The sequence below is a fragment of the Triticum urartu genome, chromosome 5 (genome assembly GCF_003073215.2).
Source record: "Triticum urartu cultivar G1812 chromosome 5, Tu2.1, whole genome shotgun sequence".
NCBI lineage: Eukaryota > Viridiplantae > Streptophyta > Magnoliopsida > Poales > Poaceae > Triticum > Triticum urartu.
Genome location: NC_053026.1, coordinates 399,738,202 through 399,810,290, shown reverse-complemented (window position 1 = coordinate 399,810,290; position 72,089 = coordinate 399,738,202).

Below are 72,089 nucleotides of genomic sequence, written 5' to 3'. Positions count from 1 at the left end.
TTCGAGCTTATCAGGTTGAAGTTTTTTCACATAAGCATCGCAGCCCCAAACTTTAAGAAACGACAACTTTGGTTTCTTGCCAAACCACAGTTCATAAGGCGTCGTCTCAACGGATTTTGATGGTGCCCTATTTAACATGAATGCGGCCGTCTCTAAAGCGTATCCCCAAAACGATAGCGGTAAATCAGTAAGAGACATCATAGATCGCACCATATCTAGTAAAGTACGATTACGACGTTCGGACACACCATTACGCTGTGGTGTTCCGGGTGGCGTGAGTTGCGAAACTATTCCACAATTTTTCAAATGTACACCAAACTCGTAACTCAAATATTCTCCTCCACGATCAGATCGTAGAAACTTTATTTTCTTGTTACGATGATTTTCAACTTCACTCTGAAATTCTTTGAACTTTTCAAATGTTTCAGACTTATGTTTCATTAAGTAGATATACCCATATCTGCTTAAGTCATCTGTGAAGGTGAGAAAATAACGATATCCGCCATGAGCCTCAATATTCATCAGACCACATACATCGGTATGTATGATTTCCAACAAATCTGTTGCTCTCTCCATAGTACCAGAGAACAGTGTTTTAGTCATCTTACCCATGAGGCACGGTTCGCAAGTACCAAGTGATTCATAATCAAGTGGTTCCAAAAGTCCATCAGTATGGAGTTTCTTCATGCGCTTTACACCGATATGACCTAAACGACAGTGCCACAAATAAGTTGCACTTTCATTATCAACTGTGCATCTTTTGGCTTCAACATTATGAATATGTGTATCACTACTATCGAGATTCATCAAAAATAGACCACTCTTCAAAGGTGCATGACCATAAAAGATATTACTCATATAAATAGAACAACCATTATTCTCTGATTTAAATGAATAACCGTCTCGCATCAAACAAGATCTAGATATAATGTTCATGCTCAACGCTGGCACCAAATAACAATTATTTAGGTCTAATATTAATCCCGAAGGTAGATGTAGAGGTAGCGTGCCGACCGCGATCACATCGACTTTGGAACCGTTTCCTACGCGCATTGTCACCTCGTCCTTTGCCAGTGCCCGCTTATTCCGTAGTCCCTGTTTCGAGTTGTAAATATTAGCAACAGAACCAGTATCAGATACCCAGGTGCTACTGCGAGCTCTAGTAAGGTACACATCAATAACATGTATATCACATATACCTTTGTTCACCTTGCCATCCTTCTTATCCGCCAAGTACTTGGGGCAGTTCCGCTTCCAGTGACCAGTCTGCTTGCAGTAGAAGCACTCAGTTTCAGGCTTAGGTCCAGACTTGGGTTTCTTCTCCTGAGCAGCAACTTGCTTGCTGTTCTTCTTGAAGTTCCCCTTCTTCTTCCCTTTGCCCTTTTTCTTGAAACTAGTGGTCTTGTTAACCATCAACACTTGATTCTCCTTCTTGATTTCTACCTCCGCAGCTTTCAGCATTGCGAAGAGCTCGGGAATAGTCTTGTTCATCCCTTGCATATTATAGTTCATCATGAAGCTCTTGTAGCTTGGTGGCAGTGATTGAAGAATTCTGTCAATGACGCAATCATCCGGAAGATTAACTCCCAATTGAATCAAGTGATTATTATACCCAGACATTTTGAGTATATGCTCACTGATAGAACTGTTCTCCTCCATCTTGCAGCTATAGAACTTATTGGAGACTTCATATCTCTCAATCCGGGCATTTGCTTCAAATATTAACTTCAACTCCTGGAACATCTCATATGCTCCATGACATTCAAAAACGTCGTTGAAGTCCCGATTCTAAGCCGTAAAGCATGGCACACTGAACTATCGAGTAGTCATCAGCTTTGCTCTGCCAGACATTCATAACATCTGGTGTTGCTCCAGCAACAGGCCTGGCACCCAGCGGTGCTTCCAGGACGTAATTCTTCTGTGCAGCAATGAGGATAATCCTCAAGTTACGGACCCAGTCCATGTAATTGCTACCATCATCTTTCAACTTTGATTTCTCAAGGAACGCATTAAAATTCAACGAAACAACAGCACGAGCCATCTATCTACAATCAACATAAACAAGCAAGATACTATCAGGGACTAAGTTCATGATAAATTTAAGTTCAATTAATCATATTACTTAAGAACTCCCACTTAGATAGACATCCCTCTAATCTTCTAAGTGATCACGTGATCCAAATCAACTAAACCATAACCGATCATCACGTGAGATGGAGTAGTTTTCAATGGTGAACATCGTTATGTTGATCATATCTACTATATGATTCACGCTCGACCTTTCAGTCTCCGTGTTCCGAGGCCATATCTGCATATGCTAGGCTCGTCAAGTTTAACCTGAGTATTCTGCGTGTGCAAAAACTGGCTTGCACCCGTTGTAGATGGACGTAGAGCTTATCACACCCGATCATCACGTGGTGTCTGGGCACGACGAACTTTGGCAACGGTGCATACTCAGTGAGAACACTTCTTGATAATTTAGTGAGAGATCATCTTATAATGCTACCGTCAATCAAAGCAAGATAAGATGCATAAAAGATAAACATCACATGGAATCAATATAAGTGATATGATATGGCCATCATCATCTTGTGCTTGTGATCTCCATCTTCGAAGCACCGTCGTGATCACCATCGTCACCGGCGTGACACCTTGATCTCCATCGTAGCATCGTTGTCGTCTCGCCAATCTTATGCTTCCACGACTATCACTACCGCTTAGTAATAAAGTAAAGCATTACATCACGATTGCATTGCATACAATAAAGAGACAACCATATGGCTCCTGCCAGTTGCCGATAACTTGGTTACAAAACATGATCATCTCATACAATAAAATTTAGCATCATGCCTTGACCATATCACATCACAACATGCCCTACAGAAACAAGTTAGACGTCCTCTACTTTGTTGTTGCAAGTTTTACGTGGCTGCTACGGGCTTAAGCAAGAACCAATCTCACCTACGCATCAAAACCACAACCATAGTTTGTCAAATAGACTCCGTTTTATCCTTCGCAAGGACCGGGCGTAGACACACTTGGTTCAACTAAAGTTGGAGAGACAGTCACCCGCAAGCCACCTGTGTGCAAAGCACGTCGGGGGAACCGGTCTCGCGTAAGCGTACGCGTAATGTTGGTCCGGGTCGTCTCGTCCAACAATACCGTCGAACCAAAGTATGACATGCTGGTAGGCAGTATGACTTATATCGCCCACAACTCACTTGTGTTCTACTCGTGCATATAACATCAACATAAATAACCTAGGCTCTGATACCACTGTTGGGTTTCGTAGTAATTTCAAAAAATTTCCTACGCACACGCAAGATCATGGTGATGCATAGCAACGAGAGGGGAGAGTGCTGTCTACGTACCCACGCAGACCGACTGCGGAAGCATTGACACAACGTAGAGGAAGTAGTCGTACGTCTTCGCGATCCAACCGATCAAGCACCGAAACTACGGCACCTCCGAGTTCGAGCACACATTCAGCTCGATGACGATCCCCGGACTCCGATCCAGCAAAGTTTCGGGGAAGAATTCCGTCAGCACGATGGCGTGGTGACGATCTTGATGCACTACAGCAGCAGGGCTTCGCCTAAACTCCGCTACAGTATTATCGAGGAATATGGTGGTTGGGGGCACCGCACACGGCTAAGGAATAGATCACGTGGATCAACTTGTGTGTTCTAGGGTGCCTCTGCCTCAGTATATAAAGGACTAGAGGGGGGAGGCTGGCCGGCCAAGGTGTGGCGCGCCAGGAGAGTCCTACTCCCTCTGGGAGTAGGATTCCCCCCCCCCAATCCTAGTTGGAATAGGATTCGCGGTGGGGGAAAAGAGAGAGAGGGGGCCGGCCACCTCTCCTAGTCCTAATAGGACTAGGGGAAGGGGGAGGCGCGCAGCCCATGTAGGGCTGCCTCTTCTCTTTTCCACTAAGGCCCATCATGGCCCATTTAGCTCCCGGGGGGGTTCCGGTAACCTTCCCGGTACTCCGGTAAAATCCCGATTTCACCCGGAAACACTTCCGATATCCAAACATAGGCTTCCAATATATCAATCTTTACGTCTCGACCATTTCGAGACTCCTCGTCATGTCCGTGATCACATCCGGGACTCCGAACAACCTTCGGTACATCAAAATGCATAAACTCATAATATAACTGTCATCGTAACCTTAAGCGTGCGGACCCTACGGGTTCGAGAATAATGTAGACATGACCGAGACACGTCTCCGGTCAATAACCAATAGCGGGACCTGGATGCCCATATTGGCTCCTACATATTCTACGAAGATCTTTATCGGTCAGACCGCATAACAACATACGTTGTTCCCTTTGTCATCGGTATGTTACTTGCCCGAGATTCGATCGTCGGTATCCAATACCTAGTTCAATCTCGTTACCGGCAAGTCTCTTTACTCGTTTTGTAATACATCATCTCGCAACTAACTTATTAGTTGCAATGCTTGCAAGGCTTATGTGATGTGCATTACCGAGAGGGCCCAGAGATACCTCTCCGACAATCGGAGTGACAAAACCTAATCTCGAAGTACGCCAACCCAACAAGTACCTTTGGAGACACCTGTAGTACTCCTTTATAATCACCCAGTTACGTTGTGACGTTTGGTAGTACCCAAAGTGTTCCTCCGGTAAACGGGAGTTGCATAATCTCATAGTTATAGGAACATGTATAAGTCATGAAGAAAGCAATAGCAACATACTAAACGATCGGGTGCTAAGCTAATGGAATGGGTCATGTCAATCAGATCATTCTCTTAATGATGTGATCCTGTTAATCAAATAACAACTCATTGTTCATGGTTAGGAAACATAACCATCTTTGGTTAACGAGCTAGTCAAGTAGAGGCATACTAGTGACACTTTGTTTGTCTATGTATTCACACATGTATTATGTTTCCGGTTAATACAATTCTAGCATGAATAATAAACATTTATCATGATTATAAGGAAATAAATAATAACTTTATTATTGCCTCTAGGGCATATTTCCTTCAAGAAGTCCATTATCGCGGACACGGCTATTCGAATAGATGATGTTAACCCTGCAGGGGTGTACTTCTTCAGACACGCTCTCACCACTTACCGTCGTTTACACAACATGTACTCGGCAATCTTCAAGCAGAAGCCCAACGAGGGTGTCGGCCACGGCCTACCTAAACACTCAAGTCTCTAGTCCAGGTTTATCGCCTATCCAGGTTCCATCCACAGGGAGTCCGGCCGAGGTTTCCACATACGGCCCCGAACGATGTGAACAGGGTTCCTGGGACACCAAACGGGCACCCGCTACACCGTGCCACGGTGTATCTACTGCATCATAGCCCACCCCTAGGGTCAGCGCTACGCACGGCCGCCAACACATATCCTATAAACACCAGAAACTACTTGCAACTCCTGGACAGAGGACAAGGGTGATCAAGAAGCCGAGAGGGTCCATTGATTTTGGGCCCAATGCATGGTAGTAACTGTTTCATGGATCACAAACACAGAACTCAGATCCTAAGGACGGCTTCAATGAGACAACCCACCATGTACTGCTACATGGCCTCTCACTGCTACCTTTACCAAATCATGTTCACACACTTAGCTCACACAGTAGGGCATGTTCACACACCTCCGATTCATCCCCGATGAATCAGACCTGACTCAACTCTAAGCAGTAGCAGGCATGACAAACAAACATGAATGAGTAGGCACATCAGGGCTCAAACAACTCCTACTCATGCTAGTGGGTTTCATCTATTTACTGTGGCAATGACAGGTCATGAAGAGGAAAGGGGTTCAACTACCGCAGCATGTAACAGTTGAATCGTTGTTGTCCTAATGCAGTAAAAGAGAGCAGGAGCGAGAGAGGGGGATTGTATCGGAATGAACAAGGGGGTTTTGCTTGCCTGGCACTCCTGAAGATAATATAGTTCTTCATCGGTGTCATCGATCATGTCGTCGGAAACAACGTCTACTGAGAGGGGCAATTACCGGCAAACAAGGAAGAATATAATCAATGCAATGCAACAATATGATGCATGATCATGACATGGCAATATGTTTTGATTTGGGCTAATGCAACAGAAAGTCATTTTAATTGAAGTGGAATTCAAAACTATATCAAATTCCAACTCCAAACCTATTATGAAATTTGCCCTAATCATGTTTCATCCTAAACAGTGAGGTTAACTTGCTCAAACATGCATGAAAATGGTACAGATGGATTCCTTGAATTTTTATGATAATTTTTAATATATAAATTATTTCATTTGGAGTTACGGTTGAATTTCTATGATTTTTCAAAGTTTGCAACATTTTCTGAAATTTCCAAATCATTTTTGAATTAGAAATATTCCAGAAAATGCTTACTGCGTCAGCATGACATCAGACTGACATCAGCAAGTCAGTTGACCAGGTCCAGGTCAAACCTAACGTGTGGGGTCCACACATCAGTGGCACAGAGCTGGCTAGTGTCACAGACAGGTGGGCCTAGTCAACAGCCACATCACCGCGGTCAACTCTTTTAAACTAATCTAAACAGAAACAAAACAGGGGTTAATTAGGACGTGGGCCCATGTGTTAGTGAGCATGGGAGGGTTAATTAGTGGCTTAAACAGGGATTAGTCGGCGGCTAATCACCGGCGTAAGCGGGGCACGTCGGAGTTGCCCGTCCGGCCAACTCCGGTGACGAGGGGTCGTGCGGCTGGGCTTGTTGGAACCGGCGCAACGAGGCGCGTCGGTTGGTGGCCTCGGGAAGTCCTGGGGTGGTCGGGTGTGTCACCGGCGTCGAGGTTTAGCGCCGGTGGAGCTCGGGCTCGAGCGGCTGCACGGTTTCAGTGCGACCTAGAGCAAACGGTGCGGCAAGTTCGCTTCCCGGTGACGCGATGAGCATGTTGGTGCTGCTTAGGAGAGAGGGGGAGGTCGGGAGCGCAGGGCTGGCCGGCCATGGCGGCGGCGGCGCTCGGGAGCTTGTGGGGCAGCGGTTAGAGGGCGAGCGCGACAAAGGGAGGAGGGGGAAAAGACTGCAGGCCTCACAGCGGATCTTCTGGTGCGGACAGCGAGCTCGGGGAGGTCCCGTAGCCGGCGAATCGACGACGGCGGCCGTCAGGGCAGAGGATGAAGATGGCGATGGTGGCGACGCTGCAGGGCTCCTGCGGTCGCGTGCCTCAGTGTGTAGCTCCACGGAGTCGTGGCGGAGCTCGTGGTGGCGCTGGTTGGGTGGGTGGTGGCCTATAGCCACGGCGACGGCGACGACGCGCTCTCGGGCTCACGGGAAGAGAGGAAGAGGGAGCCAGAGGAGGGAGGAGAACGAGGGGAGGCTCTGGGCGTCTCCGTGGCGCCGCAAGGATGTCGGGGAGGCTGCCACCGCGAAGCAGGAGGTGGAGGCTCGGGCACGGCGCGTCGACACGCCTCTTCCAGTAGGCAGAGGTTGAAGACGGCTCTGCCCCTGGTGGGCTGGCCGGTGCAGCTGGGCCGACTACAGGTAAGGCCAGGTAGGTTTTCTCCTCTGTTTTAATCTTTGGTTCTATTTTCCTTTATTTAATCACTTTGCCACTGTTTTTTAAATTCCAGCAAATGTAGAAATAGTGAAAACATCCCTTTGAATATTTTTATATTACACAATGGGAATATCCAAAGGCACATAAATTATTTCAGAGTTATCTGAAATTATATTCCATATATTAAGAATATAATACCAAATCCAAATACAATATTGATTTAAATTCAATGCCCAAAATAAATCCTTAAAAATATTCATTATTTTTGGTTTGGATCAAAGCCCTTGCCAAAAATACCAAATATCAATAAAGATCATTTTGGTTTCATTGAATGCAAATTTTAGTTGAACCTAGTTTGATTCAAGTGATGCTAGGGTTTGAACATCCCCATTTCAAGATTAATTGAAATTGAAAATGATGCATGGATGCAATGCCACTAATTACAAGAAGATTCCTAGGGCTGTGACAACTCACCCCACTAGTCAAGAATCTCATCCCGAGATTCAAGAAGTGAAGTAAGAAGACAGTGGGGGCACATAACTATCACAATCTTCACGATCCAGATGTCTTTCTTTGAGAACTACAACTAACATGACAATGAGAGGAAAGGAAAAACTCTAGAAGGATTGATCTTATCGAAGATCGAACAACTCAGGATCAACTCGTGGAGCGAGACGCTGAAACAACTCTCGAGCTAAGACATGAAGCATACATCGAGAGGAATGGAGTGCAACACATGACAAAGGTACACTAGGTAGGCAAACAATTCCACACCTAAGAGGGTGGTGGTCGGTTGCCAACGTAGCGAGGAATTGAGTTGCCATGACACCAAAACGAGACATCTTGGAGGAGGGTGACCCGTAGAATCATCCCTTAAGCGGCAAAAAGAATTACTTTTGATCTAGAGATCAATAAAATTCTCTATACCAGCCTAGGGAAAATCTCGAGCAATCATTTGGCGGAGTAAGTAGGGATGGCATACCGAGACTAGAATGGATGATGTGGACTACCTTGTTGAAGACAAGTCAATGGATGATTTTGCTTATCATCGGAAATGGATGGGACCCATGGTATGTCCACTTTGAAGATGATCCTGAACAACAACTAATGAGGTGCAAGCTGGGAATAAAATGCAAATGTTAGGAATGATTCTAGTAACTAGGGAAGAACTCAACAGTCGAGAGTGAGTCCACTGTTTGAAAAGGTTATAACATAACCGAGGAAACTGGAAGCAAATCCCAGTTAACGTCAACGATAAAACCTAGTGCTTGCGCGTGCTCTCAAGAACTTGAGCATTTCCATATTCATCAAGATTCTACCAACATCCGTGTCGAGGATCCTGGCAACACATCCTACTACCTTGACAAATAGTAATGGACAATGCAGATGCATAAAAAGACACCCCTTTCTCAGATTTCACCTTAGCGAAGCCAAGGGAACGAAATCTGGATGATCGACCAAGAGACATTTAGCACCCCGCTTCTGATGTTCTCCTTGATGCGCTAGCGCAACCCATTAATAGATATGGTTTGATAACTAGAATATCAAGTAAAAGGTCGAACTTCGGGAGTACAAGCATTCATAAGGAATAACTATGGAAATAAATCCTACGAAATCCTTATGGGGAGGTGGCCAACTTTCTCAATCAAGATACTATAATAATCATCCTTTCGGTTAGGTGTGTTGGCCACAACAACCACTTTATCGGGTTACAGGGAGACCAATATTATAGTTCTTGAGGAACGTTCCAACCATCATATCTTCCTGAGATTCAGACCTGGTTGGTGTCAGAATATTCCAGACTCATGTCTGGAAAAGAAAGGTTGCAACACAAACCGACGAGATGACGTTGCGGGATTCTCGGGAGATGAACTATGATAGCAAGCTCCAAAACATGAGCTGGTTATGCTACACACATGTGAACATGCGGTCCTAGACAAGCATGACCACCTAGTAGTCTTATAATAAACACTACCGAGTTCAGGTTGGGAACCATCATTGAGGATAACGAAGTCCTAACATAAGTCATGACTAGTTGTTATGAAGGAACTCCTTCTCCTTGAACAAATCAATCAGTGGCTTGGTGTGCTAGGGATACATATGGGCTGAAGGTTGCAAGTCTTCAAACCATAGAATACTTCGCACATATGCATGACTGACTTGGGATGGTTCCGAAGGAAGCAAAAACAAGCTTTCTCGAATTCACGGCGGCAACTTTCATCAAATGCACGTGAATTAGAGGAAGTCACTCCTTTCATCCAAACGTATACCTCATGAGCGGAACATGAAGGCAATGCTTACAAAGTTTCCAATACTAGTGTAATTGTCAGGACCCTGATTCCAAGTCACATCGATCTAGCCGGTAACACCTCATATCACTTTGTGGCCTCACGCACGGTATTCCCCACGGGTGTCGCCTTACCATGGTCCGGGACCGTTTGCGCCTTTTGGCTCACGTATATGATAGTGTCGCTAGCATCCATATGACAGAGAACCCGGGCCGACATGGCTAGTCGTGAACTCAAAGCGGCACTAACCTATGGGGACAGGCATACATGAATCACATCGAGCGTGTCGGTCAGCAACGTGTGAATCCGGGCTGCAGCACTGGGCTAACAGGACTCTGGGAACCCGGGCTATAGTAGGCTAGGCAGGACTCCGGATGTCACCGCGTGACATTTCCCCGAAGGGACAGACACAGGAACGAAGTGAAACACATGCCGGCCAGTCAAGTATCCTGAGCAGTAGTGCTGGGCTAACAGGACTCCGGTGAACCGGGCTGTAGTGGACTACTCTGGCTCATGGAAGCACTAGACTACATTTCCCCATAAGAGAGACTGCCAAGGATAAACAACTAGATTGTCGGATCCCACACATACCAAGCATTTCAATCATACACACAATATGCTCGATATGTGTAAATACAACATGGCATCACAACATAACCCTACAACTCAAGTATTTATTCATTAGGCTCCGAGGAGCGAGATATTACAAACATGGGTCTCATGACCCAACAATCATAGCATACAAGTCAAAGCACATGCGGAAGCTTAACATGTCTGAGAACAGACATCTAGAAATGAAAAAGGCTAAGAAGCCCGACTATCTACCAGATCCTTCTGAGGGCACAAGATCGTAGCTGAGGTATCAAGCTAAACGTCGAAGTCCACGCGGAACTACTAGCGAGACTGAAATCTCTCTGCAAAACATAAATTAAGCAAACGTGAGTACAAAGGTACTCAGCAAGACTTACATCAGAACTAAACTACATATGCATCGGTATCAACAAGGGGGGGGGAGTTTAACTACAGCAAGCCAGCTTTGACTCATTGGCTAACCTGAACTACGATTGCAAGCAACTCTTTGAGGTGGCGCACACGAGTCCACATATTCACCATTCAATACACTACTATGGATCTGCTCTCGTCTACCTACGAGAACGCCATCCATAGCACTCACGATTATCTTGCGCATTTTAGAGTATCCACTTTCACTTGTCTATGAACTGTTATAGGCAAACCAGAAGTCCTTTACGCGGACGCGGCTATTCGAATAGTTTTATACCCTGCAGGGGTGTACTTCGTCACACATGTTTCCACCACTTAGCGTCTGCACACGACATGTGATCGGCAGACTTCAAGCGAAAGCCGACGTGGGTGTAGACCACGACCTGACTAACCGCACAAGTCTCTAGTCCAGGTTTATCACCTATTCGGGTTCCATCCGCGAGGAGGTCCGGCCAGAGTTTCGCTCACAGCCCCAAACGATGTGTGCAGGGTTCCCGAGACACCAAACGGGCGCCCGGTACACCGTGCCACGGTGTATCTACCGCATCATAGCCCACCCCTAGGGTCAGCGCTACGCACAGCCGCCAACACATATCCTATAAACACCAGAAACTAGTTGCAACTCTTGGATAGAGGACGAGAGGGGTCAGTAAGTCGAGCGGGGTCATATTTCAGGGCCCAATGTGTGGTAGTAGCTGTTTCATGGATCACAAACACAGAACTCAGTTCCTGAGGACGGTTTCAATGAGACAACCCACCATGTACTCCTACATGGCCTCTCACCGCTACCTTTGCCAAATCGTGTTCACACACTTAGCTCACACACAGTAGGACATGTTCACACACCTCCGATTCATCCCCGATGAACCAGACCTGACACGACTCTATGCAATAGCAGACATGACAAACAAGCATGAATGAGTAGGCACATCAGGGCTCAAACAACTCCTACTCATGCTAGTGGGTTTCATCTATTTATTGTGGCAATGACAGGTCATGCAGAGAATAAGGGGTTCAACTACCGCAGCAAGTAACAGATGATTCGTTGTTGTCCTAATGCAGTAAAAGAGAGCAGGAGCGGGAGAGTGGGATTGTATCGGAATGAGCAAGGGGGTTTTTCTTGCCTGGCACTTCTGAAGATAACATTGAGTCTTCATCAGTGTCAACGATCACAGCGTCGGAGCAACGTCTACCGAGAGGGGACAATTACCAGCAAACAAGGAAGAACACAATCAACGCGATGCAACAATATGATGCATGATCATGACATGGCAATATGCTGTTGATTGAGCTAATGCAACTAGCAACAAGTTAAATGGAGTTGGTTTGAACACTAGGTTCAAAATCAAATTCAAACTATGAATTCAAATAGTGCATTATCATGTTTTGGACTAAACAACGAGGTTAAGTTGTTTAAACATGCATGAAAATGCCATATTCAGAATCCTTGGATTTTTCTGATAATTTTTCATATATAATTTATTTCATTTGGAGTTATAGATTATTTTCTATGATTTTTAGAAGTTTTAGCTATTTTCTGAAATAAATAAATCATTTCTGATTTATTTAAAATCCCAGAAAAACTTTACTGCGTCAGCATTGCGCAAGGGTGATGTCAGCGGGTTAACTGGTCGGCCAGGTCAAACCTGACCAGTGGGGCCCACTGGTCAGTGACACACCGCTGGCATGAGTCACTGACGTGTGGGGCCGGTCAAAGGCGACGTTAGTAAGGTCAAAGCTGACGCGTGGGTCCCGCGGGGTTGGATTAGTTCTAACTAATTTCGTTAGCTGACTAACTAAATCGGTGGGGCCCGTGTGTAAGTGGGTCAGGTGGGTTAATTAGTGGGCAATTAGCCCTAACTAGGTGGCCACGTCAGCGCACCGGCGGCTAGCCGCCGGTGACCAAACGGGGCGGCGGAGGCGCTCGGGATTCGCCGTCCGGCGACCGTTCGACTCGCGGTTTGGCCCTACGGGCTGCTGGACGTGCGCCTCATCCAACGGAGCATGCGGCTAGGCGAGAGGAGGCCGGAAACGACGACTGCAACAACGGCTGGCGGCGGCCGGAGTTCGGCTTAGCACGGGCGAGGCGCTGCGCTAGGCTGACGAGCGAGCTAAGTGGCGGGGCGGATTCCTGGGAGCTCCAGGAGCACGCTGGTGCCACTGGACCGAGCGGAGATGCTCAGGAGCGAGGACATCATCGGCCATGGCGGACGGCGGCTTCGGTCGTCAGTGAAGTAGGAGGTACGGCATGAAAACGGGACAACGGAGAGGGGGGTTCGAGGGAGAGGCTTACGGCGGTTGCAACGGTGCAGACGACATGCTCGGAGGAGGCCAGGAGCGGTCGGGGCGGCGAGATGGATCTTCGGTGACCGAGGAGGAAGAAGGGGTCGGGGACGGTGAGACGAGGCACGTCCGCTCGCGCGGCTTGACGGAGACGATGTAGAGGTCGACGGAGGAGCTCCTTGGCGCGTCGGGGAGGCGAGGGGAGCACGGTGGCTGCAAGCTTCACGGTGGCGAGCGCTCGGCAGCGTTGGCCATGGCGATTAGAGGAGAGGGAGAGGGCGAGGGGGAGAGCAGAGAGTGAGGGAGAGGAGCGAGGGGGACCAGGGGGCTGCGTGGCGTCGTGGAGGCGTCCAGGCCCTCGGCGGCAAGCAGGAGGTGGCGTGCGGTGGCCGTGCGCGTGCCGGCGTGGGGTGGCCAGGCACCTCGGTCCTTCTGGCAGAGGAAGGAGAAGACACGGGTTCCCCTGGTGGGCTAGGCCGCCAGCTGGGCCACCAGGTGGGCTGGAAGGCCAGGTAGGTTGGCCCAGGTAGATCTCTTTGTTTTTTAGTTCTGTTTTCTATTTATGTTATTTTGTTTTGATTTAGTTTATAACCCAAATCATTTTAATAAATCCTGAAAATAATTGTGGGCATTAAATGAATTATTACAGAGGCCCTTAACTATTTTCAGAATTATTGGAGCATTTTAAAAATATTAATAGTATTTAAATGCCCCAATTCAAATACAATATGGGTTATTCAAAAATCCAGAATGGCCTAAAAATATGTGCATCATTTTTGGCAGAGGTTTTCACCTTTATAAAAAATAATGAACTTTTATAAAGGGCATTCTGGGTTCATTGAAAATATTTTTATTTTGATCCTAATTGCATTTCATTTAGTGCTAGGGCTTGTCATCCCCATTTCAAATTTCAAACAAATATATACATAATGCATGGATGCTTATGATACTAATTGCAATCAAATTCTAGGGCTGTGACAACTCGCCCCCACTAAACAAGAATCTCATCCCGAGATTCAAGACGTGAGGTAAGAAGACAGAGGGGATACACAGCTAACACGACCTTCAGGATCCAGACGTCTTTCTCGAGGATGTTGATTCATTGCATCACCTTGATCTCAACGTCTTGCTTTGAGAACTACATCCAACATGACAACGAGTAGAAAGGGAGAATTTAAGAAGAATCGACCTCCCTGAGGTTCGAGCAACTTAGGATCATCTTAATGATCACAAGATTAACTCATGGAATGAGACATAGTAACATCTCTTGAGGTGAGACACGAAGCATACACCTAGAGGGATGGAGTGGAACGGATGGCGAATGTTCACTAGGTAGGCAGCAATTCCATACTCGAATAAGTTGGAGCATGAATTTCAAAGTAGCAAGAAAATATTTTCCATGATTTCGTAACGTGATACCTCAGGGAAGGTGACTTGTAGAATTATTCCCTTAAGTGGCAAAAAGAATTAATTTTGATTCGGAGATCATTGAAACTCTTTATGCCAGCCTAAGGCAATCACAATCGATCATTTGAAGGAGTTCAAAGGAATGATATACTTGGACTAGAAAGGATGATGTGGACTATCTTGTTGAAGACAATGCAATGGATGATTTTTTCTTATCATCGAAAATGGATGAGACCCATGGTAAGTCCACTTTTGAAGATGATCCTGAACAACAACTACTGAGGTGCAAGCTGGGAACAAAATGCAAATGTTGGGAATGATTCTGGTAACTAGGGAAGAGCTCAACAGTCGAGAGTGAGTCCACTGTTTGAAAAGGGTTATAACATAACCGAGGAAACTGGAAGCAAATCCCAGTTAACGCCAACGGTAAAACCTGGTGCTAGCGCGTGCTCTCAAGAACTTGAGCATCTCCATATTCATCAAGGTTTTACCAATATCCGTGTCAAGGATCCTGGCAACACAACATACCACCATGATGAATGGTGATGGATAATGCAGATGCAAAGGAATATAACACTTTCTCGGAGTTCACCTTAGCGAGGCCAAGGAAACAAAATCTGGATGATCGACCGAGAGACATTTAGCACTCCACCTCTAATGTTCTCCTTGATGTGCTAGCGTAATCCATTCGTAGATATGGTTTGATATCTAGAACATCAGGTAAAAGGTCGGACTTCGGAAGATCAAGAATCCATAAGGAATAACTACTGGAGTAAATCCTACGTAATCCTTATGGGGAGGTGGCGAACTTACTCAAACAAGATACTACAATAATAGGTCTTCCGGCTGGGTGTGTTGGCCACGACATCCACTTTACCGGGTTATAGAGAGACCAATATTATAGCTCTTGGGAAAACGTCCCAACCATCACATCTGCCTGAGATTCAGATCTGGTTGGTGTCAGGATATTACAGACTCATCAAGACTAGAAAGAAATGAAAGTTTGCAACACAAATCGATGAGATGACATTGCGAGATTCTCAGGAAATGGACTATGGTAGTAAGCTCCAAAACATGAGCTGGTTCTGCTGAACACATGTGAACACGCTGTCCCAGACAAGCATGACCACATGGTGGTCTTAAAATGAAACACTACCGAGTCCTGGTTGGGAACCATCATCAAGGATATCGAAGTCCTTGCATAAGTCATATGATTAGCTCTTATGGAGAACTTCTTCTCCCTGAACAAGTCAATCAGTGGCTTGGTGTGCTAGGGATACGTATGGAATGAAGATGATCAGTCTATCAGACCATAGAGTACTTCGCACATGCATGACTGACTTGGGATGATTCCAGAGGAAGCAAAACAAACTTTCCCGAATTCACGGCGGCAACTTACATCAAATGCACGTGAATCAAAGGAAGTCAATTCTTTCATCCAAACATATACTTCATGAACGGGGCGTGAAGAAAATGCTTACACAAGTTTCCAACACTAGCTGGATGTTCAACACAATCATGGAGGAGACAGAATGCCGCTGATGGGCTCAACAGCAACTCATCGGAATTTCCATATCACTGGACTTCCACCACCATGTGAACAATGTGATAGTATTGGTCAGACCAAAGATATAATGGTGTATGCGCGAGGGACAACCGCAAGTAAGACAACATTATGAACATCGTTGGTTCTGATTTGATTTGACGATAGCCCACACTCAAATCAAGGTTTGGACAAGATAATAGATTCAACAGCTAATCACGGGGATCAGTCGATGAAGATATCATCTTTCTTCAACACACACACACACACACACAAGGATATCCCTTTGGAATGAACTGAGCCGGACAAGCTTTCATCTTCCAAGTCTCCAAGTTGTTGTTCAGCTTAACCAACTAGCTCAGGGTATCCAACACAGATTCTTGGAGAAGGGGTGGTTTACAAGAAACCAACTTGATCACGAGCTCAACATAACAGTCAGGGGCAACCTAGTGATACTTTCGAGGAAATATTCAGAAAATCACGAACCACCGATATGTTTCTAAGCTCGGGAACAATCTTGCTTTTCAGAGCAAGACAATATGATCAGATAAGCGAGTAATGGAATAATACTCACTCATTGATCGAGGAGTGCACCAGAGATAAGGACTAGGTAGCACGATCAGTCCTAGGATGGTGATTCAATAACCAACACGCTAAGAATGAGAATATAGTCCATTTACTACAAAGCAACGAGTTGCTGGGAGTCTTGATTTCACACATCACAATTCACTTGTCGGCATTCCGGTTACAACAACACGGAACCGAGGAATGAATAATGACGGCGAGAAGTATCACTGTATCAAGAGTTCATAGAATGGTGCACAATTCCCATGACATTCTTGACATAAGACGGTAATACTACAGGGTAGAACAGAATCAAAAGCTGGATTGGCATTTTGATCTGCGAAAACCAACTACTTTGACCCAATCCTAGATATGGATGAGGTACTGGAGTTTGTTTCTCCTAGTCATTCTGGAATAGAATGGCTTGACGGACCACAAGAATAATAGGCATCGATAACATGAATGCACAGCTATTCTTGACTATCAACTGATAGAAGATGGTCGGAATACAACTAAAGAGGAACAACTCGAGGAACATATAATTTTCTGAGTTGTGGATGCATAGATTAGTATGTCGAGCAAAGCTCAACATTTCTTCCGGACAACCCATGCAGATAAGTAGGACCGGCAGATTCATAATGTAGAATGGAGAACTCATTAAGAGCACTCTGGTTGTGATCTTTTGATACAACAAACTTCTTCCATAAGTGGTTCATAGTATTTGGAACAAGGAAATACCACGGACCTCGAGGACTATCGCAAAGGTTACTAATATCCTAAAGGAACTAGCAACACTATCAACATGAGGTAAGTAGGGTGAATCTCGGGTTCAAGAACCCAGGAATAGAATACCTACTACTAAATGGCATCACGGGATGCTTTCAAGAATGGTGGCCAGAATCATCACACTGGGAACACAAAACATGGCTAGATTACTAGGTGACTCCCTAAAACACCTAGGGTCATAATAATAGCTCCAACATATATGTCGAGGTAGTAGAGTACCTCAACAGACCGTTAGTGTGCTTAATTTGGCCCAAAAGGACATCGGAAACGGGAAGAAGGGATTTGCAAATGCATCAGACTATTTAGAGAACTGGGATGACTCGGATAGCATAACGGCTCTAAATGCTCAAAATGATTTGAGACATCCTGCAAAATGGTGGCATAACCACTTAACATCACAATATCAAAGTTCTGAGATGAACTGCCAACACACAGAAGTAGTAGAACCGAACTCGGGCTTAAACTCAACAATCCTAGGCAACTACGGTTTAGTAACACGTCATCCTGATAGACAGATGAGAAGGCCTAGTTCTTAATCCCCGTAGAAAAGAAGAGGTTGACTCAGATCAGAAGGACATAAGGTAAAGGAGTAAAATGAGCCTTACATTCCCTTCCACAATCAATTCCCTTACATAGCTAGAGCATTTCTAGACTCGACATCGACCAGTTTGGCTTGGTAATCCTACAGGCAGTCAGGCTCTGATACCAAAGCTGTCAGGACCCCGATTCTAAGTCACATCGATCTAGCCGGTAACACCTCATATTACTTTGCGGCCTCACACACGGTATTCCCCACGGGTGTCGCCTTACCATGGTCCGGGACCGTTTGCACCTTTTGGCTCACGTATATGATAGTGTCGCTAGCATCCATATGACAGAGAACCCGGGCCGACATGGCTAGTCGTGAACCCAAAGCGGCACTAACCTATGGGGACAGGCATACATGAATCACATCGAGCGTGTCGGTCAGCAGCGTATGAATCCGGGCTATAGCACTGGGCTAATAGGACTCCAGGAACCCGGGCTGTAGCAGGCTAGGCAGGACTCCGGATGTCACCGCGTGACATTTCCCCGAAGGGACAGACATAGGAACGAAGTGAAACACATGCCGGCCAGTCAAGTGTCCTGGGCAGTAGTGCTGGGCTAACAGGACTCCGGTGAACCAGGCTGTAGCGGACTACTGTGGCTCATCGAAGCACTAGACTACATTTCCCCATAAGAGAGGCTGCCAAGGATAAACAACTAGATTGTCGGATCCCACACATACCAAGCATTTCAATCATACACACAATATGCTCGATATGTGTAAATACAACATGGCATCACAACATAACCCTACAACTCAAGTATTTATTCATTAGGCTCCGAGGAGCGAGATATTACAAACATGGGTCTCATGACCCAACAATCATAGCATACAAGTCAAAGCATGTGCGGAAGCTTAACATGTCTGAGAACAGACATCTACAAATGAAAAAGGCTAAGAAGCCTGACTATCTACCAGATCCTGCCAAGGGCGCAAGATCGTAGATGAGGTATCAAGCTAAATGTCGAAGTCCACGTGGAACTACTAGCGAGACTGAAATCTCTCTGCAAAACATAAATTAAGCAAACGTGAGTAGAAAGGTACTCACCAAGACTTACATCAGAACTAAACTACATATGCATCGGTATCAACAAGGGGGGGGGAGTTTAACTACAGCAAGCCAGCTTTGACTCATTGGCTAACCTGAACTACGATTGCAAGCAACTCTTTGAGGTGGCGCACATGAGTCCAGATATTCACCATTCAATACACTACTATGGATCTGCTCTCGTCTACCTACGAGAACGCCATCCATAGCACTCACGCTTATCTTGCGCATTTTAGAGTATCCACTTTCACTTGTCTATGAACTGTTATAGGCAACCCAGAAGTCCTTTACCGCGGACGCGGCTATTCGATTAGTTTTATACCCTGCAGGGGTGTACTTCGTCACACATGTTTCCACCACTTAGCGTCTGCACACGACATGTGCTCGGCAGACTTCAAGCGAAAGTCGACGTGGGTGTAGACCACGACCGGACTAACCGCACAAGTCTCTAGTCCAGGTTTATCGCCTATTCGGGTTCCATCCGCGAGGAGATCCGGCCGGAGTTTTGCTCACAGCCCCAAACGATATGTGCAGGGTTCCCGAGACACCAAACGGGCGCTCGGTACACCGTGCCACAGTGTATCTACCGCATCATAGCCCACCCCTACAGTCAGCGCTACGCACGGCCGCCAACACATATCCTATAAACACCAGAAACTAGTTGCAACTCCTGGACAGAGGACGAGAGGGGTCAGTAAGTCGAGCGGGGTCATATTTCAGGGCCCAATGTGTGGTAGTAGCTGTTTCATGGATCACAAACACAGAACTCAGTTCCTGAGGACAGTTTCAATGAGACAACCCACCATGTACTCCTACATGGCCTCTCACCGCTACCTTTACCAAATCGTGTTCACACACTTAGCTCACACACAGTAGGACATGTTCACACACCTCCGATTCATCCCCGATGAACCAGACCGGACACGACTCTATGCAATAGCAGACATGACAAACAAGCATGAATGAGTAGGCACATCAGGGCTCAAACAACTCCTACTCATGCTAGTGGGTTTCATCTATTTACTGCGGCAATGACAGGTCATGCAGAGAATAAGGGGTTCAACTACCGCAGCAAGTAACAGATGATTCGTTGTTGTCCTAATGCAGTAAAAGAGAGCAGGAGCGGGAGAGTGGGATTGTATCAGAATGAGCAAGGGGGTTTTGCTTTCCTGGCACTTCTGAAGATAACATTGAGTCTTCATCAGTGTCAACGATCACAGCGTCGGAGCAACGTCTACCGAGAGGGGACAATTACCGGCAAACAAGGAAGAACACAATCAACGCGATGCAACAATATGATGCATGATCATGACATGGCAATATGCTGTTGATTGAGCTAATGCAACTAGCAACAAGTTAAATGGAGTTGGTTTGAACACTAGGTTCAAAATCAAATTCAAACTATGAATTCAAATAGTGCATTATCATGTTTTGGACTAAATAGTGAGGTTAAGTTGTTCAAAGATGCATGAAAATTCCATATTCAGATTCCTTGGATTTTTCTGATAATTTTTCATATATAATTTATTTCATTTGGAGTTATAGATTATTTTCTATGATTTTTAGAAGTTTTAGCTATTTTCTGAAATAAATAAATCATTTTTGATTTATTTAAAATCCCAGATAAACTTTACTGCGTCAGCATTGCGCAAGGGTGATGTCAGCGGGTCAACTGGTCGGCCAGGTCAAACCTGACCAGTGGGGCCCACTGGTCAGTGACACACCGCTGGCATGAGTCACTGACGTGTGGGGCCGGTCAAAGGCGACGTCAGCAAGGTCAAAGCTGACGCGTGAGTCCCGCGGGGTTGGATTAGTTCTAACTAATTTCGTTAGCTGACTAACTAAACCGGTGGGGCCCGTGTGTAAGTGGGTCAGGGGGGTTAATTAGTGGGCGATTAGCCCTAACTAGGTGGCCACGTCAGCGCACCGGCGGCGACCAAACGGGGCGGCGGAGGCGCTCGGGATTTGCCGCCCGGCGACCGTTCGAGTCGCGGTTTGGCCCTACGGGCTGCTGGACGTGCGCCGCATCCAACGGAGCATGCGGCTAGGCGAGAGGAGGCCGGAAACGACGACTGCAACAACGGCTGGCGGCGGCCGGAGTTCGGCTTAGCACGGGCGAGGCGCTGCGCTAGGCTGACGAGCGAGCTAAGCGGCGGGGCGGATTCCTGGGAGCTCCAGGAGCACGCTGGTGCCACTGGACCGAGCGGAGATGCTCAGGAGCGAGGACATCATCGGCCATGGCGGACGGCGGCTTCGGTCGTCAGTGAAGTAGGAGCTACGGCGTGAAAACGGGACAACGGAGAGGGGGGTTCGAGGGAGAGGCTTACGGCGGTTGCAACGGTGCAGACAGCATGCTCGGAGGAGGCCAGGAGCGGTCGGGGCGGCGAGATGGATCTCCGGTGACCGAGGAGGAAGAAGGGGTCGGGGACGGTGAGACGAGGCACGTCCGCTCGCGCGGCTTGACGGAGACGATGTAGAGGTCGACGGAGGAGCTCCTTGGCGCGTCGGGGAGGCGAGGGGAGCACGGTGGCTGCAAGCTTCACGGTGGTGAGCGCTCGGCAGCGTCGGCCATGGCGATCAGAGGAGAGGGAGAGGGCGAGGGGGAGAGCAGAGAGTGAGGGAGAGGAGCGAGGGGGACCAGGGGGCTGCGTGGCGTCGTGGAGGCGTCCAGGCCCTCGGCGGCAAGCAGGAGGTGGCATGCGGTGGCCGTGTGCGTGCCGGCGTGCGGTGGCCACGCACCTCGGTCCTTCTGGCAGAGGAAGGAGAAGACACGGGTGCACCTGGTGGGCTGGGCCGCCAGCTGGGCCACCAGGTGGGCTGGAAGGCCAGGTAGGTTGGCCCAGGTAGATCTCTCTGTTTTTTTAATTCTGTTTTCTATTTATGTTATTTTGTTTGATTTAGTTTATAACCCAAATCATTTTAATAAATCCTGAAAATAATTGTGGGCATTAAATGAATTATTACAGAGGCCCTTAACTATTTTCGGAATTATTGGAGCATTTTAAAAATATTAATAGTATTTAAATGCCCCAATTCAAATACAATATGGGTTATTCAAAAATCTAGAATGGCCTAAAAATATGTGCATCATTTTTGGCAGAGGTTTTCACCTTTATCAAAAATAATGAACTTTTCTAAAGGGCATTCTGGGTTCATTGAAAATATTTTTATTTTGATCCTAATTGCATTTCATTTAGTGCTAGGGCTTGTCATCCCCATTTCAAATTTCAAACAAATATAGACATGATGCATGGATGCTTATGATACTAATTGCAATCAAATTCTAGGGCTGTGACAGTAATGTTCAACATGAATCATGGGGGAGACAAAATGCTGCTGATGGGCTCAACAGCAACTCATCGAAATTCCCATATCACTGGACTCCCACCATCATGTGAACACGGTGATAGCATTGGTTAGACCAAAAGATTTAATGGTGTATGCTCGAGGGATGAACCACGAGTAAGACAACATTACGAACATCGTTGGTTCTGATTTGACTTGACGATAGCCCATACTCAAGTCAAAGTTTTGACAAGGCAATAGATCCAACAACTGATCACGAGGACCAATCGATGGAGATATCATATTTCTTCAACACACGCACACACAAGGATATCCCTTTGGAATGAACTGAGCCGGACAAGCTTTCATCTTCCAACTCTCCAAGTTGTTGTTCAGCTTAACCAACTAGCTCAGGGTATCCAACACAGATTCTTGGAGAAGGGGTGGTTTACAAGAAACCTACTTGATCACGAGCTCAACATAACAGTCAGGGGGCAACCTGGTGATACTTCTGAGGAAATATTCAGAAAATTACAAACCACCGATATGTTCCTAAGCTCGGGAACAATCTTGCTTTTCAGAGCAAGACGATATGATCAAGAGAGCGAGGGACTGACCCAATCCTAACTCATTGATCGAAGAGTGCACCAGGAAAAATGGACTAGGTAGCACGATCAATCTTAGGATGACGATTCAATAACCAACACACTAAGAAAGAAATTATTGTCCATTAGCTACCTAGCAACTAGTTGCTTGGAGTATTGATTTCACACATCATGGTTCACTTGCCGGCATTCCGGTTGCGACAACACGAGACCGAGGAATGAAAAATGATGGTAATAAGTATCACTGCGTCAAGAATTCATGAGAGAGGGTGCAATTCTCATGACAATCCTGACATAAAGGGGGTAATACTCCTGGGTAGAACAGAGCAAAAGCTGGATTGGCATTTTGATCTGCGGAATACAACTGCTTTGGTCCAATCCTAGACATGGATGAGGTACTGGAGTTTGTTTCTCCTAGCCATTCTGAAATAGAACGGCTCGACGGACCACGAGAATAATAAGCATCGATAACACGAATGCACAACTAAAGAGGGACAACTCAAAGGAACATGTAACTTTCTGAGTTGTCGGTGCATAGACTAGTATGTCGAATCAAGTTCAACAGGTTTCTTCCGGATAACCCATGCAGAGAGGTAGGATCGGCAGAGTCATAATATAGAATGGGGAACTCATCGAGAGCCCTCCTGTTGTGATCTTTTGATCCAACAAACTTCTGCCATAAGTGGTTCATAGTATTTGGAAGAAGGAAATACCACATACCTCGAGGACTATCGCAAAGGTTACTAATATCCTAAAGGAACTAGCAACACTATCAACATGAGATAAGTAGGGTGAATCTCGGGTTCAAGAACCCATGAATAGAATACCTACCACTACATGGCATCACGGGATGCTTTCGAGAATGGTGGCCAGAATCATCACACTGGGAACACAAAACATGGCTAGATGACTAGGTGACTCCCTAAAACACCTAGGGTCATAATAATAGCTCCAACATATATGTCGAGGTAGTAGAGTACCTCAAGAGACCGTTAGTGTGCTTAATCTGGCCCAAAAGGACATCGGAAACGGAAAGAAGGGATTTGCAAATGCATCAGACTAGCTAGAAACCTGGGATGACTCGGACAGCATAACGGCTGTAAATGCTCAAAATGATTTGAGACATCCTGCAAAAATGGTGGCATAACCACTCAATATCACAATATCAAGGTTCTGAGGCCGGCTATGAACATATGGAGGTAGTAGGAACTGAACTGAGGCTTGAACTCAACAATCCTAGGCAACTACGGTTTAGTAACACGTCATCCTGAGAGATAGAAGAGAAACCTAGTTCTTAACCCTGCAGAAAAGATAAGATGACTCAGATCAGAAGGTCATGAGGATAAGGAGTAAAAAGAGCCTTACGTTCCCTTCCACAATCAATTCCCCTACATAACTAAAGCATTTCTAGACACAACTTCGACCGGTTGGCTTGGTAATCCTACTTGCAGTCAGGCTCTGATACCAAAGCTGTCAGGACCCCGATTCCATGTCACATCGATCTAGCCGGTAACACCTCATATCACTTTGCGGCCTCACGCACGGTATTCCCACGGGTGTCGCTTTACCATGACACAGGACCGTTTGCGCCTTTTGGCTCACTATATGATAGTGTCGCTAGCATCCATATGACAGAGAACCCGGGCTGACATGGCTAGTCGTGAACCCAAAGCGGCACTAACCTATGGGAACAGGCATACATGAATCACATCGAGCATGTCGGTCAGCAGCGTGTGAATCCGGCCTGTAGCACTGGGCTAACAGGTCTCCGGGAACCCAGGCTATAGCAGGCTAGGCAGGACTCCGGATGTCACCGCGTGACATTTCCCCGAAGGGACAGACATAGGAACGAAGTGAAACACATGCCGGCCAGTCAAGTGTCCTGGGCAGTAGTGTAGGACAGGCATAGGAACGAAGTGAAACACATGCCGGCCAGTCAAGTGTCCTGGGCAGTAGTGCTGGGCTAACAGGACTCCGGTGAACCGGGCTGTAGCGGACTACTGTGGCTCATGGAAGCACTAGACTACATTTCCCCATAAGAGAGGCTGCCAAGGATAAACAACTAGATTGTTGGATCCCACACATACCAAGCATTTCAGTCATACACACAATATGCTCGATATGTGTAAATACAACATGGCATCACAACATAACTCTACAACTCAAGTATTTATTCATCAGGCTCCGAGGAGCGAGATAATACAAACATGGGTCTCATGACCCAACAATCATAGCATACAAATCAAAGCACATGCGGAAGCTTAACATGTCTGAATACAGACATCTACAAATGAAAAAGGCTGAGAAGCCTGACTATCTACCCGATCCTGCCGAGGGCACAAGATTGTAGCTAAGGTATCAAGCTAAACATCGAAGTCCACATGGTACTACTAGCGGGACTGAAGTCTCTCTGCAAAACATAAATTAAGCAAACGTGAGTACAATTGTACCCACCAAGACTTACATCCGAACTAACTACATATGCATCGGTATCAACAAGGGGTAGTGGAGTTTAACTGCAGCAAGCCAGCTTTGACTCAGTGGCTAACCTGAACTACGACAGCAAGCAACTCTCTGAGGTGGCGCACACGAGTCCACATATTGACCATTCAACACACCACTATGGATCCGCTCCCGTCTCCCTACGAGAAGGCCATCCATAGCACTCACACTTATCTTGCGAGTTTTAGAGTATCCACTTTCACTTGTCTATGAACTGTTATAGGCAACCCAGAAGTCCATTACCGTGGACACGGCTATTCGAATAGATGATGTTAACCCTGCAGGGGTGTACTTCTTCACACATGCTCTCACCACTTACCGCCGTTTACACGACATGTACTCGACAACCTTCAAGCGGAAGCCCAACGAGGGTGTCGGCCACGGCCTACCTAATCACTCAAGTCTCTAGTCCAGGTTTATCGCCTATCCAGGTTCCATCCACAGGGAGTCCGGCCGAGGTTTCCACATATGGCCCCGAACGATGTGAACAGGGTTCCCGGGACACCAAACGGGCGCCCGGTACACCGTGCCACGGTGTATCTACCACATCATAGCCCACCCCTAGGGTCAGCACTACGCACGGCCGCCAACACATATCCTATAAACACCAGAAACTAGTTGCAACTCCTGGACAGAGGACAAGGGTGATCAAGAAGCCGAGAGGGTCCATTGGTTTCGGGCCCAATGCATGGTAGTAACTGTTTCATGGAGCACAAACACAGAACTTAGATCCTAAGGATGACTTCAATGAGACAACCCACCATGTACTCCTACATGGCCTCTCACTGCTACCTTTACCAAATCGTGTTCACACACTTAGCTCACACATAGTAGGACATGTTCACACACCTCCGATTCATCCCCGATGAATCAGACCTGACTCAACTCTAAGCAGTAGAAGGCATGACAAACAAACATGAATGAGTAGGCACATCAGGGCTCAAACAACTCCTACTCATGCTAGTGGGTTTCATCTATTTACTGTGGCAATGACAGGTCATGCAGAGGAAAGGGGTTCAACTACCGCAGCATGTAACAGTTGAATCGTTGTTGTCCTAATGCAGTAAAAGAGAGCAGGAGCGAGAGAGGGGGATTGTATCGGAATGAACAAGGGGGTTTTGCTTGCCTGGCACTCCTGAAGATAATATAGTTCTTCATCGGTGTCATCGATCACGTCGTCGGAAACAACGTCTACTAAGAGGGGGCAATTACCAGCAAACAAGGAAGAATACAATCAATGCAATGCAACTATATGATGCATGATCATGACATGGCAATATATTGTGATTTGGGCTAATGCAACAGAAAGTCATTTTAATTGAAGTGGAATTCAAAACTATATCAAATTCCAACTCCAAACCTATTATGAAATTTGCCCTAATCATGTTTCATCCTAAACAGTGAGGTTAACTTGCTCAAACATGCATGAAAATGGTACAGATGGATTCCTTGAATTTTTCTAATAATTTTTCATATATAAATTATTTCATTTGGAGTTACGGTTGAATTTCTATGATTTTTCAAAGTTTGCAACATTTTCTAAAATTTCCAAATCATTTTTGAATTAGAAATATTCCAGAAAATGCTTACTGCATCAGCATGACATCAGACTGACATCAGCAAGTCAGCTAACGAGGTCCAGGTCAAACCTGACATGTGGGGTCCACACATCAGTGGCACAGAGCTGGCTAGTGTCACAGACAGGTGGGCCTAGTCAACAGCCACGTCAGCGCGATCAACTCTTTTAAACTAATCTAAACAGAAACAAAACAGGGGTTAATTAGGACGTGGGCCCATGTGTCAGTGAGCATGGGAGGGTTAATTAGTGGCTTAAACAGGGATTAGTCGGCGGCTAATCACTGGAGTAAGCGGGGCACGTCAGAGTTGCCCGTCCGGCCAACTCCGGCGATGAGGGGTCGTGCGGCTGGGCTTGTTGGAACCGGCGCAACGAGGCGCGTCGGTTGGTGGCCTCGGGAAGGCCTGGGGTGGTCGGGTGTGTCGCCGGCATCGAGGTTTAGCGCCGGTGGAGCTCGGGCTCGAGCGGGTGCGGGCTTTCAGTGCGAGCTAGAGCAAACGGTGCGGCAAGTTCGATTCCCGGGGACGCGGTGAGCATGTTGGTGCTGCTTAGGAGAGCAGGGGAGGTCGGGAGCGCAGGGCTGGCCGGCCATGGCGGCGGCGCTCGGGAGCTTGTGGGGCAGCGGATAGAGGGCGAGCGCGACAAAGGGAGGAGGGGGAAAAGACTGCATGCCTCATAGCGGATCTTCTGGTGCGGACGACGAGCTCGGGGAGGTCCCGTAGCCGGCGAATCGATGATGGCGGCCGTCAGGGCAGAGGATGAAGATGGCGATGGTGGCGACGCTGCAGGGCTCCTGTGGTCGCGTGCCTCAGTGTGTAGCTCCACGGAGTCGTGGCGGAACTCGTGGTGGCGCTGGTTGGGTGGGTGGTGGCCTATAGCCACGGCGACGGCGACGATGCGCTCTCGGGCTCACGGGAAGAGAGGAAGAGGGAGCCAGAGGAGGGGAGAGAACGAGGGGAGGCTCTGGGCGTCTCCGTGGCGCCGCGAGGATGTCGGGGAGGCTGCCACCTCGAAGCAGGAGGTGGAGGCTCGGGCACGGCGCGTCGACACGCCTCTTCTAGTAGGCAGAGGTTGAAGACGGCTCCACCCCTGGTGGGCTGGGCCACCAGGTGGGCTGGCCGGTGCAGCTGGGCCGACTACAGGTAAGGCCAGGTAGGTTTTCTCCTCTGTTTTAATCTTTGGTTCTTTTTTCCTTTATTTAATCACTTTGCCACTGTTTTTTAAATTCCAGCAAATGTAGAAACAGTGAAAACATCCCTCTGAATATTTTTATATTGCACAATGGGAATATCCAAAGGCACATAAATTATTTCAGAGTTATCTGAAATTATATTCCATATATTAAGAATATAAAACCAAATCCAAATACAATATTGATTTAAATTCAATGCCCAAAATAAATCCTTAAAAATGTTCATTATTTTTGGTTTGGATCAAAGCCCTTGCCAAAAATACCAAATATCAATAAAGATCATTTTGGTTTCATTGAATGCAAATTTTAGTTGAACCTAGTTTGATTCAAGTGATGCTAGGGTTTGAACATCCCCATTTCAAGATTAATTGAAATTGAAAATGATGCATGGATGCAATGCCACTAATTACAAGAAGATTCCTAGGGCTGTGACACTCTGGTAATCGGAAGAAAGCAGAAGAGTTCTTCCAGAAGGGCTCAAAGATCGCCGATGCCCAGATGGCCGTGGTAGAATTGCAAGAATACCAGAAAAATGCAGATCTGAGTGACTTGCTGCGAGCCAAGAAGCGAACCACAGATTCAGCATTCCAGTAGTCTGGTGAAACGAAGTCGATTCAGATTCACCCGATAGATCCCAATGCTGCTCCGACTGACATTTCAACCTCACTCGACTCCAAATAGGAAGAAGCGCTCATCCAGTTCCTCCGTGAGAACTGGGACATCTTTGCATGGAAGCCTTCTGACATGCCGGGTGTTCCTAGGGGACTGGCTGAGCATCGTTTGCGAGTCGACCCGAAGGTGAAACCAGTTAAAGAGCATCTTCGATGGTCCGCCATCCAGAAAAGAAAGGCAATCGGTGAAGAGGTGGCTCGGCTTTTGGCAGCTGAGTTTATCCGAGAGATTTATCACTCCGAGTGGTTAGCCAATGTTGTCATGGTCCCAAAGAAAGACGACTCACTTCATATGTGTATTGATTTCAAGCATATCAATCAGGCCTGCCCGAAAGATCACTTCCCTCTCCCTCACATCGATCAGATAGTCGACTCGACTGCAGGGTGCGAGCGTTTTGTCCTTTTTGGACGCTTACTCTGGGTACCACCAGATCCGTCTGTATGGACCCAACGAAATAAAGACAGCTTTTATCACCCCGTTTGGGTGCTTCTGTTATGTCACAATGCCATTCGGTTTGAAGAACATCGGAGCTACATTCATGCGGATGATTCAGAAGTGCTTGCTCACTCAGATCAGTCGGAATGTGGAAGCATACATGGATCACATTGTGGTCAAGTCACGTAAAGGTTCCGAACTACTGACTGACCTTGCTGAAACCTTTGCCAACCTAAGAAGGTATGATATCAAGGTCAATCCATCAAAGTGCACGTTTGGAGTTCCAGGCAGAAAGTTACTCGGTTTTCTTGTTTCTGAACGAGGAATCGATGCTAACCCAGAGAAAGTAGGCGCTATACTTCGAATGAAACGCCCTGTGCGTGTGCATGATGTCCAGAAGTATAGTGGTTGCTTGGCCGCCCTAAGTCGATTCATTTCTCGCCTCGGTGAAAAGGCGCTGCCTCTTTGCCGACTGATGAGGAAATCAGACAAGTTCGAGTGGACCCTAGAAGCTGATGCTGTCGGTGTTCTGGGAACGGGGGTCCCCAGACTTGCCCGCCTGCGGCCTGCGGCGTGGCTCAAAGGGGGGCCCAGCACGGCCCATCTTCATCAACACAGACCCAAGACCCTCGCGAGGGGCCAAGCCTCGCGGGGCGGGCGACACGGAGCTTCCTCAGGCATGGCCTCATCAGGCTGGCTCGCGAGGAGGCGGAGAGATCAAGGCGGGGTACCTCAGGAGGTGCCCGTGACGCAAGCCATGACGACCAAGGGTGCCGTGCTGGTGCCAGCCTGCGCAGTGTCCTCCTTTCCTCTTTGGTGCAAAGGGAGCAAGTGCAGGCGAGAGCATCAAGCAAAGGCACCCGTTTCGGTGCAACGAGACCAAGACCAGTCCAACGGCAGGGAGGAAGTCATTGTGGAGCCCAAGCCAGCATCACCACCAGAGCCTTTGGCAGGCAAGGACCAACTTTAGTCAGGATAAGTGTACCAGATGTTCCCCTTCAAAATGGCCAATTGTTGGCGCCCTTCCCGCTCAATATTTGGGAAGAGGCCCAGGGCCTTTCCCTATAAATAGGACTAGCCACCCCTAGGGTAGGGGGCAATCAAGAAAGGATCGAGAGGGATTGAAATCAGAGAAAGAGAGAGAGAGAAGGGTGACTGAACTCCTCCTAGCAGTTCATCCCCTCAGCCAAGAACAGACCCTCGCGAGGCTGTTCTTCCTTGTATTGCTCATCATCATCGGCCCAAGAGGCAATCCACCACACCACACACTGGAGTAGGGTATTACACCACAACGGTGGCCCGAACCAGTAGAATCCCTGTGTCTCTTGTGCTGTTCTTTCCATAGCTTAGATCTTAGCAAGGCGGAGGGGTGCAGGTAGGTAGAAGGCAAAATCTCCGCGTGCACCCCAGTGTTCGAAACCTCAAGGGTCTGCCGAAACCCGAAATCCGACATTTGGCACGCCAGGTAGGGGTGCGCCGGAATTCGTCTCCCACCACCCCGTTCTCCTTCGACCATCGCGTCCATGTCTGACGCTCGTCGGGCCCGCGTCGAGCGCCGGGCCGCTCTCGCTTCCCGCGTCGCCCAGACGGCTCCTGTCGGCGGGCGTCCTCGCCGTTCCCCATCACCTGCCGTCAACGCCGCCACCGGCCCGGCGGGGGACGAGCAGCAAGCACCGTCTCAGCATCCGTCCGTGCGGCAAGACGGCCGCACCGCTACTCCCTCGCTCACCCCAGCTGGTTCTTTGTCCCGCGCGCTCCGCGCACCCATGGAGGCTTGAGTTGCGCTCATTGCAGCAAATGAGCTCCTGCGCTACCGTCCCATCGACGACGTCTACGAAGAATGGCTCGACCGTGTCGCCGAGCTCGTCCGCGCCGCAGGGGGCTCTCTTGCGCCGTCCGTTCCGCTGCACCGCACCCCGCCCCGCGCGGGCGATGGAGCTCCGGGGGCGCCCCAGCCGCCTCCTCCTCAAGAAGGCGCCATGGCTCCAAGGCGCGTGGCCCCTGTGTGGAACCCGCTCCGTCAGGTGCCAGCGCGGCAGGAGCAGAGCTGCCAAGAAGTCCCTCGCCCGCAAGAAGTTGCCCGGGCGCTCCCTGCTCCAGCACGTCGCGACCATGCTCCGGCTCCCGCACGTCAAGACCCCGCGGTGCTCCCAGCTGCAGCGCGTGGGGACATGCAAGACCAAGCTCTCCGTCACCGAAGGCCTCCCGTGGCCACAGTAGGCTGCCATGCCTTCACCACCGAGCTACGCAGCGTCGCGTGGCCCGGCAAGTTCAAGCCAGACCTGCCTCCTCGTTACGACGGCACGGTCGACCCTGTGGAGTTCCTCCAGCTCTATGAGCTGGGCATCAAAGCTGCTAACGGAGATGAGAAGGTCATGGCGAACTGGTTTCCCATGGCGCTCAAGGACGGGGCCCGTACCTGGCTCCTGAACCTGGCTCCAGGCACGATATCCTCCTGGGACGAGATGCACACCCGCTTCATCGCCAACTTCCAAGGTACTCGAGACCGGCCACCTGCCGTGAGCGACATGTGCCGCATCAAGCAACAACCCGGAGAGACCCTGCAGAAGTACATCCAGCGCTTCAACAACACACGCCTCAAGATTCGCAAGGGGATCGAGGAGGCCATCATCTCAGCCTTCTCCGACGGTGTGCGCGACGTCAAGATAAAGGAGGAGCTGGCGATGCATGAAGACCTGTGCACTTCCTTGGAGCTGTTCAACTTGGCAACCAAGTGCGCCAGGGCTGAGGAAGGGCGTCTCTCCCTCCTTGAGCTGCCTGCCGCAGACCCAAAAGAGAAGAAGCCCAAGGCCAACGATGTGAAGCGCTAGGGGGCTGCCGTGCTCGCGGCAGAACCAGACACCAAGCGGGCCCGAATCTTCCAAGGGCAGTCGGTACTGTGTGTACCACGACCTCCACACCCACAACACCAACGAATGTCAAGAGCTCCGAGCCGTGCGAGAAGGAAGGATCGGCCGTCGTCCCGACCGCGGTGACCGAGGCTACGGTCGAGGAGGAGGAAGGAATGCAGGACGCTGGGAAGACCGCAGCCCGCGCCAAGGGTGGCGCGATCAACCTCGTGAGGACCGCTGGCAAGACCCACCTCGCGAGGGAGACTGGAGGGATCAGCCTCGCGAGGATCGCCCGCAAGGCAACGCAGGCCTCCCTCCGCTACCGCCACAGCCAAGGAGAAACAAGGACCGCCATCAGGACGAGGGGGCTGGGTGCTTCCAGGAGCCGCGTGCGATCGCCTGCATCCTGGGCGGGGCTCAAGCCCCAGCCTCTCAACGCATCTTCAAGCAGTTCGTCCGCGAAGTGAGTGCAGTCCTACCCAAGCTCGAAGCCACGCGCCCTCTCAGGTGGTCGGCGTGCGCCATCACGTTCAGCTCAGCAGATCAGCTCAAGTGTGCGGCCACAGCCGGAGTCCTCCCGATGCTTTGTTCCCCAATCATCAGCAACGTGGTGGTCACCAGGACCCTCATCGATGGCGGGGCAGGGCTCAACGTCCTGTCCGTGGAAACATTCAACAATCTCCAAGTGCCCTACAACCAGCTTCAGCCAACCAAGCCTTTCTCCGGAGTCACCGACGGCTCGACGGTCCCGATTGGGCAGGTCCGCGTCCCTGTCACCTTCGGGGCACGCGACAACTACCGCACCGAGCTCATTGACTTCGACGTCGCTCACATTCGCCTGCCGTACAACGCCATCCTTGGGTACCCAGCGCTGGCCAAGTTCATGGCTGTAACCCACCACGGCTACAACGTCCTCAAGATGCCAGGAAGTGGCGGAGTCATCACGGTGCCCTATGAAGAGAAGGACGCGGTGTGTTCCCTGGAACGAGCCTTTCAGGCCGCGTCACTGGAAGACCCGCATCGCGGAAGCAGGAGGCTTCCCGAGACCGCCCCCAAGAAGAATAATACATCGTCCGGCCCGGCCGCTCAGAAGGCAGGCCCCTCAGGGCCCGCGCCTGCCTAGGGGGAACCTACTTCCATCGCATAGGAAAGCGCGCCCGGCGCCCTCCTGAGGCAGGGCTCGGGGAATCTCCCCTGGAGGGGCACCGACCTAGCTAAGGTCACGAGGGAGGCGCTTGGGCACCATATGGAGGCATGTTTCGAAGCACGTTTCCCTCAAGAAGGAGTAAGGCAAGGAGGGCCAGACCCTCAGGAGTTCGTCAGCGAGGCCATTCAGGAGCTACAGGAGTCAAGAGTCATGAAGGGCGGCCGCCGCCTACCAGCTATGGCTCCCCATCCAGGCGAGGATGGTGGGCTGCGTGTCTGCATCGACATACCAGGGCTCAATCAAGTCGCCTCTCTGGAGCGCCTCTGGCCCTCGCGAGTGGGGCGCTGCGAAGGTCCACCCCACAGCTACGTTCGCATGCCTTACTGCTTGCCGAACGCGGCTGCCGCGTACCAGCACCTCATGAGGGGCATCATGGAGGCTCAAGGGGCCAGGCGTTCCGCAGCCCTGGCGGAGATGGAGATGGTCCGCGAGGAGCCACCAGCGCCTGCGGAGCCTCCCGAGGCCCCTGGGCCTGGGGGTTCGTGAGGATCGGCTTCCGCAGCCCACCGAGTCTGCTACACCAACACTCCTTCGTCCTCAACATCATCAGGTGACATCTTTCAAGTTTCATTTCCAGCTGGGAGCGCCTCCCAGGGCTGCATTATTCCCAGGCCGCGTGGATCCGTCCCAGCGGCATGTACCCCTTTTATTTCGTGTTGTTAGCTTACCTTGTTGGGGGCGCCCCATGGGCTGCATCATCCCCAAGTCGCTCGGGCCAGACCCAGCGGCATGTATCCCTTTTGCGTTTATTTCCGGCTATGCGTCCGACCCACCATGCTTGATTATTTGATGCCTGTCCACGGCACCTCTTCTTCTCCATGCCGACCACTTGCACGTTAAAGGGGGGGGGGTACCTGAGCATCGCGACTCAGGGCTCTTAGTGGCTCTCCAGCCCTCACCCTCTGGCCTTGTCCACGGCGTCGCGACTTGGCATACCAGCGACGGCTGAGACCAGCTCGAGGGCCGGGACCCGAGGACGTAGAGTGCCGGCATCTAACCAAATTTGTAGGGACACATCACAAGATAAGGCCCAGTGCCAGGCGCAACCCGCCTAGAGGTAGGGCCCCGTGAGTCCCGTGCTGGCTCACGGGTGCCCAGATACACCTCGCCAGGCCCTACCGTGCCAGCCACGTGTCAGGGCGGGGCTGTACACGCCCTGGGGGCTCCTCCTAGAGGGGAGCCCCCTCCCACGTACCAGTGGAAGCACCATGCTCTGTGTTGGCTGACGACACTGCCGAGGAGCGGCAATGCCCGTACACATACGGAAGCGCTATACTCCGCGCTAGTGATAAACAACTGAGGGTGGCCCCCGGGCCCCATCAACCTCAGGGAGCCTAGAGCTCAGTGTCTAGCCTTATCGTAACGCCTCCCCTCGGGAGTGCCGCGCGAGGGGGCTGGGCACGGGGGCTGAGCCTGGGTCACGCCCAGACGCATGCCGCCCAGCCAGGCCCCCCCGGGCCTGGTTCATCACGCGTCTCTCCCCGAGCGGAGCCAAGGTACGAAGGCCGTTTGAGCGTCAAGGGGGACTCCTGAGCATCGCAACTCAGGAGCCTAACTGGTCACGTAGCCCCTCACTCCTTAGTTCCGAAAGGCTAACGGCGGTTGAGGTATGCGCGCGGCCGGGCTCTGCAGACGTAGAATGGTAGATCCACCCACATCACACCTCCCTACTTGCTGTTCGTGCGCCAAGGGGGACTCCTGAGCATCGCGACTCAGGAGCCTAACTTGTCACGTAGCCCCTCACTCCTTGGTCCTGTCCTGGTTTCCGGTAGGGGCTAACGACGGCTGAGGTATGTGCGGGGCTAGGCTCTGCCGGCGTAGAACATAAGCAAGTAGGAAGGAAAAGCGTAAATTTCCAGGAATTCAAAAGCAAATATTACAGTCCACACTGTTATCTCAATGCCAAATGCAAAGTTTAAACGCCTCCTCGAGGCATGATACATGTGCAGGAATTAAAGGCAGGACAGGAGCCACAACGGAGTCACTTGTCGGCGGTGGAGCGTCGCGGAGTGGGTTCGCCTCATGGGGCAGCGGGGTCGGCAGCGCCTTGCTTTGTCTTGGTGTTGAAGGCCCGAAACTTCCGCAGCAGAGCCTCCGCGCGACCCTTCATGGCCTCGGCAGCGGCAGCGGCGCGCTCGCCGCTTACTGGCTCCAGCAGGCTGTCGAGGTCGACACCGGGATCGCGAAGGTAGATGTGGGTGAGGACCTGGGTCAGCGCTGCAGAAGACAGGACACGCGCCTCGGCCTCGGCCATGGGGCCAAGGCCAAGGGCGATATCTTCAAGAGCGCGAACCAGGAAGGGAAGCAGCTTGGCGGGGCCGTCCTCGGCGCCAGCCAGCGGGCTCTCCAGGCCGCTGTCGTAAAGCGTCCTCAGCGAGGAGCAAGCCTTCGCCTCCATCTCCGCGAAGCCACGCGGTCCTCGGCAAGAACCTGGGCCTTGTTGTCCAGCTCAACATTCCTCGCCCCCAACTCCTGCTCCAGCACACCTAGGCGGTCACAGCGCCTCCTGAGCTTGACCTCCCTCTCCTTGACGGCCGCCTCGCGAGCCTTCACGCCTTCTTCCTGCTCTTGGTGAAGGCTGGCCTCTTTCGCGAGCTGGTCCCACAGGCCTTGCAACTCGTCCTCCATCTCCTTGTAGCGACCACGGATGTCGACCACCTCCCCCAGGGATGCGTCATGAGCAGCCTTCGCCTCAAGGACGGTCTGCCTCTCCTCATCGCAAGCCGTCGAGGCCTGGACCAGCGCCGCCCGAATCGAAGCATCGGAGCAAATCCATCCTGAAGCTAGCTCCAAGCGCCCAGCCACCAAGCGAGGGTCGGCGCCAAGGAGATCCTGCCGCAGCCGGTCCAGCTCAGCAGCAGCACGATCCAGAATGGCAGGAGGAGTCGGAGAGACAACAGTCGGTGGAGTAGGAGGAGAAGGCGGCAGCGCGACCACAACATCCTGAGGCGGAGCCTGCTGCGCCCCAACGGCTGTAGTGGCAGCAGCAGGCAAAGGCACCTCGGGAGTCACTTGGGCCTTGGGGGCTGAGCTCGCCCCAGCCGGCTCAGCCAGGCCTTGCGAGGACGACCGGGCAGGAGAAGCCCGTGCGTCATGGTCACCTTCCTTCGCGGGTAGAGGCGCTGCCATGGATGGAACCTCAGGAGCTCCCTTCGGCTTCTTTGCTGCGGGCGCCAGCCTGTCCAAGAGATGTGGACGTCAAGCCTCAGCAGCAGAACAAGAAATAAAGACAAGAATCAAGCGCTTACGGGTCGTCGCCAGTGAGCTCAGGCAGCCTCCGGCCAAATTTGAAGCCTGAAAGCCGGCTGGAAGGGTCAACCTTGGGAAGCTCGGGAGCGGAAGGCGCGTCTGCGGTCCGCCTCGGGGCCGGGGCAGACCCACGGGAGATCAGCTCGGTCCTGTCCTTCTTCGGGATCGGGGGCAAGCTCCCGCCGCCCTGCTCATCGTCATCGCTCGGAAAGAGGCGGAGAGCGCGGGACCTGAGCCAGGGGAGGGGAGCCCTCGACTCTCCGTCAGTCGCCTCGGAGTCAGGCCCTTTTTCCCACTCTCCTCCTTCCTCCTCTTCGCTGGAGTCGTCGGAGGACACGTCCACCGATTCCTCGGGAGTTTCCATGGGCACGGGCCCGTCCCCGTTGAAGACGGGCATGGACTCCACTACCTGCTCCCAGTCGTCGCGGAGGAACAAGGGCGTAGGAGCGCCCTCCAAACTCACCACATCGCCCCCGACCAGAGATTGGAGGACCGCAGCCAGATCTTCGTTGGCCAAGGCCGCGAGGCTCGGATGGGGCCTCCACATCGGAAGTGAGTACTGCCGAAGCGGAGCTAGCTGGTGCTCCAGGAATTCCCTCTGCAGCGACGCGCCGGTCAGCTTCGCCGCCGCCATGTTGGCCGACCTCAGATCCGCGTCCATCTTCTCCAGCACCAGCTTCGCGCGGGGGTCCGCGAGCTCCGCTCGACCCCAATCGCTGGAGCTCGTGGGTTGCTCCATGGGCAAGGTCAGCCGAGGGTGGATGCGCCCAGCATCTGCCAAGACCCACTTGCTCCTGAAGCCCTCAATCCTTTTCCCGGGGTTTGAAATGGCAATGGCGCCACCGTATGTGATGAAGCTCGCGCACGTGGAAGTAGGGCCGCGAGAGGTCCAGAGGTAGAAGTCGTGGCGCAGCAAGGCCACTGAGGGCTGCACCCCTACGTGGGCCTCGTAGTAATAGGAGAAGATTGCCAGGAGAAGGACGGAGTTGGGGTGGAGATGCAGAGCCTGTAGCTTATAATGGCGGAGGACAGAGAAGAAGAAATCGGAGAAGGGAGGCACCAGGCCAGCAGCAATGGCACTGACAAAGAACGGATAGAAGGTGCTCCCTTGGCCCTCAGGGGTGGCGGAGCCGGCGTTGAACACCTTCGCCCCGTCGATGCCTTGCGCCACCGCCATCCGGCGCAACCGGGCGAGGCTCGCCTTCGACACGTTCGGCGAGTCCAGGGCAGACGAGTACCAAGCTCCGGCCGGGGACTGACGAGGCGCCATGGCTTCCTAGGTCACGCGGTCAAAGTAGATCTAGAAATTTTGGAGGAAGGAAGGAGAGCGCAAGAAAGGGGATCTGAGCAGCAACCGGAGAAAGCAAAAAGAAAAGCCTGGGCAGATGCCGCTCCTTTATCAACTCGCGCGGTTGCTGAGGCGCTCACGTCCAATCAACTGCCACGCGGCGCCCAAGGCCGCAGGCTGTTAGGGCCCGCGGCGTTTCGCCCTTGCCCTTTCGTCTCCCTGCACGGCCAAGTCCGGGCACGCCTTGGGCCCGGGGGCTACTGTCGGCATTCTGGGAACGGGGGTCCCCAGACTTGCCTTCCTGCGGCCCGCGGCGTGGCTCAAAGGGGGGCCCAGCATGGCCCATCTTCATCAACACAGACCCAAGACCCTCGCGAGGGGCCAAGTCTTGCGGGGCGGACGACACGGAGCTTCCTCAGGAATGACCTCATCTGGCTGGCTCGCGAGGAGGCGGAGAGATCAAGGCGGGGTACCTCACGAGGTGCCCGTGACGCAAGCCATGACGACCAAGGGTGCCAGGCGGGTGCCAGCCCGCGTAGTGTCCTCCTTTCTTCTTTGGTGCAAAGGGAGCAAGCACAGGCGAGAGCATCAAGCAAAGGCACCCGTTTCGATGCAACGAGACCAAGACCAGTCCAACGGCAGGGAGGAAGTCATTGTGGAGCCCAAGCCAGCGTCACCACCGGAGCCTTTGGCAGGCGAGGACCAACTTTAGTCAGGATAAGTGTACCAGATGTTCCCCTTCAAAATGGCCAATTGTTGGCGCCCTTCCCGCTCAATATTTGGGAAGAGGCCCTGTCGGAGTAAATGACCACGGGTAGCCTAGCCGGCTCCCCCTGGCCCTTCTGAAAAAATTATGAGCCGATCCGGCCCTCAAGAATCCAAGACATGGGGCCGCCTTCCCCTTGCCGGCTGTCTCCCAGGCTGACTATCGGAGGGCGGCCCGACTTTAGCCCTCATGGAGAAAGCCGTGGGAGGGCCGGCTCCAAGAAGCCGGCCGCGAGAAGGCCGACTCCAAAGAGCCGGCTCCCACAAAGCGGTCAAGATCGTACCCTCGAAGTCTGCATCCACGTAACGGCAATGTGACGGGGCGTGGCTACAGTAAAGCCTGCCACCCCCGAATCCCGGTGCACGCCTGGCGCAGTGCGCCGTACGGGTGGCTCTGACCCATCCGGCGCGGCACTGTTGCCATGTTGACCCTGATGTCATCCACGACGGGCTGCTAGCACGGCCCACGGGCGGTGGGCCCTTCGGGCAGAGAGACACCCGAAGGCGGCCAGGCCTCCCCCAGTCGGCACAAGACAGAGCCGGCTCCCCACAGCCGGCTTGCCACCTCCCTCGAAGGAGATGCCCCATTAAGGAGATAAGACGCGGTGAGGCTATAGCGATCGCCCGCCGGGCGGCGGCGCTGTAGCCACGCTCACCCCAGCGAAGCCCTCGTGACCAGGTCGAGGCAACAGTAACCAGCCACCGACAAGGCCCTGGACAGTGGGGCCTGCCTGTCAACCAAGGAGCCGGCAGCCGGCCGGACCCACCAGCCGGCAGGCCCCAGCAGCCAGCGCAGAAGCCGGCGAGTGTAGACACAGACGGCTGGGCCCCGCGCCTAGCCGGATTACCATTGTACCCCCGGGGGGTAGGCCTATATAAACCCCCCGGGACACCCATGCAAAGGGTTGATCCAAGCTAGTTCTAGACACCACATAGAGAGGGGAGGAGGGCTAGCCGTGCCCTTCTACTTCTTCTCAAAAAACAGCTCAAGGAGCATCGTGTAGCTACTTGTTCATCTAGTGATCATGCGGAGACCCCGCAGAGCAGCAGTAGGGGTGTTATCTCCACGGAGAGCCTCGAAGCTGGGTAAGATTCGCCGGCGTGCATGTCTTCGCCTCATCCCGCTTCCAGGCACCGCCGACGTCTTACTGGCTCCCACAATGATAAGCCACCCGTTGGCATATGTCGCACCTACCACCCGACATTTGGCGCCCACCGTGGGGCCAGGTGCATCGTCGTCTGGAGACCTGTTCTGGACGGGAACCCTCTTCCTCCCCAGCGAGCGTAGCCAGCCCGGCACGCCCGATGGCGCTTGCCACGACACGCTGTAAGGCGTCACCAACGTCTGCGCAGCGAGCGGCCTCGCCGATCTCCTTGACGAGACCCTCATCTCCGACGAGCTCGCCTCCGATGCGGGCACCGACCACCTCGTCAACCTCCTCGACCAGCTCCACGTCTCCAGCGAGCCTGATGTGGACTCGGAGTCGGTTGGCTCCACCGATCCGATGCCTGTCGACTCCGACACGGCCTCACTCGACACTTTCCCCACCGATGTCACGATCTACAATGACCCGCTTCCCCGGGCCGATGGCTGCGACGCTGTCACCATCGAGGTGATGGTCATCGGCCACAGCGGCGCTTCTGACGGGAGCGCCCACGACACCCCGCACACGGCGGTCCACGACTTGTCCATCACCCTCCCGGCCGATGCCGAAGCTGAAGCACTGGAGGCTCGCCGCCTCGCCCTCCTCGCGGAGGGCCGAAAGTTGGCTTCCATGAGACGCCTCACTGAGGCCCACCGACGCGAAGCCGACCGCACCGTCTTCGGAACGCCGCCCCTAGGCGGGCCCAGCCGGGCCGGCACTGTCAGACAGCGCGGTGCTGTCGTCACCGACACGTTAGGACTCGACCGCCCAGTCTACGCCACTCCACTCGAGAACCTGCGCGCCGCCCAGGCGGCCGTAGACGAGCTAGACGGACTGGGGGCCGAAGAACTCCCCCACATGACCCGACGCATCCAACAGCTAATCGATGCAGCCGCGCAGCGGCACGAAGCCGACGCGCGCGCGGAAAGCCCTCCCCCGCGCCGAGATCACGACGCTACGTCCCGGACGCCGACTACGGGTAAAACCCATGCGCGGCGCGAGAAAGAGCCGGCTGCCAGCCGAAGCCGAACCCGAATCTCCATCGAGCGAGACGCAGAAGGCCACCCCCGGGCCGTGGAGTGGCGGGGCGACCCGCCTCCGCCTCGGCCCCGTGGGGAGAGGTACCCTACCCCACCGCCTGTTGCGCATCCGACTCTCAGCGGCCGACTAGGTCGCCGCGAAGGAGTCGGCGAGAACGACGCCCGCCACCGGATCGACCGCCTAGCGCGATCCCTGGCGCTGGAAGAAGAAGATGATGTCGGCCCGCCTTGCTTCGGCCCCCGCATCCGCGACGAGCCTTTCCCCAAAGGGTTCTCGCTCCCAAGATACACGCCCAAGTACAACGGCTCTATGAAGCCGGAAGATTGGTTGATCGACTACTCCACGACGGTTAGCATAGCAAACGGCAACAGGCGCGTTGCCATGAAGTACGTGCCCCTCATGCTGCAAGGCACGGCACGGACCTGGCTCAACAGCCTCAAGCCATACAGCATCAACAGCTGGCTAGACTTCACAGAAGCCTTCGTCCGCAACTTCACCAGCACCTACAAGCGGGCTCCCAAGCCCAGACAGCTCTCCTTGTGTGTACAAGGCCCCGCCGAGTCCACTCGCGACTACCTCACGCGTTGGGCCGAGCTTCGAAACTCTTGCGAAGGGGTGCACGAGGTGCAAGCCATAGAATACTTCACTGCCGGGTGCCGAGAAGGCACCCTCCTCAAGCACAAGCTTCTCTGCGACGAGCCAACTACCCTCGACGAGCTTCTGGACATAGCAGACAGGTACGCCACCGCCGACTCCTCAATGAAGACCGAGCTCCAGGTAGACGCATCTGGGAAAGTACTCAACCCAGCGCCCAAGACGCCGGCTGGGGACTCCGGCCGACGCCCACACCAGAACAACCACAAGCGCAAGGGCCCCGTGCCGCCCTCCACCAGTCGGCAGGTGGCCACAGTCGAAGACGAGCAGCCTGAAGGGCGGCCCACACCCAAGAAGCAGAGGGGCGGCAAGCCGGCTTGGCAGCCGGCCTTCTCCTACGAGCAAACTCTCGACGCCCCATGCAAGTTCCACAGCGGCGCGAAGCCGTCCAACCACACAACCCGGAAGTGCCACTGGTTCACCCGAATCTCCAAAGGCGAAGGGCTCGCGCCGCCTCCGCCTGCCGGTCCGCCGCCTCCGGCTCCGCAGCCGCCGACCGCTCGTCCTGCAGTCGGAGCCGTGCACGATGAGTTCCTCGACGAGCATGCCGCCTATGTCGTCTTTACAAGCCAGCCCGAAGACCGGCGCGGCAGACGCCGAGAGCACCAGGAGGTCAGCATGGTCGCTGCCAACCCTGCCGAGCACATGCATTGGTCAGAAAAACCTATCAGCTGGAGCCGGGCCGACCACCCAGAGGTGATGCCATCTCCCGGCTCTTATGCGTTGGTTCTGGATGGCACCCTTGCAACGGACAGACGCGCCGCCCGTTTCTCCCGCGTGCTGATAGACGGCGGGAGCAGCATCAACATCCTGTACCGTGACACCCTGGAGAAGCTGAACGTCAAGACGAAGCAACTCATGCCTACTCGGACTGTTTTCCATGGCATCGTACCCCGCCTGTCCTGCGCCCCCATTGGCAAGATCAAGATTGATGTACTCTTTGGGGACAAGGAGCATTTCCGCCGATAAGCGATCTGGTTTGAAGTGGTGGACCTGGAGAGCCCCTACCATGCGTTGCTTGGCCGACCTGCCTTGGCCAGGTTCATGGCTGTTCCCCACTATGCTTACCTCAAGATGAAGATGCCGAGCACCAAAGGCATCATCACCATAGCCGGCGATTACTAGATATCTTCCGAGTGCGCAGCAGCCAGCAGCCGGCTGGCCGAGTCCCTTGTGATTGCCGAAGAAAAGAAGATGTTGGACCGAGTCCGGAACATGGCCGGCAAATAGTCGGCCTTGTCCCTTGATCCCAAGGAGTATGATGCCCAAGGATCTTTCCAGCCGGCCAAGGAGACGAAGAAGATACCTCTTGACCCCGAGCACCCAGAGAGGTTTGCCGTCATCGGGGCAAACCTAAACAGCAAATACGAAGGCGAGCTCACCGATTTCCTCCGTAAGAATCTGGACATCTTTGCATGGTCCCCCAAGGACATGCCGGGTGTTCCGAAGGAATTCGCCGAGCACAAGCTACACGTCCGAGAAGACGCAAAGCCAGTCAAACAACCCCTCCGCCGACTGTCAGAGGAGAAAATAAGGATTGTAGGAGAAGAGATAGCCCGGCTTCTAGCAGCCGGCTTCATTATGGAAGTTTTCTTTCCAGAGTGGCTCGCCAACCCAGTCCTCGTGCTAAAGAAGAACAACAAGTGGAGCATGTGCATAGACTACACGAGCCTCAACAAGGCCTGCCCCAAAGATCCCTTTGCCCTGCCGAGGATTGATCAAGTGATAGACTCCACGGCCAGATGCGAGCTGTTGAGTTTCTTGGATGCTTACTCAGGATACCACCAGATAAAGTTAGATCCGGCAGACCGTCTGAAGACCGCCTTCATCACGCCATTCGGAGCCTTCTGCTACCTGACTATGACATTCGGCTTAAGAAATGCCGGTGCCACTTTTCAGCCTTGCATGCAGAAGTGCCTCCTCAAGCAGCTCGGCAGAAATGCCCACGTCTACGTAGACGACATTATGGTGAAGACGGAGAAGCGCGGCACCTTGCTGGAAGACCTCAAGGAAACATTTGAGAACCCGCGCTGGTTCCAAATCAAGCTCAACCCCGAGAAGTGCGTGTTCGGAGTGCCAGCCGGCCAGCTCCTAGGCTTCCTGGTCTCCGAACGCGGCATCGAATGCAACCCAGTAAAGATCAAGGCCATTGAGAAAATGGCGATTCCCACCAAACTTCGAGACGTCCAGAAATTCACCGAATGCTTGGCCTCCCTGAACCGCTTCATCAGCCGGCTCGGAGAGAAAGCTCTCCCCCTCTACCGCCTCATGAAGAAGACCACTCACTTCGAGTGGAATGACCAAGCCGACCAAGCTTTTCACGAGCTGAAGAAGATGCTGGCCTCGCCGCCTGTCCTAGCGGCACCGACTGAGAAAGAGCCCATGCTCCTCTACATTGCCGCAACTAGCCGGGTGGTCAGCACCGTCATCGTAGTCCAACGCCAAGAAGAGGGCCGAGCCCAGCCGGTCCAGAGGCCGGTGTACTATTTGAGCGAGGTGTTGTCTACCTTGAAGCAGAACTACCCGCACTACCAGAAGATGTGCTACGGCGTCTACTTCGCCGCCAAGAAGCTGAAGCCCTACTTCCAAGAGCATCCCATCACGGTTGTATGCACCGCCCCGCTGGCTGAGATCACAGGCAGCCGGGATGCATCCGGCCGGGTGGCGAAATGGGCCATCGAGCTGGCCCCTTACACGATCTTCTACCAGCCTCGCACCGCCATCAAGTCCCAAGCATTGGCTGACTTCCTCGTTGGCTGGGCCGAGACCCAGTACCTGTCGCCAGCTCCTGACTCCACTCATTGGTGCATGCACTTCGATGGGTCCAAGATGCGCACCGGCTTGGGAGCCGGCGTCATCCTCACCTCTCCCAAAGGCGACAAGCTCAGATACACACTGCAAATTCACTTTGCCGCCTCCAACAACGTGGCCGAGTATGAGGCGCTCATACACGGGGCTCATAGACGGGCTCCGGCTTGCCAAAGAGCTCGGCATTCATCGGATCCTATGTTATGGCGACTCGGACTTGGTGGTCCAGCAATCATCCGGCGACTGGGATGCCAAGGACGCAAATATGGCAAGCTACCGCTTCCTCGTTCAGCAGATCAGTGGGTATTTTCAAGGATGCGAGTTCCTCCACGTACCGCAAGCTGACAACGAGCCAGCTGATGCCCTGGCTCGAATAGGCTCCACTCGGCAAGCAATACCAATCGGTGTCTCTCTACAACGCCTCCTCAAGCCGTCTATCAAGCCGTCTCCAGAGTCCGATTCCATCTTCGTGCCGCCTCACCCCGATGCAGCCGGGTCTGGATCGAAGAACCAAGCGGGTGACCCGGGGACTTCGATAGTCGGCCCGGGGACATCAGTAGGCGGCTCGGGGACTTCCGTAGTTACGCCCGACCCGGGGACTGCTACACCCGGCTCGGGGACTGCGGTAGTCGGCCCGGAGACTGCACCAACACAACAGGCGGCGGCCGACTCCAGCATTTCACCACCCCGCCCGCCCGCCCTGGTCGCAGTAGCCGTGTTGGCAATAGAAGAAGTCGCAGCTCCATCATGGGCTCAATCCATCCTCAACTTCCTAATAAACCAAGATCTGCCGGCTGACGAAACAGAGGCAAGACAAATCCAGCGCCGAGCCGGAGCATACACAATCGTCAACAGAGAGCTCGTCAAGCGCAGTGTCACTGGAGTCCTCCAGCGATGCGTCGAGCAAGAGAAGGGCATTGCAATCCTCAGAGACATCCACCAAGGAGAATGCGGCCACCATACCGCCTCAAGATCACTCGTCGCCAAAGCTTTCCTCCATGGTTTCTTTTGGCCGACTGCTTTGGATGACGCCAAGAAGTTAGTTAAACATTGCAAAGGGTGCCAACTCATCAGCTCTAAGCAACACATGCCGGCTTCGGCACTCAAGACCATTCCCCTCACTTGGCCCTTCGCCGTTTGGGGACTGGACATGGTGGGCCCATTCAAGACGGCACGCGGTGGCATGACACATCTGCTGGTCGCTGTGGACAAATTCACCAAATGGATTGAGGCAAAGCCGATCAAGAAGTTGAATGGGCCGACTGCTGTGACATTTATCGCAGATATAACAACTCAGTATGGCGTGCCACATAGCATCATCACCGACAATGGCACGAATTTCGCCAAGGGAGCCTTGGCACGTTTCTGTGCGATGCAGGGCATCCGGTTGGACTTAGCGTCCGTTGCCCACCCGCAGTCAAACGGCCAGGTCGAGCGAGCCAACGGCCTCATCCTTGCCAGCATCAAGCCCCGACTGGTCGTACAACTGGAGCGTTCGGCCGGCTGTTGGCTCGATGAACTCCCGGCCATCCTCTGGAGTCTGCGCACTACCCCAAACAAATCAACCGGCTTCACTCCTTTCTTCCTCGTGTATGGTGCCGAGGCGGTCATCCCAACTGACATCGAGTTCGACTCGTCTCGGGTAACCATGTACACGGAGGCGGAGGCCAAGGAAGCACGAGAAGACGGTGTTAACCTGCTGGAAGAAGGCCGGTTGTTAGCCCTCAGCCGGTCCGCCATCTATGTGTAGGGCCTGCGCCGCTACCACAGCCGGAAGGTCAAGCCAAGATCCTTCCAAGAGGGCGATCTTGTGCTCCGGCTGATCCAGCGAACAGCCGACCAGCACAAGCTCTCGCCCCCTTGGGAGGGCCCCTTCGTCATCAGCAGAGCTTTAGGCAATGACTCCTACTACATGATCAACACGCAGAAGCCGAAGGCACGAAAAAGAGACGACTCCAGCAAGGAGTCGGAACGACCATGGAACGCCAACCTCCTCCGAAGATTTTACAGTTGAAATGCAGTATGTATCACGCTAAATTTTGTACTAAGTACGAGACAATAGGCCCCCCGAGGAGAGCTCGGGGACTACCATCTTTTATCTATGAATGAAGAATATCATGCTTATGACCTTGTCATTACATTCACTTTTTTTGTCCGGCACCGGGTTTGACTAGTCGGCCCGGGGACTGGCCGCCTGGAGTTATATTAGAAGTCCTACCCGCGGTCAGACAAGTAGTGTGCCGGCACCCAAGCCTTCTCTCGCCAAAAGGCAGTTCGAAGAACTGGTTGTCCGGCTGGCGAGAGTTAAAGGCAGGAAAGGACGCCCACACGAAAACGGCTAGGGACTAACGGACTAATATAACAAAAGCCGGTTTTTCTCCCACCACCGACCGACTACCAGGGTAGCCGGCCGGCCGGCTTCCATTTACCTCGCTTCAATCTAAGAAAGCTCGAGTACTTGCCTTCCCAAAAGGGGAAGGCGGCAAAGGAAACAGCCTAAGGATAAAAAGCATACACGAATGGAAACCAAACACGCACACAATCATATTTACATAAAAGACCTTCAAAAGGCCAGCATTCAACATAGTTCAAATACACCCCCAATGGGTGGAACTGCGCAAGTTTAATAAAATTGTTCAAAAGGTAACAAGCAGGAAAAGCAAGGACGACAGATTAAGCCAAGGGAGCGACTGGCGAGTCGGGCAGGTCGGTGGAGACGGCAGTGCCGACTGGAGGAGTGGCCGGCTGGCGAACCTCGGCATGATCACCGCCTCCCGCAGAGGGCGCGCTAGCACACGCCTAGTTGCTGGAGGCACGGTCAGGCTGAGGCTGGCTGGCCGGTTCACCGGCCGGCTCAACGTCTTCGCCTTCCTCTCCTTCATCGTCTTCGCCTTCATCGCTGGAGGCGATCTCCTCTGCCGAGTCCTCACCCGCTGCCGGGTCCAGCCCGAACCACTCCTCCGGCTAGGCAACGCCATCATCATTTATTTCAGGAGCGAAGACGCTGATGTCGGTACACTCGGTGATCGTCGAGGCATGCTGAGCGATAGCCGGCCGCACCTCCTCCATCTCCTCGTCGGCCTCTAGTTGCCAGGTGCGCAGCTGGTCCAGGTTCAGCCCCGGATACCAGGCTCGGACGAACTCCAGCGCCCGCCCAGCTCCAAGCCGGGCTGCCGATGCCTTCCAAGCCTCGAAGCGGCCAACCGCAACCTCCAGCCAGTCGGCAGTCCAACTCGGGGTGCGGGGAATCGTCTCGCCTGGCTAGAGGGCGGCCAACACCTGCGCCCCGGCGCGCTGGAGGCGGCGGAGCATATGGTGAGCCGGCTGCAGCCGGGCTTGGACCGCCAAGAGTTGCTCCTCAAGCGTCCGGCTCGCGTCCGGCGCGATTTCAGCTCCCGCCTGCCGACGTGCCTCGTGGTGGGCCTCGATGGTTTGGGTGGCGAAGACGGAGTAGCCGGGAAAGTAGTCTGCATAGAGAACAAAAAGCAGCACAAGTCAGAACACAAATCAGGGATCAAGGGGCAAGCAAGGAGTGAAGAAGGTGGCTTACCATCGATTAGATCCTCGATACGACCGAAGCCCTCGCTCAGCGATTGCTTTGCCTCAGCCCAGCCTGCCGCTTCAGTCTCGAACTCGGCCTTCAGGGCGTCCTCGCTGTCCTGTGCCTTCTTTAGTGCCGCCTTGTGGCTCTCCTCCTGGTCGGCCAACTTCTTGGCCAGGCGGTCACGCTCTAGGACCAAGGCGTTGTACTCGGCTTCCTTGGCGCGAAGGGCGGCCTGGGCCCCGCTGAGATGCCCCCTCAAGTCGGCATTGGCTCCTGCAAGCATGAAGACAAAGGAAAAATCAATAAGTAAGAAGTCGTCAAGGAAGATCTGACCCGACTGCACAGCAGTCGGCCCGAATCTTGGGGACTACACCCAGTGGGTGCGCTGACGCGCCCCCACAGGAGATGAATGAAACAAAGCACGCACTCCGGCTGCTGGTCATGTCCTCGGTTCTCCGGCCCAGCTCCTGAGCCTGGGAGTTGAAGGCGGCAGCGCGGAGGTTATGATACTCCTGGAAGATTAGACAGGAGGCGAGGATAAGATAGTTGTCAGGACCTAGTAAGTTCCAAGTAGCCTGCGCAGCAGCTGACTCAGAACTCGGGGACTACACCCAGTGGGTGCGCTGACGCGCCCCCATGGAAGAAATCAAAAGAGCAAAACAACCAAGGCCAGAAGACTCACCCGGATGATGTCACGCGTCGTGAGGAACTCTTGGGTGTGTCGCTGCAGCGAGGCGGCCTGGGCTTGAAGCCGGTTCCGGACCTCCTGGGCCGCCGCGTTCAGCTCGCCCGTCCCCCCGCTGGTAGTCCACTCGGACGTGCTGGCGCTGGCCGCCTCCAGGGCCTCCGCCGTCTGGCTGGCGCCCGCAGCTCGGTGCGGCTCAGGCGCGGAGGTGCCTCCCCCTGCGCGCCGACGCAATGCCGGCTGCACCTCGAGGCCGGCCCCTGCCTCCGGCTCGCCCCCAGCCGGCTGCTCTGGCGCCGTGGCTGATTGGCCGCTTTGGCCCGCTCCAGTCGGCGCCTTCTGCGGCGCACCCTCCACGAAGATCACGTGGTCCTCCCTCCTCTCCATCACCGGCGGGTCTTGGTCGACCTCTTCCGATGGGGGCATGGGGATGTCGGGGGCCACGGCACGGAGGGGAACGACGAGCAGCGGAGGCTGGTTGTGCGAGGCCTCCGCCTCCATCTCCGCGGCTGCCGCCTCCGCCCGGGCCTTGGCCGCCGCGTCGGCCTGCTCCTTCGCCACCTGGGCGGTCCTTCGCTCCACCGCCTCTCGCTCCTCCCGCGCCTCCCGTGCATTCCGCTCCATGGCCTCCCTAAGGTCGGCGCGGGGATCCACGCGATGGGAGCCTGAGGACCCTCCAGTCGGCCCGACTACGGAGCCGCCAGGACCTCGCTCAAGGGAAAGCGGTGCCCTGTCCGGCGAGCAAAGGAAGGTTTAGAAGAGCTTCAATCGAAAAGGACAACAAATATATATATATATATACAAGACGTTTGACGACTTACGCCGAGATCGCCTGCGGCTGCTTCACCGCCTTGCGGAAGCGGGCCGCCTTCGCGGCCGCCTCATCCCGGTTGGTCGCCGCCGTGGAAGCCTTCGATTTCTTCGGTCGGCTGCCGAAGAAGGTCGACGCGGCCCGGCGCTTCTGCGCGCCGCCACGGGCAGCCGGCGCGGCAGACGGGCCCGCGCCTTGATGATCAAGCGCCGGCTGGCGGTGCGGGGCGGCTTCGACCTCATCGTCGTCCGGCCAGTCCTCGAAGCCGGCCCCGAGCCCCACGCTTCCTGCCTCATCGCCTTCCCCCATGATGGCATCTTCCATGGCGGCCGCTCCCAGCTCCGGATCATCGGCGTCGTCCACCGTGCGGTCGGGGAGGAGCTGGCGCTCTACCCCAGCGGCCCCAGCCGTCGGCGGAAGAAGAGGGTTCTCCTAAGGGCAAACCAACTAGTTAGAGGTCGGCCATCATGAGGCCGGCTACAAAAGGAAGAAAAGAAGAAAAACTTACGGCAGGCGGAGGGTTGGCGCGAGAATACGGCCCCTTGCCGTATCGCCAATCCTCAGCGAGCTTGCAGTTGGAGATGTAGTTCACCATGTAAGACACCTCTGCATGAGGCATCTCCCTGGTGCTCAGCCGGCACGGGTCGAAGCGGCCGCTCATCTGGCAAATCATGTGAGGCCGGCCTTGGAGCGGAAGTACTCGGCACTCCACGAAGGCGGCCACCAAGTCGGCTCCGGTCAGGCCCTCCGGCCGGATCATCACCCGGAGCCAGGAGACCGTTGCGTTCCCGGCCTGAGACAACGACCTGGCCCGGTAGCTCCACGAAGGTTGCCTCCCAGCCGGCGGGCCGGCTACGTAAGCCGGCAGGTTGACGTAGTTGCCTTGCTGAGCGACGTTCTTCATGTAAAAGTAGGATTTTTTCCAGAGCTTCACCGACTGGATCAGCGGGATGGGCGGGAACGGATTGTTCTCGCCCGTCCGCCTCATGGCAATGAAGGCTCCGCAGGGGGCGGGCACGCCCGCGACGACGGTGCCGAGCTTGCTCTGGAAGAATTTCCCCCAGAGCTCGAGAGTGGGGAGAACCCCAAGAAAGCCCTCGCACAGGGTGATGAAAGCCGACAGCAGCATCACCGCGTTGGGCGTGAGGTGATGCGGCTGGAGGTGGTAGAATTCAAGGAAAGCTCAAAGGAATCTACTCGCCGGGAGGCCAAAGCCGAGCAGGCAGTGCGAGCGGAAGATCACCCGCTCACCCTCCTCCGGTGCCGGCGAAATCTCCCTCGCCGGTGCATGACGAACCCGCACGAAGTTCTCGCCCGGCAGGCACCGCGTCCGGCTGAGGAACTTGACGTGGTCCTTGTGGACGTTGGAGCCATCCCACGAGCTTGACAACGCCATGGGGGCGACGCGGCGAGGAGCAAGACGATGCGACAGCGGAGACGCGCACGACCCCGCCACGGCGGGACCAAAGGAACCGAGAGGTCCGACGGCGGAACGGCGCGGCAATAAGTTGCTACGGCGGCGAAGGGAAGAAGAAGAAGGAAGGCGAGAAGGGGCGGAGCGAGGGAGAACGTGCGAGCCTCTGCCGCTCCCCCTCCTCCCCCTACTTATAGACCCGCGCGGCGGAGCCGAGGTGGCGCGGCGTGGGGGAACGTGGCATCAATTGCGCCCACTCCCCCACGTCCCGCGATTATTGCGCCCTGATGGTGCAATAAAACCGCCGCGGGAAGGCGAGTGGTCCATGTGGGCTGCAGAAGATCCGCGCTCGGGCCGATGCCTAGGAGTGGCGGGCCCGGGCCTGCGGCGGCGTCTCGTCGCGCGCGTGCGTTGGCAGGATTTCCTTGCCACGTGGCCCGCGGGATGGCGCGCGGTCAGCTCGCAGGACGACCCGCGTTCCCGCCTACGAGAAACGAGCTTTCCGAAGACGGCGCGCACAAGCAAAGCCGGCCCCTCAGGATAGGAAGCTGACCAAGCTTCTCGTCCCTTTGTCAGCCTCGAAGCTCGATCAGCTTCGGGGACTACTGTCGGAGTAAATGACCACGGGTAGCCTAGCCAGCTCCCCCTGGCCCTTCTGAAAAAATTACGAGCCGATCTGGCCCTCAAGAATCCAAGACGTGGGGCCACCTTCCCCTTGCCGGCTGTCTCCCAGGCCGACTATCGGAGGGCGGCCCGACTTTAGCCCTCATGGAGAAATCCGTGGGAGGGCCGGCTCCAAGAAGCCAGCCGCGAGAAGGCCGACTCCAAGGAGCTGGCTCCCACAAAGCGGTCAAGATCGTACCCTCGAAGTCTGCATCCATGTAACGGCAATGTGACGGGGCGTGGCTACAGTAAAGCCTGCCACCCCCGAATCCCGGTGCATGCCTGGCACAGTGCGCCGTACGGGTGGCTATGACCCGTCCGACGCGGCACTGTTGCCATGTTGACCCTGATGTCATCCACGACGGGCTGCCAGCACGGCCCACGGGCGGTGGGCCCCTTCGGGCAGAGAGACACCCGAAGCCGGCCAGGCCTCCCCCAGTCGGCCCAAGACAGAGCCATCTCCCCACAGCCGGCTTGCCACCTCCCTCGAAGGAGACGGCCAATTAAGGAGACAAGACGCGGTGAGGCTACAGCGATCGCCCGCCGGGCGGCGGTGCTGTAGCCACGCTCACCCCAGCGAAGCCCTCGTCACCAGGTCGAGGCAACAGTAACCAGCCACCGACAAGGCCCTGGACAGTGGGGCCTGCCTGTCGACCAAGGAGCCGGCAGCCGGCGGGACCCACCAGCCGGCGGGCCCCAGAAGCCGGCGAGTGTAGACACAGATGGCTGGGCCCCGCGCCTAGCCGGATTACCATTGTACCCCCGGGGGGTAGGCCTATATAAACCCCCCGGGACACCCATGCAAAGGGTTGATCCAAGCTAGTTCTAGACACCACATAGAGAGGGGAGGAGGGCTAGCCGTGCTCTTCTACTTCTTCTCACAAAACAGCTCAAGGAGCATCGTGTAGCTACTTGTTCATCTAGTGATCACGCGGAGACCCCGCAGAGCATCAGTAGGGGTGTTATCTCCACGGAGAGCCCCGAAGCTGGGTAAGATTCGCCGGCGTGCATGTCTTCGCCTCATCCCGCTTCCAGGCACCGGTGACGTCTTACTGGCTCCCACAATGATAAGCCACCCGTTGGCATATGTCGCACCTACCACCCGACAGGCCCAGGGCCTTTGCCTATAAATAGGACTAGCCACCCCCAGGGAGGGGGCAATCAAGAAAGGATCGAGAGGGATCGAAATCAGAGAAAGAGAGAGAGAGAAGGGTGATTGAACTCCTCCTAGAAGTTCATCCCCTCAGCCAAGAACAGATCCTCGCGAGGCTGTTCTTCCTTGTATTGCTCATCATCATCGGCCCAAGAGGCAATCCACCACACCACAAACCGGAGTAGGGTATTACACCACAACGGTGTCCCGAACCAGTATAAACCATGTGTCTCTTGTGCCGTTCTTTCCATAGCTTGATCTTAGCGAGGCGGAGGGGTGCAGGTAGGTAGAAGGCGAAATCTCCGCGGGCACCCCAGTGTTCGAAACCTTAAGGGTCTGCCGGAACCCGAAATCCGACAGATGCAGCGTTTGCAGAGCTAAAAGCCCTGCTTTCCACCCAGCTGGTGCTTGCTGCTCCAGTCAGCAAAGAGCCTCTACTGCTTTATATAACAGCCACTGGACAAGTCGTCAGTACAGTACTTACGGTCGAGCGGAAAGAAGAAGGAAAAGCTTGTAAGGTTCAACGTCCAGTTTATTATATTTCTGAAGTCCTGACCCCGTCAAAGCAGAGATATCCTCATTATCAGAAGCTTGTCTATGGGATTTACATGACCACGAAGAAGGTTGCGCACTATTTTTCGGATCACTCTGTTACAGTCGTCAGCGACGCTCCATTGTCAGAGATTCTGCACAACAGAGATGCAACTAGTCGAGTGGCCAAATGGGCGATTAAACTCCTTCCCTTGGATATCAAGTTTGAGGCAAAGAAATCTATCAAGTCCCAAGCAATGGCAGATTTCCTCGCCGAGTGGATCGAACAGCAACTGCCGACTCAAGTTCACTCTGAGCACTGGACCATGTTCTTTGACGGATCCAAGATGCTGAACGGTTCTGGTGCTGGAGTAGTTCTGGTATCCCCCCGAGGAGACAGGCTCAGATATGTCCTCCAGATTCACTTTGATTCCTCCAACAATGAAGCAGAATATGAAGCACTCCTGTATGGGTTGCGCATGGCCATCTCACTCGGTGTCCGTCGCCTCATGGTCTATGGCGACTCAGATTTGGTAGTTAATCAAGTGATGAAGGAGTGGAATGTCAAAAGCCCAGCCATGACTGGTTACTGCAATGCAGTGAGAAAGCTTGAGAAGAAGTTTGAGGGGTTAGAACTCCACCACATACCCCGACTGAAAAATCAAGAAACCGACGATTTGGCAAAGATAGGTTCCAAGAGAGAAGCCATTCCCAACAATGTGTTTTTGGAGCATATTCACTCGCCGACAGTTCAGGAAGATCCTTTTACTGAAGAGCCCCCGCAACCTAAGAGCACCACAGATCCGACTCACATCGAGGTCCCAGCCGTGGTCGACCTGGTCATGGAGGTTCTGGCCATTACTCCTGACTGGACGGTGCCCTACATTGCGTACATCCTCAGGAAAGAACTCCCAGAGGATGAAGAAGAGGCTCGACAGATCGTCCATCGATCCAAGGCCTTTACTATGATAAGAGGGCAGCTGTTCAGGGAAAGCGTGACTGGAGTCGGTCAGAAATGCATAACACCAGAAGAAGGTCGAATGATCCTCAATGACATCCACTCGGGGACCTATGGTCATCATGTGTCCTCTCGGGCCATCGTGGATAAAGCATACCGAGCTGGATTCTATTGGACACGCGCAAATGAAATGGCGAAAGATATAGTCGACAGATGTGAAGGCTGCCAGTTTTACTCTGACATGTCTCACAAGCTAGCGTCAGCCCTGAAGACCATCCCCCTCATCTGGCCCTTTGCTGTTTGGGGACTGGATATGTTTGGACCACTGAGAACTGGCAGGAGCGGCTTCACTCATGTGCTCGTTGCAGTCGACAAGATTACCAAATGGATCAAAGCTAAACCTATCAAGAACCTTGATACTAGCACCACTGTCAGTTTTATCAGAGAATTGACATTCAGATATGGAGTCCCACACAACATCATCACGGACAATGGGTCGAACTTCGATTCCGATGAGTTCAGAGCTTTCTGCGCCTCTCAGGGCACTCGAGTCGACTATGCTTCTGTCGCTCACCCGAAGTCGAACGGACAAGCAAAAAGAGCCAATGTCCTAATTCTCAAAGGACTGAAACCCTGACTGATGCGTGATCTCAAACACGCAGCAAGAGCTTCGATTGATGAACTTCCGTCAGTGCTGTGGGGTTTGAGAACAACTCCTAATCGGTCGACCGGACGAACTCCTTTCTTCTTAGTCAACGGAGCCGAAGCTGTTCTGCCAAGTGATCTGCTCCGCAATGCACCCCGAGTTGAGCTCTTCTCCGAAGAGGAAGCAGAGCATGCCCGACAAGATTCAGTCGATCTCTTAGAAGAGGAAAGAGAGATGGCCTTGATCCGCTCGACCATCTATAAGCAAGACTTGCGTCGATTACACACCAGAAATGTGAGGGGTCGAGCGTTTCAAGAAGGAGACCTGGTTCTTCGAGTGGATCAATAGAAACCACACAAGCTTGCCCCGACTTGGGATGGCCCCTTCATCATCACCAAAGTTCTCCACAATGGAGCATACCATCTTTACAGCATTGAGCATCAGAAAGACGAGCCACGGGCTTGGAACGCGGAGCTGCTCCACCCCTTTTATACTTAAGCATTCGTTTGAAGAAGATGTAATAAGAAACACCTTTGTAATTTGTTTATCAAAGACAAGAGCTTATGGTCCTATCATTCGATTGTTGTGTTCTTATTTACTTCTGAAATCCCCCAGTGAGTGGGCTTAGTCGCGAATCCGTTTCGCCTAAGTTCAAAAAAATCCTACCGAGTGGAGAACAATCCTCCCACTCGGGGGCTTAGCTGCAGTCCAGTACTCGCCTAAGTTCTCTCACTGAGAGACTTAGCTGCAGTCCAGTACTCGCCTAAGTTTGAAAAATCCTACCGAGTGGAGAGCAATCCTCCCACTCGGAGGCTTAGCTGCAGTCCAGCACTCGCCTAAGTTCTCTCACTAAGAGACTTAGCTGCAGTCTGGTACTCGCCTAAGTTCGAAAAAATCCTACCAAGTGGAGAGCAATCCTCCACTCAGGGGCTTAGCTGCAGTCCAGTACTCACCTAAGTTCTCTCACTAAGAGACTTAGCTGCAGTCCAGTACTCGCCTAAGTTTGAAAAATCCTACCGAGTGGAGAGCAATCCTCCCACTCAGAGGCTTAGCTGCAGTCCAGCACTCGCCTAAGTTCTCTCTCTAAGAGACTTAGCTGCAGTCCGGTACTCGCCTAAGTTTGAAAAATCCTACAGAGTGGAGAGCAATCCTCCCACTCGGGGGCTTAGCTGCAGTCCAGCACTCGCCTAAGTTTGAAAAAATCCTACCGAGTGGAGAGCAATCCTCCCACTCGGGGGCTTAGCTGCAGTCTAGTACTCGCCTAAGTTCTCTCACTAAGAGACTTAGCTGCAGTCCAGTACTCGCCTAAGTTCTCTGACTAAGAGACTTAGTTGCAGTCCAGTACTCGCCTAAGTTTGAAAAAATCCTACTGAGTGGAGAGAAATCCTCCCACTCGGGGGCTTAGCTGCAGTCCAGTACTCGCCTAAGTTCTCTCACTAAGAGACTTAGCTACAGTCCAGTACTCGCCAAAGTTTGAAAAAATACTACCGAGTAGAGAACAATCCTCCCACTCGGGGGCTTAGCTGCAGTCCAGTGCTCGCCTAAGTTCTCTCACTAAGAGACATAGCTGCAGTCCAGTACTCGCCTAAGTTTGAAAAAATCCTACCGAGTGGAGAGCAATCCTCCCACTCGGGGGCTTAGCTGTAGTCCAGTACTCGCCTAAGTTCTCTCACTAAGAGACTTAGCTGCAGTCCAGTACTCGCCAAAGTTTGAAAAATCCTACCGAGTGGAGAGCAATCCTCCCACTCGGGGGCTTAGTTGCAGTCCAATAGTCTCCTAAGTTCTCTCACTAAGAGACTTAGCTGCAGTCCAGTACTCGCCAAAGTTTGAAAAATCCTACCGAGTGGAGAGCAATCCTCTCACTCGGAGGTTTAGCTGCAGTCCAACACTCGCCTAAGTTCTCTTACTAGGAGGCTTAGCTGCAGTCCGGTATTCTCCTAAGTTTGAAGAAAATCCTACCGAGTGGAGAGCAATCCTTCCACTCGGGGGCTTAGCTGTAGTCCAGTATTCGCCTAAGTTTGAAACATACCCCTATCCGCAAGGACGATGAGGTACAGGTCGACTGCAACCTTCTCCTTCGGAGCTGCGGCACAAGTACAACGTCCGCTCCATCCCTATCCGCAAGGATGATGAGGTGCAGGTCGACTACAACCTTCTCCTTCGGAGCTGCGGCACAAGTACAACGTCCGCTCCATCCCTATCCGCAAGGATGACAAGGTGCAGGTCGACTGCAACCTTCTCCTTCGCAGCTGCGGCACAAGTACAACATCCGCTCCATCCCTATCCACAAGGATGACGAGGTGCAGGTTGACTGCAACCTTCTCCTTCGGAGCTACGACACAAGTACAACGTCCGCTCCATCCCTATCCGCAAGGATAACGAGGTGCAGGTCGACTGCAACCTTCTCATTCGGAGCTATGGCACAAGTACAACGTCCGCTCTATCCCTATCCACAAGGACGACGAAGCGTTCCGAGCAGTGAGCAAAGTCCATTCGAGGCAAACGCAAGCACATTCGGAAATAAACCAAATTCAGATAAATCCTAAAAGTTCCAAGCAGCAAATCAAAAGTACTCAGGCACCAAGCCCGAAGGAGTTCAATGGTTATAGGAATCACTCGACATTTCGAGGCAAATTTAAAGTAGATTCAAGTTTCATAAGTTTGTTCACTCGGCCAGAGGAGGGCTGGCAGGCTCCACGAACGAGTCCAGGTCGATCCCATCAGCTATCCGAGTGGCGGCAGCAATGAAAGTCTCCATGAAGGACTGGAAGTCATGCTTTTTGGTGTTAGCGACTTTGATCACAGCCAGCTTGTCTTCACGAACTTCCTTGTAATGGACTCACACCAAGGACAGCGCCACGTCAGCACCACACCGGGCGGAGGATTTCTTCAATTCTTGCACTCGGTCAGGGATTTCGTTCAGTCGAGTCATCAAGGATTCCAGGTCGTTCCGAAGTGTCACCTCCGGCCAAAGCGATGAGTCGATTCGGGAGACTAACTCCTTCAGGTGCGCGAGGTAGCTTATGGCGCTGGCGATACAGGACTCCAGTCGGAGCACGTTCATCGCAGTTTCGTCGCAGACTGGAGAAGCGATAGGGTCCAGACCCATCTCGACCCTTCCAGTTTCCTCGTCGAAGTCTTAACTGAATTCTGCAGCAAAAATTAGTCAATCGACCGAGCAAGATCCGATCGCAAGCATCAACATAGTCGGATTAAAAGAAATACCTTCCAGCGTGAGATAAAGCTTGTTGGCAAGAGTCCTCAGATAGGCTTCCGTGTCATTCCTCTTGTGGATCGCAGACTCTAGCTTTTCATTCAGGGCGACCTTGTCCTTCTTCAGACTGGTCACTTCGCGGTTAGCTTCATGAAGACAAGATTTCAGTTTGGTCACCTCTCCTTCCAGCGTTCCGATTGAAGCAAGCTTCTGGTCTGCGAGAGCAGTTTTATCTTGGGCTGCTTTTTGCGCGGCAGCGAGGTCTGATTCCTTCTTCTCCAGAGCCAACTTCATTTTCTCTGCAAAAGAAGCAATCGAATCAAAGAAGAGATCAAAGAAATGTATTGAAAATCAGTCGACTGTCAGTTACCTTCCATACCAGTGGCTTCGTCTTGAGCTTTCTTCAGATTCTGCTGGGCTAATTCCAAGTCGAGGTTGAGTTGCCTCTGATTCTCCTCAAGTTTAGAAAACTTAGAAATGGGAGTGCAAGACTTCTGCAGAAGGCAAAAGACAGATCAGTCGATAAGATCAAAAAGTTGTTTACTTCCGAGTGAATAAAACCTAAAGAAGTTCGCTTAGGCCCCAGCCGACTACACACAGTCGACTACGGTCTCAGGGGCTACACCCAGTGGGTGCACTTGGCGTGCCCCCGCTGATTAAGACTCAACTCGACCGGTCCGCCCGGCCCAAAAAAAACCTGCTCAGACCCCAGCCGACTGCCAGCAGTCGACTGCAGTCTCGGGGACTACACCTAGTGGGTGCACTTGGCGTGCCCCCACCGGTTCAGATCCCACTCGCCCAGACCGAGTGGACGAACGAAACTACTCGACCGGTCCTCCTGAGTCGAGTGTAAGGAGTACAAAAGAAAGGAAAGAAGAACTCAGACCCCAGTCGACCGCCAGCAGTCGACCGCGGTCTCGGGGACTACACCCAGTGGGTGCACTTAGCGTGCCTCCACCGGTTTAGATCCCACTCACCCAGACCGAGTGGAAGAACGAAACTACCAAAAAAACACACAGTGGGTGCTCTAATTCGACGCAAACAACCGCAGATTATGAAGAAGAAGATTTTTTTTGAGTGACACTTCCTCATAGAGCAAAAACAGTTGGAAAGTCTACTCACTTGGACATTGGCCCAAAGGGCAGCACTCGCGTCGTAGGCAGCCTGGCTGTTCTCATGCACCGTCTTCACCCGCTCCATCATCATGTCATCCTGTCAGATGGCTTACGCAGCCGCTTCCAACTGGTTGTCCGGGACGGGGTAGCTGGTGAAAAAAGTGAGCAGTCGATCCAGGTGCGACGGCTTGGAGCTCTGTGGTGTGGGGTTGGACAGCTGAAGGAATCACATGTGTAGTCGACGGTGCGGGATGCCCACTTGACAAGGGTGCAGCGAAGGTCACAGAGGCCCTGCCCGCGTCTTCAGGTTGACGGACAGGAGGTGTTGTAGTTGGTTCTTGCCGAGCCATCCTGCCAGCCGCTACCTTCTTGCTCTTCCTGGGCTTAAGAGCCACATCTTCATCGTCATCTGGAAGATCAATGATGTTGGGTGGAGCTGCAAGGCAGATCATTCGACCCCAAGTGAACCACTAGAACGCAATCGACCAAAGAATCAAGAACAAAATCACAAGAGTTGATACCTGGGTTGGAGGTTACATCATCTTCTATTTCCTCGTCCCAGTACTGGAAAGAAGTTCCTGACGTAGCGGCACTGCAAAGACCCGCATTCAATCAGTTTTGTCCGGTTAATCGAGTCGACGAAAAGGACAAGTCAGATGGTTACCCGGAGATAGTAGGAACGGTCACTTTGATCCTGGGTAAAGCTTTTGGCAGTTTGGAGGAGGTGGCTTTCGGCGCTTTCGGCGCTGGGGGCGGCGCAACTTCGGACTGCTTTGGATCCTTCTCAATCGGCGTTGGAGAAGACGTCCTAGGGCGCTTCGAAGACTGACCAATCGGCGCGGCCACCAAGTCCGGAGCGCTCGCCGGGTCATGAGCGTGTTTGGATCTCCTCTCCCTGCGAGGAGGCGAGTCGACTTCTTTGTCATCAGTCGATTCGTCGCTCTCCTCTTCTTCCTCGGCATCCGAATGCTCCTCGCCGCTCTCACCACCGCTCCCTTCTTCCTCGGCCTCTTGGTCCTGCACTCCGTTGGGCATTAAGTACATGTCGATGAGGGCCTGAAAGGTCAACGATCGAAGGAAATTCAATAAACCATAAACAAGATATTACTCGGTGAATCGGAAAGATACTTGATAGGACAGAATTATACCTGCTCCGGCTGGTTCGAGTTGTCGAATGGAATCACCCTCCTAGACCCCCGACGGTTGTATTTGTTGCTGGTGATCCCCATCAACCACTTCACCAAGGTATCCTCGCTGACGCCCTCTGGGTGGATCCGAGTGGAATCCTCGAGCCCAGAGTACATCCACATTGGATGATCACGCACCTGAAGAGGTTGGATGCGTCGACCGAGAAAGACCTCCAGCAGGTCCATCCCGGTCACCCCGTCGCGGACAAGCTGGACGACCCGCTCGACCAGCACCTTGACCTGCGCCTTCTCTTCTGGAACTACCTTCAAGGGGGCGGGCTTCTCCACTCGAGCCAAGGAAAAGGGAGGAAGTCCAGTCGACTGACCCGGGGTCAGCTGATCCTTGCAGTAGAACCAAGTCGACTTCCAGCCCCGGACCGAGTCGGGAAGAATCATGGCTGGGAAAGTACTCTTGCTCCTCATCTGGATCCCCAGACCCCCGCACATCTGGATCACTTGAGTCTTCTCATCACTCGACTTGGCCTGTTTGACCGACTTGGAGCGGCAGGTGAAGATGTGTTTGAAAAGACCCCAGTGCGGTCGACAGCCCAAGAAGTTTTCACACATGGACACGAAAGCGGCCAGATAGACTATCGTGTTCGGAGTGAAATGGTGGAGTTGAGCCCCAAAGAAGTTCAAAAAACCCCGGAAGAAAGGATGGGGAGGCAGTGAGAATCCGCGATCTACGTGGGTGGCGAGGAGAACACACTCACCCTCCCTTGGCTGTGGCTCGGTTTCATTCCTCGGGAGCCGTGCCGACTTGTGGGGGATCAGTCCCCCCTCCACCAGGTCATCGAGGTCATCCTGGGTGATTGTCGAGCGGATCCAGTCGCCCTGGATCCAGCCCGCCGGCAGGCCGGATCTCGACGAGGATCCTCCCCGGCTGGTCCGCTTGCCCTTCACCATCGCTGTCGCCTTCTTCGCGCGTTCCAGCGCCACCGTCCTCTCCTTCCCCATGGCAACGGGTCAAGCTCGAGCAAAGTTCCGGTGACGAGGGCGGAGGCGAGCGTGGTGGAGATATCGGGAGAAGAAGAAGAGAGAATGGGAGCGCACAGGGCAGAGGCCTGGTCCGGGGCCTTTTATAAGGTCGTCATCGAGTGACTGACTGGTGGACCCAGGTGATCTAAACAAATCCAGCAACAGTCGCGCGTGCAGTACATGGCGAAAAAGGTGGCGTGGGGATCGAGGAGACTTGCCTAATCCGTCCCGATAACCTCGGTTTCGTCTGTCTAGCGCACTTCCCAAAATTCGAATCCCGCAAGATCCGCAGAGAGCAGAACAACCTGTCAGACTAAAGACAAACATCCTCTACATCATCATTCGGAATCCTACCGTGAAAATTCACTCGACAAAAACCATGAATGGACCAAGGCGACCGAGAGAGGAATCGACGTCCTGACCTCAACTCATTGTTCCAGAACAAGATATACTCATAGCACAAAGAATGGGTCGGAAGTGTTCCCAACTCCTTCCCCACTCAAACCCTGATCCATTCGGGGGCTAATGATGAAGCTATGTACCTAGGGTAGGGTCATGGATCTGTCTAACATACCCTCCCCAAGGACATCTCTACAAAGAATCAGAAGTAGTCGAAGAGAAAACATCATCCACTCGACCATGAAGATGTGTTCAGTCGACCACCTTGAAGACACTCGACCACCAGAAGATGAGAAACCCTCCACTCTGCAACGGTCATGACTTAAACCATAGCTTTATAGACATTTATAACACTTTATTGTAGACGTTACCAGTAACGCCCCCACCTTTATGAGCATTGAACCCTGTGTATCGGAGGGGAGCTGGGGTCTTGGCGCACTCTATATAATCCACCCCCTCCTCTGGGACAAGGGTTCGCACTTTCTGTAATTCACACGCATATATTCAAACGACCGCCTCAAGGCTCCGAGACGTAGGGCTGTTACTTCCTCCGAGAAGGGCCTGAGCTCGCAAAACTCGTGTGTACAACTCCTCCATAGCTAGGATCTTGCCTCTACATTCTCACCCCCTGACTCTACTGTCAGTCTTAGAACCACGACAGGCGCCCCCCTTTCCTTCTCCCTCTCCCCCTTCCTTTCCCCCTCCTAGTAGGAGTAGGAAAGAGGGGAGTCCTACTCCTACTAGGAGGAGGATCCCTCCTTTGGCGCGCCATAGAGGGCCAGCCGGCCTCCCCCCTTTCTCCTTTATATACGGGGGCAGGGGGCACCTCTAGACACACAAGTTGATCATTGATCCCTTAGCCGTGTATGGTGCTACACTCCACCATAATCCACCTCTATCATATCGTAGCGGTGCTTAGGCGAAGCCCTATGTTGGTAGCAACATCATCACCGTCAACACGCTGTCGTGCTGACGGAACTCTCCCGTGAAGCTCTGCTGGATCGGAGTTCGTGGGACGTCATCGAGCTGAACGTGTGCTGAACTCGGAGGTGCCATGCGTTCGGTACTTGGATCGGTCGGATCATGAAGACGTTCGACTACATCAACCGCGTTCTAATAACGCTTCCACTTATGGTCTACAAGGGTACGTGGATGACTCTTCCCTCTCGTTCCTATGCATCACCATGATCTTGCGTGTGCGTAGGATTTTTTTGAAATTACTACGTTCCCCAATAGTGGCATCCGAGCCAGGTTTATGCGTAGATGTTATATGCACGAGTAGAACACAAGTGAGTTGTGGGCAATACAAGTCATACTGCTTACCAGCATGTCATACTTTGGTTCGTCGGTATTGTTGGATGAAGTGGCCTGGACCGACATTACGCGTACGCTTACGCGAGACTGGTTGTACCGACGTGCTTTGCACATAGGTGGCTGGCGGGTGTCAGTTTCTCCAACTTTAGTTGAACCGAGTGTTGCTACGCCCGGTCCTTGAGAAGGTTAAAACAACACTAACTTGACAAACTATCGTTATGGTTTTGATGCATAGGTAAGAACGGTTCTTGCTCAGCCTTTAGCAGCCACGTAAAACTTGCAACAACAAAGTAGAGGACGTCTAACTTGTTTTTGCAGGGAATGTTGTGGTTTGATATGGTCAAGATATGATGCTATATTTTGTTGTATGAGATGATAATGTTTTGTAACCGAGTTATCGGCAACTGGCATGAGCCATATGGTTGTCGCTTTATTGTATGCAATGCAATCACGCTGTAATTTCTTTACTTTATCACTAAGCGGTAGCGATAGTCGTAGAAGCAATAGTTGGCGAGACGACAACGATGCCACGATGGAGATCAAGGTGTCACGCTAGTGACAATGGTTATCATGACGGTGCTTCGGAGATGGAGATCACAAGCACAAGATGATGGTGGCCATATCATATCACTTATATTGATTGCATGTGATGTTTATCTTTTATGCATCTTATTTTGCTTAGATCGATGGTAGCATTATAAGATGATCTCTCACTAAATTTCAAGGTACAAGTGTTCTCCCTAAGTATCCACCGTTGCGAAAGTTCGTCGTGCCGAGACACCACGTGATGATCGGGTGTGATAAGCTCTACGTTCACATACAACAGGTGCAAGCCAGTTTTGCACATGCATAATACTCGGGTTAAACTTGACGAGCCTAGCATATGCAGATATGGCCTCAGAACACTGGAGACTGAAAGGTCGAGCGTGAATCATATATAAGATATGATCAACATATTGATGTTCACCATTGAAAACCACTCCATCTCACGTGATGATCGGACATGGTTTAGTTCATACGAATCACGTGATCACTTAGATGATTAGAGGGATGTCTATCTAAGTGGGAGTTCTTTAATAATTTGATGAACTAAACCTTAATTTATCATGAACTTAGTACCTGATAGTATTTTGCATGTCTATGTTGTTGTAGATAGATGGCCCGTGCTGTTGTCCGTTGAATTTTAATGCGTTCCTTGAGAAAGCAAAGTTGAAAGATGATGGTAGCAATTACACGGACTGGGTCCGTAACTTGAGGATTATCCTCATTGCTACACAGAAGAATTACGTCCTGGAAGCACCGCTAAGTGCCAAACGAGCTACAGGAGCAACACCAGATGTTATGAATGTCTGGCAGAGCAAAGCTGATAACTACTCGATAGTTCAATGTGCCAGGCTTTACGGCTTAGAACTGGGACTTTAATGACGTTTTGAACGTGATGGATCATATGAGATGTTTCAGGAGTTGAAGTTAATATTTCAAGCAAATGCCTGAATTGAGAGATATGAAGTCTCCAATAAGTTATACAGTTGCAAGATGGAGGAGAATAGTTCTGTCAGTGAACATATACTCAGAATGTCTAGGTACCATAACCACTTGACTCAACTACGAGTTAATATTCCTGTTGATAGTGTCATTGACAGAGTTCTTCAATCACTGCCACCAAGCTACAAGAGCTCCGTGATGAACTATAACATGCAAGGGATGAATAAAACAATTCCCGATCTCTTCGCAATGCTAAAGGCTGTGGAGGTAGAAATCAAGAAGGAGCATCAAGTGTTGATGGTTAACAAGACCACCAGTTTCAAGAAAAAGGGTAAAGGGAAGAAGAAATGGAACTTCAAGAAGAACGGCAAAAAATTTGCTGCTCAAGAGAAGAAATCCAAGTCTGGACCTAAGCCTGAGACTGAGTGCTTCTACTGCAAACAGACTGGTCACTGGAAGCGGAACTGCTCCAAGTATTTGGCGGATAAGAAGGATGGCAAGGTGAACAAAGGTATATGTGATATACATGTTATTGATGTGTACCTTACTAATTCTCGCAGTAGTGCCTGGGTATTTGATACTGGTTCTGTTGCTAATATTTGCAACTCAAAACAGGGACTACGGATTAAGCGAAGATTGGCAAAGGACGAGGTGACAATGCGCGTGGGAAATGGTTCCAAAGTCGATGTGATCGCAGTCGGCACGCTACCTCTACATCTACCTTCGGGATTAGTATTAGACCTGAATAATTGTTATTTGGTGCCAGCGTTAAGCATGAACATTATATCTTGATCTTGTTTGATGCAAGACGGTTATTCATTTAAATCAGAGAATAATGGTTGTTCTATTTATATGAGTAATATCTTTATGGTCATCCACCCTTAAAGAGTGGTCTATTCTTTTTGAATCTCGATAGTGGAGATACACATATTCATAGTATTGAAGCTAAAAGATGCAGAGTTGATAATGATAGTGCAACTTATTTGTGGCACTGCCGTTTAGGTCATATTGGTACAAACCTCATGAAGAAACTCCATTCTGATGGACTTTTGGAATCACTTGGTACTTGCAAACTGTGCCTCATGGGCAAGATGACTAAAACGCCGTTCTCCGGAACTATGGAGCGAGCAACAGATTTTTTGGAAATCATACATACTGATGTATGTGGTCCAATGAATATTGAGGCTCGCGGGGGTATCGTTATTTTCTCACCTTCACAGATGATTTGAGCAGATATGGGTATATCTACTTGATGAAACATAAGTACGAAACATTTGAAAAGTTCAAAGAATTTCAGAGTGAAGTGGAAAATCATCATAACAAGAAAATAATGTTTCTACAATCTGATCGTGGAGGAGAATATTTGAATTACGAGTTTGGTCTTGATTTGAAATAATGCGGAATAGTTTCGCAACTCACGCCACCCGGAACACCACAGCATAATGGTGTCTCGGAATGTCGTAATCGTACTTTACTAGATATGGTGCTATCTATGATGTCTCTTACTGATTTACTGCTATCGTTTTGGGGTTATGCTTTAGAGACGGCTGCATTCACGTTAAATAGGGCACCATCTAAATCCGTTGAGATGACTCCTTATGAACTGTGGTTTGGCAAGAAACCAAAGTTGTCGTTTCCTAAAAGTTTGGGGCTACGATGCTTATGTGAAAAAGCTTCAACCTAAAGCTCAAACCCAAATCGGAGAAATGTGTCTTTATAGGATACCCAAAAGAGACATTTGGGTACACCTTCTATCATAGATCCAAAGGCAAGACTTTTGTTGCTAAGAATGGATCCTTTCTAGAGAAGGAGTTTCTCTCAAAAGAAGTGAATGGGAGGAAAGTAGAACTTGATGAGGTAACTGTACCTGCTCCCTTATTGGAAAGTAGTTCATCACAGAAACCGGTTTCTGTGACAGCTACACCAATTAGTGAGGAAGCTAATGATGATGATCATGAAACTTCAGATCAAGTTACTACCGAACCTCGTAGGTCAACGAGAGTAAGATCGGCACCAGAGTGGTATGGTAATGCTGTTCTGGAAGTCATGTTACTAGACCATGACAAACCTACGAACTATGAGGAAGCGATGATGAGCCCAGATTCCGCAAAATGGCTTGAGGCCATGAAATCTAAGATGGGATCCATGTATGAGAACAAAGCGTGGACTTTGGTTGACTTGCCCGATGATCGGCAAGCCATCGAGAATGAATGGATCTTCAAGGAGAAGATAGACACTGATGGTAATGTTACTGTGTACAAAGCTCGACTTGTTGCGAAAGGTTTTCGACAAGTTCAAGGAGTTGACTACGATGAGACCTTCTCACCCGTAGCGATGCTTAAGTCCGTCCGAATCATGTTAGCTATTGCCGCATTTTATGATTATGAAATTTGGCAAATGGATGTAAAGACTGCATTCCTGAATGGATTTCTGGAAGAAGAGTTGTATATGATGCAACCTGAAGGTTTTATCGATCCAAAGGGTGCTAACAAAATGTGCAAGCTCCAGCGATCCATTTATGGACTGGTGCAAGCCTCTCGGAGTTGGAATAAAAGTTTTGATAGTGTGATCAAAGCATATGGTTTTATACATACTTTTGGAGAAGCGTGTATTTACAAGAAAGTGAGTGGGAGCTCTGTAGCATTTCTAATATTATATGTGGATGACATATTGTTAATTGGAAATGATATAGAATTTCTGGATAGTATAAAAGGATATTTAATAAGAGTTTTTCAATGAAAGACCTCGGTGAAGTTGCTTACATATTGGGCATCAAGATCTATAGAGATAGATCAAGACGCTTAATTGGACTTTCACAAAGCACATACCTTGACAAAGTTTTGAAGAAGTTCGAAATGGATCAGGAAAAGAAGGGATTCTTGCCTGTGTTACAAGGTGTGAAGATGAGTAAGACTCAATGCCCGACCACTTCAGAAGATAGAGAGAAAATGAAAGATGTTCCCTATGCTTCAGCCATAGGCTCTATCATGTATGCACTGCTATGTACCAGACCTGATGTGTGCCTTGATATTAGTTTAGCAGGGAGGTACCAAAGTAATCCAGGAGTGGATCACCAGATAGCGGTCAAGAACATCCTGAAATACTTGAAAAGGACTAAGGATATGTTTCTCGTTTATGGAGGTGACAAACAGCTCATCGTAAATGGTTATGTTGATTCAAGCTTTGACACCGATCCAGACGATTCTAAACCGCAAACCAGATACATGTTTATATTGAACGGGGGAGTTGTCAGTCGGAGCAGTTCTAAACAAAGCGTCATGGCGGGATCCACGTGTGAAGCGGAGTACATTGCTGCTTCGGAAGCAGCAAATGAAGGAGTCTGGATGAAGGAGTTCATATCCGATCTAGGTGTCATACCTAGTGCATCGGGTCCAATTAAAATCTTTTGTGACAATACTGGTGCAATTGCCTTGGCAAAGGAATCCAGATTTCACAAGTGAACCAAGCACATCAAGATATACTTCAATTCCATCCGTGATCAAGTCTAGGTGGGAGACATAGAGATTTTCAAGATACATACGGATCTGAATGTTGCAGACCCGTTGACTAAGCCTCTCTCATGAGAAAAACATGATCAGCACCAAGACTCCATGGGTGTTAGAATCATTACTATGTAATCTAGATTATTGACTCTAGTGCAAGTGGGAGACTGAAGTAAATATGCCCTAGAGGCAATAATAAAGTCATTATTTATTTCCTTATATCATGATAAATGTTTATTATTCATGCTAGAATTATATTAACCGGAAACATGATACATGTGTGAATACATAGACAAACAGATTGTCACTTGTATGCCTCTACTTGACTAGCTTGTTGATCAAAGATGGTTATGTTTCCTAACCATAGACATGAGTTGTCATTTGATAAACGGGATTGCATCATTATGAGAATGATGTGATTGACTTGACCCATTTCGTCGGCTTAGCACTTGATCGTTTTAGTTTACTACTATTGCTTTCTTCATGACTTATACATGTTCCTATGACTATGAGATTATGTAACTCCCGATTACCGGAGGAACACTTTGTGTGCTACCAAACGTCACAACATAACTGGGTGATTATAAAGGTGCTCTACAGGTGTCTCCGATGGTACTTGCTGAGTTGACATAGATCAAGGTTAGGATTTGTCACTCCGATTGTCGGAGAGGTATCTCTGGGACCACTCGGTAATGCACATCACCATAAGCCTTGCAAGCATTGTAACTAATGAGTTAGTTGCAGGATGATGCATTATAGAATGAGTAAAGATACTTGCCAGTAATGAGATTGAACTAGGTGTTGAGATACCGACGATCGAATCTCGGGCAAGTAACATACCGATGACAAAGGGAACAACGTATGCTGTTATGCGGTTTGACCGATAAAGATCTTCGTAGAATATGTGGGAGCCAATATGAACATCCAGGTTTCGCTATTGGTTATTGACCGGAGATGTGTCTAGGTCATGTCTACATAGTTATCGAACCCGTAGGGTCCGCACGCTTAAAGTTCGGTGACGATCGGTATTATGAGTTTTTGTGTTTTGATGTATCGAAGGTAGTTCGTAGTCCCGGATATGATCACGGACAAGAAGAGGAGTCTCGAAATAGTCGAGACGTAAAGATCGATATATTGGATGACTATATCCAGACACAGGAAGTGTTCCGGGTGATTTCGGAGAAAACCAGAGTGCCGGAGGGTTACCGGAACCCCCCCGGGAGAAATAATGGGCCTTATGGGCCTTAGTGGAGAGAGAGAGGGCTGGACTAGTGCAGTCCGCGCGCCCCTCCCCTTTTGGTCCGAATTGGACTAGGAGAGGGGGGCAGCGCCCCCCTTTCCTTCTCCCTCTCCCCCTTCCTTTCCCCCTCCTAGTAGGAGTAGGAAAGAGGGGAGTCCTACTCCTACTAGGAGGAGGACTCCTCCTCCTGGCGCGCCATAGAGGGCCGGACGACCTCCCCCCTTGCTCCTTTATATACGGGGGAAGGGGGGCACCTCTATACACACAAGTTGATCATTGATCCCTTAGCCGTGTATGGTGCCCCCCTCCACCATAATCCACCTTGATGATATCGTAGCGGTGCTTAGATGAAGCCCTGCGTCGGTAGCAACATCATCACCGTCAACACGCCGTCGTGCTGACGGAACTCTCCCGTGAAGCTCTGCTGGATCAGAGTTTGTGGGACGTCATCGAGCTAAACGTGTGCTGAACTCGGAGGTGCCATGCGTTCGGTACTTGGATCGGTCGGATCGTGAAGACGTTCGACTACATCAACCGCGTTCTCATAACGCTTCCACTTACGGTCTACAAGGGTACGTGGATGATACTCTTCCCTCTTGTTGCTATGCATCACCATGATCTTGTGTGTGCATAGGATGTTTTTTGAAATTACTACGTTCCCCAACAGCTTGAACCGGGATACTAGGAATGTTTGTAGAGGAAGATGAACTTTCTCCATTTCCAGCTTGCTTATCTTGAGCAACACATTTGTCATACAAGGACGCCAACTCTTTCTCCATGATTTTGATCTCAGTCTTAAACCTCTAACTTCCTTCTCCATATAGTTCTCCAAAGGCCCACTCTATGTAACCCATCTTGTACCTAGGATCAAAGATGATAGAATTGGAGTGAATTAGAAAGCATACGAGTAAAAACAAAAAGCATATGAGTAAAAAACGGCAACCATTGGAGTAAAAATAGCAAGCATGTGTACCGTGGATCAAAGATGGTTGTGATCACCATGGCATTGTTCTTTTCTGTAAGTGCATCTAGTGCCCCTTAGTGATTTTGGTGTATTGAAGACTTATAGGTTAAGGGAATAATGCGTTTGTGAGTGTACACAGGTCTATAAGTCTATGAGGAGTTTGATATTTACAGGAAAAGTCAACCCCTAAAAATGAATATCTTCGACTAAAGATTTTGGTATTTCTGAAGACTTTCATGAAGACTTTGAAAGTGAAGAAATTGGTGTGTCCGTGAAGACTTGATATTCATGCGAGGAATATGAAGCTTGAAGACCTTCATTTTCATAGTTTTGTTTTTCTCTTTCTTGAGTCATAGGAAACACCGTACTGTTAAAGGGGGTCGAGGAAATACTAAGGAAAATTTCCATGTGATGCTCAAATCAAAATCCTACACCTACCAATCCCTTCGAGTGAAGCCATTAGAAATCCATACGGTTCAGTCAATTTCTTCAGTGACAAAGACGAAGTTCTTCTGGTCTCTGACAAATTTGTCCTAACCGAGGAGTTAGGAATTCGCCAGTGCGGATTGCTTACACAGTGAGGAACATGATAGCCCTGAGGATTTTGCTACTCAAAATTCCGACCGTTGCTGTGCTATGCGCCAGCTGTCCAAAAATATCTATCCACCTAACAGTCATATCATTGAAGGGCATTTATGTCTTATCATGTCGGGCTGCTCCCTAGGCTATAAATAGCCGCCCCCTACAACCACTAGCTGGTTGGCTGCTCCGAGAGAAACTGACACTTGTCATTTGAGAGCAACCCATCCTCTAAGGACTTTGAGCGAAAATCATCAAGTGAGGAAAAACCAAAAACCCAAAACCCAAACACCTACAAACCCCAAGTGATTGAGCATCATTGAAGAGATTGATCCTGAGTGGATCCGATGCTTGTTACCTTTGAAGACTGTGCTTCTTCCAAACGGTTAGGCGTCATGGTCTAGAGCATCCAAGAAGAATTGTGGATCACTGGGTGACCAAGTTTGTGAAGGTTTGGAAGTCGCCTGAAGACTTACCACTAGTGATTGGACGAGGTCTGTGTGACCTTAGTTGAAGGAGAATACGGTGATGACTGGGTGTCTTGGACTAAGTGTCCTTGACTGGGTGTCCGGGACTGTGTGTCCTCGAGTTTAAATACTCAGCCGCTCCAACCAGACGTACAACTGAGACAGCAGTTGGAACTGGTCTACCAAATCATTGTCTTCACCAAGCTTACTGGTTCTATTCCCTCAACTCTTTCATTTCCTCATAACTGTGTTGTGTGTTTGTTCATATCTGTGTTTGAAGACTTTGACTGAAGACTTTCTCAATTTCCTCAGTTCAATTTCTTCAGTCTGTTTGTCTTCATCCTGAGTTATCCTGTGCTTACGCTTCCTGTACTCTGTGCCTGTCTTCATTTCTTGTATTCTGTTATGTTTACTTTTGAGTACTTATTCTGCTGCTAGTAGTTCTTCGCTAAGGAATTTCCTCACCGACAAATTCCTCATTGAAGAATTTCATAAAAATCGCCTATTCACCCCCCCTCTAGTCGATATAACGCACTTTCATTTTCTTCCCAATATTTTTCAAACTTCTCCAACATTGCTTCACCCATTTTCTTGTAGTGGTCACTATCACTAGCCATTGCTTGTTTGATTGCAAGCTTGACGCCAACAATGTATGGGTAGAAGATGTTCGAAGTGGGATATAAACTTCCTGAAAATGCTTTTGTCACCTCAGCCAAACTCTTAAGTAATGGAGAGATAAGGTCATACATGTCCCACTCTGCGTTTGTCGGCGCCCAAGCATAGTTGGCATTTGAACCAGCATGAGAGGTCAAGTCTTCCTTATATCCACGGGCAGTGCTAATCATCTTAGACGTTGAACTCCACCTTGTTTTACAATCCTGGTGTAAATGGTTACCAACTATGACACCCAAGCTTTTGCAAGTGGCAACAAAAGCATGGAGACGAGAAGGTGACCTCT